The sequence below is a fragment of the Chrysemys picta genome, chromosome 12 (assembly GCF_011386835.1).
Source record: "Chrysemys picta bellii isolate R12L10 chromosome 12, ASM1138683v2, whole genome shotgun sequence".
Taxonomy (NCBI): domain Eukaryota; kingdom Metazoa; phylum Chordata; order Testudines; family Emydidae; genus Chrysemys; species Chrysemys picta.
This window is the reverse complement of record NC_088802.1, coordinates 11,948,190-12,018,662: the sequence shown is the minus strand read 5'-3', so window position 1 is coordinate 12,018,662 and position 70,473 is coordinate 11,948,190. Positions and strand designations below refer to the sequence as shown.

Sequence of the window (70,473 nt, the reverse complement as noted above, 5' to 3'; positions counted from 1 at the left end):
CAGCCCGGCCGCGACTACCATCTCGTGCACGGCCGCCGAGCCCCTCGGGGCGACAGCCGTTGCTGAGCGGCCGGTTCCTGCCCCCGATCCTGCCCCTTCCATCGTTCCTGCCCCTGAGGCTTCCCCTGTCCCTGCTGCCTCCGTCCCCTCGGATGCTGACCTTGGCCGAGGGGAGCCGCAGTCTAGCGGCTTGGCAGCGGGAGATGAGGAGCCCGTTCCCGCTCCCGTCCCTGATCCTGTCCCCTCTCCTGCCCAAGTCCCTGTTCCCGCCTCGAGCCCCGCCCCTACTCCCGCCCTTGCCCCAGATCCTGTCCCCGAGGTGTCTCTTTCTGCCACCTCTGGTGTTACTGCCGCCCCCGGGGTTGTCGCATTTCCGTTGCCTGCAGACAACCCTCAGGGGGCGGTTTTCGTGTCTCCCCTTCCTGCCACTGTGGGGGCTGTGTTGTTCCCTCAGCCGCCCTCTCCTTTGCCGGGGATGGGGACGGGCTGCCCGGCGCAGCAGCGCCGGAACTCGGCCCCTTGTATGTCCGTCACTGTGGGCTGCGGGGACCCTTCAGGGGCCCCGCCGGAGGATGGCGGCGGCTTGGCCGCTGCCTCCCGCTCCGCGCTGCGGGATGAGCTGCGCCTCTTTCTATCGGATTCCCGTGGTTCCCAGGGTAAGGTGCAGCTCGCCCTTCAGCGCTGGGGGGACTTCCATCTCGTCCTCCGGGCCGTGCAGGCGCTTTTGGGGGAGGGGCGGGGGTCCGGTCGGCGGGACATCGCGGCCTATCGGCGGGCCCGCAGATTCCACGACTCCCTTTTGACCTTCGGAGTCGAAACTGGGATCTTGCGGGGCCCGCTGGGGGCCGATGGTCCCTCCGCCCGTGAGGATCTGCCCCAGCCCTCCGCATGACAGTTACCACCTTTGCATCGCTGAACACGCGGGGCTGTAGGGTGGGTCTCCGCAGGAGCCAGGTGCTCTCCTTCCTTCGGGAGGGGGGGTACTCTGTGATTTTCCTGCAGGAGACCCACACGGCTCCGGCCGTCGAGGCTAGCTGGCGGCTGGAGTGGGGAGACGGGGGTTATTTTAGCCACCTCAGCGCCCATTCGGCTGGGGTGGCCACCCTGTTCTCCCCGGGGCTGCGGCCTGAGGTACTGGGGGTCGCCGAGGTCGTGCCGGGCCGCCTGCTGCACGTCCGGGCCCGTGTGGAGGGGCTGGTTCTGAACTTGGTCAACGTCTATGCCCCGAACGCGGGCCTGGAACGAGTGCCTTTCTATCAGCGGGCGGCGGCCTTCCTCGGCACTCTGGATTCTCGCGAGTGCCTGGTCCTGGGCGGGGACTTTAACACCACCCTCGAGGACCGGGACCGCTCCGGGCTTGAGAATTCCCAGGCAGCCGCGGGCGTCCTCAGGGAGATCGTAGACCATCACTCCCTGGTGGACGTCTGGCGCGAACACCACCCGGACGACGACACCACCTTCACCTATGTCCGGGTGGAGGACGACCGGTCGCGCCACTCCCGGTTGGACCGGATCTATCTGTCCCGCTTTCATCTGGCGCGGGCCCATGCCTCCAGCGTCCGGCCGGCCCCGTTCTCGGATCACCATCTGGTGACCGTGACGGCTTCTCTCAGTTCCGAGCGGCCGGGGCCGGCCTATTGGCATTTTAATAATAGTTTGCTGGAGGACGTGGGCTTCGTGGCATCCTTCCGGGAGTTCTGGCTGGCCTGGCGGGGGCAGCGGCGCGCCTTTCCCTCGGCGCGGCGGTGGTGGGACGTGGGGAAGGTCCGCACGCGGCTCTTCTGCCGGGGCGCCAGCCGGCGGCGAGATGCGCTGATAGGGCAGTTGGAGCGGGAGGTCTTGGAGCTGGAGAGGCATCTGGCCTCTGGCCCCGAGGATTCACCCCTCTGCGCGGCGTACCGGGAGAAGCGGGAGGAGCTCCGGGCCCTGGAAGACCACCGGGCCCGGGGCGCGTTTGTTCGATCCCGCATCCGTCTCCTTCGGGAGATGGATCGCGGCTCCCGCTTCTTCTACGCCCTGGAGAAACGGAGGGGGGCCAAAAAGCATGTCACCTGCCTCCTGGCGGAGGACGGCGTCCCCCTCACGGATCCGGAGGAGATGCGTGACAGGGCCAGAGCCTTCTACGCCGCTCTTTTCTCCCCGGATCCGACCGACGCCGAGGCCCGCAGGGTGCTCTGGACCGAGCTCCCGACGGTCAGCGCGGGCGACCGAGACCGGCTGGAGCTGCCTCTTTCTCTGGCCGAGTTCTCGGCAGCCCTCCGGCTCATGCCCACTAACAAATCTCCGGGCATGGACGGGCTGACCGTGGAGTTCTACCGCGTGTTCTGGGACGTCCTCGGCCCAGACCTCGTCACCGTCTGGGCCGAGTCCTTGCAGGGCGGGGTCCTCCCTCTCTCGTGCAGGCGAGCCGTGCTCACCCTGTTGCCGAAGAAGGGGGACCTCCGCGATTTACGAAATTGGCGTCCCGTCTCGCTCCACAGCACGGACTATAAGGTCGTAGCGAAGGCCATCTCGCTGCGGCTGGGGTCCGTGCTGGCGGACGTGGTCCACCCCGACCAGACCTACACCGTCCCGGGCCGGAGCATCTTTAACAACCTGTACTTGGTCCGGGACCTGTTGGAGCTGGGACGTAGGGATGGTCTGTCGTTCGCCCTCCTGTCTCTGGACCAGGAGAAGGCGTTCGACAGGATGGACCACGGGTACCTCCTGGGCACTCTGCGGGCGTTCGGCTTCGGGCCCCAGTTTGTGGGCTTTCTCCAGGTGCTGTACGCTGAGGCGGAGTGTCTGGTCAAGCTCAACTGGACCCTGACCGAGCCGGTCAGCTTCGGGCGGGGAGTACGGCAAGGGTGCCCCCTCTTGGGCCAGCTGTACGCTCTGGCGATCGAGCCCTTCCTCTGCCTCCTCCGTCGGAGGTTGGCAGGGTTGGTGCTCCGGGAGCCGGAGCTGCGGCTGGTCCTGTCGGCGTACGCCGACGACGTGCTCCTCGTGGTCCAGGACCCAGCGGATCTGGTGCGGGTGGAGGCCTGCCAGGCCGTTTATTCGGCCGCCTTCTCCGCCCGGGTCAACTGGGTCAAGAGCTCTGGCCTGGTGGTCGGGGACGGTTGGCAGGCGGGCTCCCTCCCACCCGCGCTTCAAGCCATTCGGTGGAGCGTGGGTCCGCTGCTCTATCTAGGCGTTTATCTTTCCACCACGCATCCTTCTCCGTCGGAGAACTGGCTGGATTTGGAGGCCAGGGTGCGTGAGCGGTTGCGGAGATGGACGGGACTGCTCCGGTGTCTCTCCCTGCGGGGGAGGGTGCTGGTGCTGAACCAGCTCGTCCTGTCCATGCTCTGGCACCGGCTCAACACCCTGAGCCCGGCCCCGGAACTCCTGGCCAGGCTCCAGAGGATAGCCCTGGAGTTCTTCTGGCCTGGACTGCACTGAGTCTCTGCAGGGGTTCTGAGTCTTTCCCTGGAGGAGGGGGGACAGGGCCTGGTCTGCCTTCATAGCCAGGTCCATGTCTTCCGCCTCCAGGCCCTGCAGAGGCTCCTTTACGGTGCGGGTAGTCCGGCATGGAGCACGTTAGCACACGCCTTCCTCCGCCGCCTCCGAGGGCTCCGATACGACCGGCAGCTCCTTTTTCTTCACCCGAGAGGTCTTCCGCGAGACCTCTCGGAGCTGCCGGTCTTCTACCGGGACCTTCTCCGGACCTGGAAGCTTTTCTCGGCGACCAGGTCCACTGTGGCCACCGAGGGTGTGGATCTCCTCGCGGAGCCCCTGCTGCACAATCCCGATCTCCGTGTGCAGGTGGCGGAGTCACCCTCGGTGAGCCGGAGGTTGGTCCTGGCGGAAACCACCAGGGTCGGAGACCTCCTGGACTACACCAGAGGGGACTGGGTGGATCCCCGCGCGCTTGGTTGACACATGGGGCTCTCCACCCTCGCGACCCCTCTGCGTGTACTCCAGGAGGTGGGCGCAGCATTTTCACCTCCTGCTCTCGGCTTCCTGTGGCGGGCCCTGCGGGAGGGCGCTCCCCGCCCACCCCTCACCCCGGGCCCTCCGGACCTTTTTTTCGGGCCCTTGTTCCGTGAGCCCCCCCGGCTCCCCCGCTCCCATAATCCGAGCCGGCTGCACACTCTGCAGCCGGTCCGGTTTCGGACCGCGTCCAGAGACCACCTGTACACGCTCGTGCTCCACACGTTGCATCACCTCACCCTCGTGTCCCGCCCCGACACCAGGTGGAGGGACTATCTGCTACCTGTGGAGGGTGAGGAGCCCCGGTGGGCCAGCCTTTATTCCACCTTAGTTCCCAGGCCCGCCGGGGACATTGGTTGGCGGCTCCTTCATGGAGCCGTGAGCACGGGCGTGTACTTGGCGCGGTTCACCTCTATTCCCAAGGCCTGCCCATTCTGCGGCATCAGGGAGACCCTGGCGCACGCTTACCTTGAGTGCGCCAGGCTGCAGCCCCTTTTCCGGCTTCTCCAGAACCTCTTGTTGAGGTTCTGGCTACACTTTTCCCCGCACTTGTTTATTTATGCGCACCCTGTCCGTGGCCCCACTAAGTCGCGGGAACTCCTCGTCAACCTCTTCCTGGCCCTGGCCAAACTCACCATCTATAATACCAGGGAGAAGATGTTGGACGAGGGGGTGCTCTGCGACTGTGGGGCCTACTTTCATACCTCTTTGGTCTCACGTCTCCTGGCGGAGTTCCACTGGGCAGCGTCCGCTGGCTCCCTTGCCACCTTCGAGGAGCAGTGGGCGCTGTCCGGGGTTCTCTGCTCGGTGTCCCCATCTGGTTCCCTGATTTTGAACCTATGACCGTCACTTCGCTCCCTGTTTTTTTTATTAGTTGTCCCACGTAATCATTTGGTACTGGGTCCAGTGGTCCCTCCCGCTAGGCTGGGGGAGGGGCCTTTCGTAGTGGGCGGCTGAGCCCGCCCACTTCCCGGTTCGCCAATACGGCCCTCACTACAGGTTGTTGCAGCTCTCTGTGCTCCCTTCTCCCTCCGTTCTTTCCTGGCCCTCTCCTGCTGCTGCTTGCTGCTGCTGTTGCTGCTTTGCTGCCGCTGCTGCGTGCGTGAGTGAGGAGAGCTGTGGGGGGGGCCTTGCCGGCCTGCCCCCCCCCTCGCCCTCGCCTCCGGAGGGAGAAGCACCGGCCCTCCAACGCCAACACCGATACCATCTGGGGGCCCACCTGCCTGCTTGCTTGCCTGCCTGGACGGCTGCCCGGCCGGCTGACTGCCGCTCGCTGCTGCTGTTGTTCCTGTGTGGGAGCCGCTGCCTCCGTCGCGGAGAGCGAAGAGACTGCGTCCCTGGTTCGAGAGATTGTGGAGGGGGTTGTTTGAGAACTGTGTTTCGAGTGACTTTGCCATCTTTGCTCCTGGGGTGGTGGTGTCCCCGGTCGCGTTAGGAGTGTGGACGGTACTGAGCCTCTCACTCGTAATTCCTCGGACTGGAAGCCGTCGCTTGCCAGGAAGCTCCGAGGTCGACTTGGGATCCTGCTGTCCCGTCCCCCGTAGCGGACTGTTGAAGGGGGTGCGGGGGGGGTGCACTGCCCTCCCCTTCGTCCATCTGCTCCCCCTCTGCCACCACCCCCACCGCCGACAGCTGCCGACAACCCCTCCACCGCCCCGCGTGCCACCTGGACCTGCTTTTCGCCCCTCGGCGGGCTGTTTGCTCCCCCCACATCTTCCACCGTCCGGGACTGTTTCTCTGCAGCAGTGAACGGCAGAGCCTACGCTTCGCGAGTGCTGTGGGTGCACCTTTTCCCCTGCCCTGGACTTCTCCTGCCCCCCAACTGCGTTTAGCTGGTGGGGTCCCCTCCCTGCAGCCCCCCCTGTATTAGTTGGCCCTGCCCCCCTCCTTTTGAGCCCCTTCGGTTTATTTGTTTGGTGCCCATTCCCCCCCCCCTCGGTTCCCAGCCTGCTGGCTGCGTTCCCGGCCCTGTCCTTGGGCTGCGGCTGGCTGGAGTTTTTTCCTCCTACCCCCGTCCTTGGGCTGCAGCTGGCTGGACATTCCACTCTGTTTCTGAGCCGCTGCTCTGGTGCACCCCCCCCCCGCGCGCACTTGTGCCCCATTTCGTTGCCCCCCTCTCACTGTTCACGCCCCCTTTTGCTGTTGTTGTGGTCCTCCCCCCCCCAGTGTAGCCGGAGGAGCCGGCTTTCTTTCTGGCATCTGTGCCCCCCCCCTTTTTCGCCCCTGTGTACCCCCTCCGTTGGCACCCTCTTCCCCAGCCTGCAGCCTAGCGCGGGGGGAGTGGTTGCTTTTTCCTCGTTCCCCCATCACCCACCCCAGGGGCGCCCCCTCCCCTTCCTGTAGCCTTCTAGGAGGGAGTGGTTAGCCCCCTTCCCCTTCTTCCCCCTTTTCCCCGCCCCGTTTGCTGGACCCTCCTCCTCTGTCCTTTGCTTAGAGGGGGGGAGCGGCTGCAGGTTGTGATGGCAGGGGACTCTGCCCCTGTCCCTTCCCCTGCCCCTGCCCCTGCCCCGCTCCATTCCTCTGCCCTGTTGTCCCCGTCTGCCCCAGTGGCCGGCCCCTCGGCTGGCCCTGCCCTGGACACCACCGCTGCCACGGCTGCCCCCTCCACCGGCAGGAAGGGCCAAGGGAGGAAGAAGGGCAATGGCCCCGCCCGTGGAGCCAAGCCTCCTGCGGGCGGGGCTGCGACCCCCGCCGCGGCCCCGACACTGGCCGCGGCCTCTCCCTCTCCGGCCGTCCCTTCCACCAGCTCTGGAGGTGCTCTGTCTCAGGCCCCCAGAGCGTACGCCCAGGTGGCCGCCGCCTCTCTGCGTGCCGCCGCGTCGGCCGCCCCGACCGCCGCCTCCGGACCCATCCCTGGTGACCGTGGCCCCTTCCCCTAGCTGACAAGAAGGCATGGCGTCCGTTGCCACTTGGTGCCTGCCTCGCCCCACATTGAGACCTATGTGCGGGCGTTGGCGAGGGTGGTGGGACCCATGGCCATCGTGGCGGCCTCCAAAATGTACGGGAAGGCCGTGTTCTTCCTGGCGTCGGAGGCTGCCGCGCAGGAGGCGGTGGAAAGAGGCCTGGCGGTGGGGGGCGTGTTTGTTCCCTTGGAACCTCTGGAGGACCTGGGCGTACGGGTGGTCTTGACCTCCGTCCCGCCCTACCTCCCCAACGCCGCCCTGTTGCCTGCCCTCTCCGCCCTGGGGAAGCCCATTTCTGTTCTGAGCCCTCTCTCGTTGGGCTGTAAGGACCCTGTCCTCCGGCACATCCTGTCTTTCCGCCGGCAGGTCCAGCTCCAGCTGCCGCCGGCGGCGGGTGCCAGAGTGGCGCTCGAGGGGTCCTTCCTGGTGCCCTACCGGGGGGCCCATTATCGGGTCCACTATTCAACGGGGGAGGCCCGGTGCTTCCTCTGCCGGGCGCCGGGGCATGTCCGGAGGGACTGTCCCCTGGCCCGGCCTGGAGGGGCGTCCGAGACCCCCGGGGCCCGGGAGGGTGCCGGCCCTGTCATCGCCGGCAACCCTAGCGGTTCGGACACTGCTGCTGCCGCCGCCCCTCCTCCTTCTGCCGCGGTTCCCGCTCTGGCCGCGGAGATGGCCGAGCGGGCGGGCCTTGCCATCGCCGACCCTGGATCGGCGGGGCATGTGGAGGAGGGGGCGGGGCGGCTTCCGCCGGCCGCGGGGAAGGGCCCGCCCCAGGGGGAGGTTTCCCTCCCCTCTGCTGTCCCTCCGCCCCTGCCGCCCCGAGCCCCGAAGCCATCGCCCTTGCCCTCTGGCCCCGCCCCTGCTGACTGGCCCTCCACCTCCTCTTCCACCTTGGGGGGCTGGGTGACCGTCCGGGGGAAGCGCGGCGCCCGCAGGTCGCGGGCTCTCTCCCTCCCCTCTGATGAGGAGGGAGAGCAGGCCCCCCGAAAGATGCCGCGGGGGGCCGACGTTGTTAGTTCTGTTTCCGCGCCCCCGGACGGTGCCCAGCAGGAGGTGCCGGCCATGGAGACCGTGGATGCCGTGGCAGCGGCTGGGGAAACTTCTGTCCCTTTTGTTGGGCCCACGCCTGAGGAGGCTTCAGCAGCGGTTCTCCCGGCCCTTGCTCCGTCTGTGCCCCCCGCCGCCGCCGCCGATGTCGGGGCGGCCTTTGTCCCTGTGACTGGCGGGGAGGTGGCCGGGGCCGAGGGGACCGCTTTCGCCTCCATTTTCGATGAGATCGAGACCCTGGGTCTGACCCCGGTTACCCAGGGGGAGGACGACCCTCCGCCAGCGGGCCCCGATCCGGGTGCTGGCTTAGTCCCGCCCCCTTCTCCTGCTCCCGGTTCCTCGCCCCACTCTGCCGCTCCCGACTTAGTCCTGGGAGAACCCTTAGCCCTACCTGCCAGCCCGGCCGCGACTACCATCTCGTGCACGGCCGCCGAGCCCCTCGGGGCGACAGCCGTTGCTGAGCGGCCGGTTCCTGCCCCCGATCCTGCCCCTTCCATCGTTCCTGCCCCTGAGGCTTCCCCTGTCCCTGCTGCCTCCGTCCCCTCGGATGCTGACCTTGGCCGAGGGGAGCCGCAGTCTAGCGGCTTGGCAGCGGGAGATGAGGAGCCCGTTCCCGCTCCCGTCCCTGATCCTGTCCCCTCTCCTGCCCAAGTCCCTGTTCCCGCCTCGAGCCCCGCCCCTACTCCCGCCCTTGCCCCAGATCCTGTCCCCGAGGTGTCTCTTTCTGCCACCTCTGGTGTTACTGCCGCCCCCGGGGTTGTCGCATTTCCGTTGCCTGCAGACAACCCTCAGGGGGCGGTTTTCGTGTCTCCCCTTCCTGCCACTGTGGGGGCTGTGTTGTTCCCTCAGCCGCCCTCTCCTTTGCCGGGGATGGGGACGGGCTGCCCGGCGCAGCAGCGCCGGAACTCGGCCCCTTGTATGTCCGTCACTGTGGGCTGCGAGGACCCTTCAGGAGCCCCGCCGGAGGATGGCGGCGGCTTGGCCGCTGCCTCCCCCTCCGCGCTGCGGGATGAGCTGCGCCTCTTTCTATCGGATTCCCGTGGTTCCCAGGGTAAGGTGCAGCTCGCCCTTCAGCACTGGGGGGACTTCCATCTCGTCCTCCGGGCCGTGCAGGCGCTTTTGGGGGAGGGGCGGGGGTCCGGTCGGCGGGACATCGCGGCCTATCGGCGGGCCCGCAGATTCCGCGACTCCCTTTTGACCTTCGGAGTCGAAACCGGGATCTTGCGGGGCCCGCTGGGGGCCGATTGTCCCTCCGCCCGTGAGGATCTGCCCCAGCCCTCCGCATGACAGTTACCACCTTTGCATCGCTGAACACTCCGGGCTGTAGGGTGGGTCTCCGCAGGAGCCAGGTGCTCTCCTTCCTTCGGGAGGGGGGGTACTCTGTGATTTTCCTGCAGGAAACCCACACGGCTCCGGCCGTCGAGGCTAGCTGGCGGCTGGAGTGGGGAGACGGGGTTTATTTTAGCCACCTCAGCGCCCATTCGGCTGGGGTGGCCACCCTGTTCTCCCCGGGGCTGCGGCCTGAGGTACTGGGGGTCGCCGAGGTCGTGCCGGGCCGCCTGCTGCACGTCCGGGCCCGTGTGGAGGGGCTGGTTCTGAACTTGGTCAACGTTTATGCCCCGAAAGCGGGCCTGGAACGAGTGCCTTTCTATCAGCGGGCGGCGGCCTTCCTCGGCACTCTGGATTCTCGCGAGTGCCTGGTCCTGGGCGGGGACTTTAACACCACCCTCGAGGACCGGGACCGCTCCGGGCTTGAAAATTCCCAGGCAGCCGCGCTTGTCCTCAGGGAGATCGTAGACCATCACTCCCTGGTGGACGTCTGGCGCGAACACCACCCGGACGACGACACCACCTTCACCTATGTCCGGGTGGAGGACGACCGGTCGCGCCACTCCCGGTTGGACCGGATCTATCTGTCCCGCTTTCATCTGGCGCGGGCCCATGCCTCCAGCGTCCGGCCGGCCCCGTTCTCGGATCACCATCTGGTGACCGTGACAGCTTCTCTCAGTTCCGAGCGGCCGGGGCCGGCCTATTGGCATTTTAATAATAGTTTGCTGGAGGACGTGGGCTTCGTGGCATCCTTCCGGGAGTTCTGGCTGGCCTGGCGGGGGCAGTGGCGCGCCTTTCCCTCGGCGCGGCGGTGGTGGGACGTGGGGAAGGTCCGCGCGCGGCTCTTCTGCCGGAACTACGCCCGGGGCGCCAGCCGGCGGCGAGATACGCTGATAGGGCAGTTGGAGCGGGAGGTCTTGGAGCTGGAGAGGCGTCTGGCCTCCGGCCCCGAGGATTCACCCCTCTGCGCGGCGTACCGGGAGAAGCGGGAGGAGCTCCGGGCCCTGGAAGACCACCGGGCCCGGGGCGCGTTTGTTCGATCCCGCATCCGTCTCCTTCGGGAGATGGATCGCGGCTCCCGCTTCTTCTACGCCCTGGAGAAACGGAGGGGGGCCAAAAAGCATGTCACCTGCCTCCTGGCGGAGGACGGCGTCCCCCTCACGGATCTGGAGGAGATGCGTGACAGGGCCAGAGCCTTCTACGCCGCTCTTTTCTCCCCGGATCCGACCGACGCCGAGGCCCGCAGGGTGCTCTGGACCGAGCTCCCGACGGTCAGCGCGGGCGACCGAGACCGGCTGGAGCTGCCTCTTTCTCTGGCCGAGTTCTCGGCAGCCCTCCGGCTCATGCCCACTAACAAATCTCCGGGCATGGACGGGCTGACCGTGGAGTTCTACCGCGTGTTCTGGGACATCCTCGGCCCAGACCTCGTCACCGTCTGGGCCGAGTCCTTGCAGGGCGGGGTCCTCCCTCTCTCGTGCAGGCGAGCCGTGCTCGCCCTGTTGCCAAAGAAGGGGGACCTCCGCGATTTACGAAATTGGCGTCCCGTCTCGCTCCTCAGCACGGACTATAAGGTCGTAGCGAAGGCCATCTCGCTGCGGCTGGGGTCCGTGCTGGCGGACGTGGTCCACCCCGACCAGACCTACACCGTCCCGGGCCGGAGCATCTTTAACAACCTGTACTTGGTCCGGGACCTGTTGGAGCTGGGACGTAGGGATGGTCTGTCATTCACCCTCCTGTCTCTGGACCAGGAGAAGGCGTTCGACAGGATGGACCACGGGTATCTCCTGGGCACTCTGCGGGCGTTCGGTTTCGGGCCCCAGTTTGTGGGCTTTCTCCAGGTGCTGTACGCTGAGGCGGAGTGTCTGGTCAAGCTCAACTGGACCCTGACCGAGCCGGTCAGCTTTGGGCGGGGAGTACGGCAAGGGTGCCCCCTCTCGGGCCAGCTGTACGCTCTGGCGATCGAGCCCTTCCTCTGCCTCCTCCGTCGGAGGTTGGCAGGGTTGGTGCTCCGGGAGCCGGAGCTGCGGCTGATCCTGTCGGCGTACGCCGAGGACGTGGTCCAGGACCCAGCGGATCTGGTGCGGGTGGAGGCCTGCCAGGCCGTTTATTCGGCCGCCTTCTCCGCCCGGGTCAACTGGGTCAGGAGCTCTGGCCTGGTGGTCGGGGACGGTTGCAGGCGGGCTCCCTCCCACCCGCGCTTCAAGCCATTCGGTGGAGCGCGGGTCCACTGCTCTATCTAGGGGTTTATCTTTCCGCCACGCATCCTTCTCCGTCGGAGAACTGGCTGGATTTGGAGGCCAGGGTGCGTGAGTGGTTGCGGAGATGGACGGGACTGCTCCGGTGTCTCTCCCTGCGGGGGAGGGCGCTGGTGCTGAACCAGCTCGTCCTGTCCATGCTCTGGCACCGGCTCAACACCCTGATCCCGGCCCCGGAACTCCTGGCCAGGCTCCAGAGGATAGCCCTGGGGTTCTTCTGGCCTGGACTGCACTGGGTCTCTGCAGGGGTTCTGAGTCTTTCCCTGGAGGAGGGGGGACAGGGCCTGGTCTGCCTTCATAGCCAGGTCCATGTCTTCCGCCTCCAGGCCCTGCAGAGGCTCCTTTACGGTGCGGGGAGTCCGGCATGGAGCACGTTAGCGCACGCCTTCCTCCGCCGCCTCCGAGGGCTCCGATACAACCGGCAGCTCCTTTTTCTTCACCCGAGAGGTCTTCCGCGAGACCTCTCGGAGCTGCCGGTCTTCTACCAGGACCTTCTCCGGACCTGGAAGCTTTTCTCGGCGACCAGGTCCACTGTGACCACCGAGGGTGTGGATCTCCTCGCGGAGCCCCTGCTGCACAATCCTGATCTCCGTGTACAGGTGGTGTAGATCAATCTCTGATAATTTTCATATGACTTTACATTGTGCCTCTTCATATAACCTTGTGGTGGGTCTACCCACGTGTGACCTCTGTTTTCATGGAACTTTGTATCAAAGCCTCATTTAGAAACTTTGCATTGCCCTTGGTATAATATTATAGCCCCTAAGGATAAAATAAAATAGAAGAAACATTTCTGTTTGCTAGCAGTAGAACAAGAGCTCTCCCCCCCCCCACTCTTAATCAATTGCCCTGTTGAATGAATGAGGTGTGAATGAGAAAGGCATGAAAGGCAGCACCTTCAGACAGCCTCAATTGTTGAAGAGGGGCTGGGAGCCAGACCCAAGGACAATAAAACGTGTCAAGTGGGCTCATTAAAGACAAGCAGACATACTGACAGCCTCGGGGGTTAGAAGCAAGCACCTTCTTTTAGAAACACCCTCTTTGCAGCATTGGGACAACACTCAAAAGAAAGCAGCACAAAGGACCAATGGACACAGACACAGAGTTTAAATCTGGTATAAATTTGCATAAGAGGAAAGCTGCTATAAAAGTGAGGTGTCTTGCAGAGGACCCCGGGTCTCGTCTTGTCAACATGGGAGCATCGATCCGGATCGGCAGAAGCCCGGCTCCACCCCCTCCCCCATTTAACTCACCTGGCCAGTGAAGTTAAGGGGAGCAACTAATTGGTAACAACAAGACGGAATGGGTTTGTGTGTGTGTGTGTGTGTGTGAGCGTAAGTGTAATATATTATATGCATATAATACAGTGTTAATGAATACATGTATTACTAATAAATGTGGCGTTTTGCCTTATTCCCCCTGAAAAGATCCTGTGCAGTACTTTAAGTACAACATTTTGGTGGAGAATGCGAAAGGGGGAACAAGCATAGAATCCACAGTTATTATAAAACTGGTGTGCACACCGCCAGCTTTAGCAAGCCTGGCACTAGAGGAAAAAGAACGTAAACTTTCAGTTAATTAACCAAACTCTGAAGGATATAGGAGTTTAGGTTTAAATTGTGTTCATGACTGAGCTAAAGAGGAGAACTTAGTGTTTCTCACTCTGATCCGGGGAAGGATTAACCAAACTCTGAAGGATATAGGAGTTTAGGTTTGAATTGTGTTATAGAGGTACATACACCCTCAGCCATAGCAAGACCGAGCTAAAGAGGAGAACTTAGTGTTTCTCACTCTGATCCGGGGAAGGATCTAATCCGGGGAAGGATTAGTATAATTGGTGTATGAACCCTCAGTGGTAGCAGACCGAGTAATACAGAGGGAAGCTTAGCGTCTCTCCCTCTGGCCCAGAGTGGGTTAAAAATATAAGATGCAGATCTTGTTCTGTTAAACCAAACTCTGAAGGATATAGGAGTTTGGGCAGTGTAGTGTGGTTTATGTTTGTTTTTTGTTTGTTTGTTTGTTTTTGTAAGTAATATTGTGGTAATTTCACAATTTTGCAGAAAATGTTTAAGGAACGGAACCAGGAAGGGTGGGGGCTAGTTGGAAAGCCCACCCTCCTTGCTAAATTGGTAGTAAAACAAGGCTTGTACCCATGGAAAGGAACTGTTTATTGGAAAAAGCAGGATCGGGCCCAGGCAGCAACAGATAGAGAAACTGAAAAATAGGTTGGGTACAGAGAGTTAAAACAGCACTCTCAAATCTTACAGCAGCAGTAACATCAGGAAAAGAAACATTTAAGACCCCAGAAGGGGGCAGACCTTTGGGACCCCTCTGGAGATTGGGAAGGGGGATATTTGAAATATTTGGGTAAATTCCTCCTCCCAGGGCCAAAATGCCATTAAAACAGTTAACAACAGTGCCTGCTTCTGCCTCAGATCTCCAGGCCATGGCAAAATGGCTGGAGATTTTAAAACAGAATTTTTTTTTCTAGATGGAGTGTTAACGCCCTTTTACTGAGAGAAAGGGAGGATTTACACTCACAAGAAATGCACCACTTAATTAGCATTTGTGCAGCCCCAAGTACCAAACACACTGTGGCAGAGACCAAGCAGGTTCTGCCAGGGTGAAAGCACTGTGCTAATTTGTTTCCAAGCTTCTATCTTTCAGGATCTGAACCAGAACATCAGAAGAGCTGGTACCAGCTGAAGAGTTATAAAATACCATGGTTATAGTGTCATGACAAAGTCTGTGTTCAGTGTTCTGTGTTGCATGTTCTGTGTCTGTCTCTAGTGGTGTCCTGTGCTAGCATTGGGTCCAGAAAAAGAGGAAATACTACACTAGACAGGGCAAATGTCTTTTCCTCTCTCTACTTCCCCCATGTCCATCCAATTTATCAATCACCACTTGTATCCAAAAAACGTTGGTCCCCAATGCATCAGGTTTATTTTTGTTAGGTTCTCTAATAGTCATTTTGTTGTTAATTTTTGTTCTTAATACATTTGTATTGTTAGTTACATTTGCTTGTATTGTTAATTCCACACTTTCCTCTATGCACTCTGGTTCTATTTCCCCAAGCCCTAAAGGGTAATTCTTGGGCCCCCATAACCTGTAAGACCTTGGCCCATAATTGTATGGCCCCATCTTTCAGGTCCCCAGAAACCTCTGAAAACAACTGTTAAAAATAGGGAATTCTACAACATTTTAGCAACTGAATGTTAGTTTAAGTCCAATTATTATAATTATAATTGTTTGCATTTGTGTTTATGTTATATCTGGTGTTTAGTCAATTGTAATGGTTTTAGTTATATTCACCTGGTTATAATTGTTTGGTTTGTTTGCAACAAATACAAAAGATTTATATGGTGACCACTCAAGAATTGTTCTTGAGAGGTCAAAAGGGGGACAATGTAGATCAATCTCTGATAATTTTCATATGACTTTACATTGTGCCTCTTCATATAACCTTGTGTGGTGGGTCTACCCACGTGTGACCTCTGTTTTCATGGAACTTTGTATCAAAGCCTCATTTAGAAACTTTGCATTGCCCTTGGTATAATATTATAGCCCCTAAGGATAAAATAAAATAGAAGAAACATTTCTGTTTGCTAGCAGTAGAACAAGAGCTCTCCCCCCCCCCCACTCTTAATCAATTGCCCTGTTGAATGAATGAGGTGTGAATGAGAAAGGCATGAAAGGCAGCACCTTCAGACAGCCTCAACTGTTGAAGAGGGGCTGGGAGCCAGACCCAAGGACAATAAAACGTGTCAAGTGGGCTCATTAATGACAAGCAGACATACTGACAGCCTCGGGGGTTAGAAGCAAGCACCTTCTTTTAGAAACACCCTCTTTGCAGCATTGGGACAACACTCAAAAGAAAGCAGCACAAAGGACCAATGGACACAGACACAGAGTTTAAATCTGGTATAAATTTGCATAAGAGGAAAGCTGCTATAAAAGTGAGGTGTCTTGCAGAGGACCCCGGGTCTCGTCTTGTCAACATGGGAGCATCGATCCGGATCGGCAGAAGTCCGGCTCCACCCCCTCCCCCATTTAACTCACCTGGCCAGTGAAGTTAAGGGGAGCAACTAATTGGTAACAACAAGACGGATTGGGTTTGTGTGTGTGTGTGTGTGTGTGAGTGTAAGTGTAATATATTATATGCATATAATACAGTGTTAATGAATACATGTATTACTAATAAATGTGGCGTTTTGCCTTATTCCCCCTGAAAAGATCCTGTGCAGTACTTTAAGTACAACAGTGGCGGAGTCACCCTCGGTGAGCCGGAGGTTGGTCCTGGCGGAAACCACCAGGGTCGGAGACCTCCTGGACTACACCAGAGGGGACTGGGTGGATCCCCGCGCGCTTGGTCGGCGCATGGGGCTCTCCACCCTTGCGACCCCTCTGCGTGTACTCCAGGAGGTGGGCGCTGCATTGTCACCTCCTGCTCTCAGCTTCCTGTGGCGGGCCCTGCGGGAGGGCGCTCCCCGCCCACCCCTCACCCCGGGCCCTCCGGACCTTTTTCTCGGGCCCTTGTTCCGTTAGCCCCCCCAGCTCCCCCGCTCCCATAATCCGAGCCGGCTGCACACTCTGCAGCCGGTCCGGTTTCGGACCGCGTCCAGAGACCACCTGTACACGCTCGTGCTCCACACGTTGCATCACCTCACCCTCGTGTCCCGCCCCGACACCAAGTGGAGGGACTATCTGCTACCTGTGGAGGGTGAGGAGCCCCAGTGGTCCAGCCTTTATTCCACCTTAGTTCCCAGGCCCGCCGGGGACATTGGTTGGCGGCTCCTTCATGGAGCCGTGAGCACGGGCGTGTACTTGGCGCGGTTCACCCCTATTCCCGAGGCCTGCCCATTCTGCGGCATCAGGGAGACCCTGGCGCACGCTTACCTTGAGTGCGCCAGGCTGCAGCCCCTTTTCCGGCTCCTCCAGAACCTCTTGCTGAGGTTCTGGCTGCACTTTTCCCCACACTTGTTTATTTATGCACACCCTATCCGTGGCCCCACTAAGTCGCGGGACCTCCTCGTCAACCTCTTCCTGGCACTGGCCAAACTTACCATCTATAATACCAGGGAGAGGATGTTGGACGAGGGGGTGCTCTGCGACTGCGGGGCCTACTTCCATACCTCTTTGGTCTCACGTCTCCGGGCGGAGTTCCACTGGGCAGCATCCGCTGGCTCCCTTGCCACCTTCGAGGAGCAGTGGGCGCTGTCCAGGGTTCTCTGCTCGGTGTCCCCATCTGGTTCCCTGATTTTGAACCTTTGACCGTCACCTCCCTCCCTGTTTTTTTATTGGTTGTCCCAAATAATCATTTGGTACTGGGTCCAGTGGTCCCTCCCGCTAGGCTGGGGGAGGGGCCTTTCGTAGTGGGCGGGTGAGCCCGCCCACTTCCCGGTTCACCAATACGGCCTCACTACACCATGGTAGGACACTTTACCACACCAGGCCAGTAGCAAGTAGTCTGGAATCATTGCATAACAAAGCATGGCAGCGTATGGTCCCGGTGTTTGCTGGCATGCAGACAATATCCATTCCTTATATCTCTTTGTTATCCTCAGGAGAGTGATATCATTCACGGTCACCTGGTTGAAATGGGGTGATTTTATTAAGGGGACATTCAGAGGCGTCCGTTCCTGCTCTTCTGAACAGAAATGTTTCCCCGCTGTTAACCACGCGGTGGAGGGGAGGGGTGAAGTGATCATCCCAGAGAATCGTGTGTGTGTGTGTGTGTGTGGTGGTTTACTTGGGTTTGTGCCGCATGTTAACCGGGAAACCGCAGCCCTCCTTTTACATTGAAAACCCATTTTAAATGGACAACCCAATTCATCCTTGATATGGGAAATGCGCTGCTGTTTGAAACCTTTCCCGCATGTTAAGAAGGGTAATAAAGCCAAAACACTGTGGCCTACCATGGCTGCCTGCAAGCCGAAATATGCGACCTTGTAATGAAAGAGTGTACCCATTGTTCTCTAAAATGTGTCTTTTTAGCCCTTAACTCTCCCTTCTCCTCCACCAGCTGCAAATGTTTCTCCTTCGCAGAGGCTAGTGAACATTAGAAAGAGAAAACGTAGGACGAGGGACGATATGTTCACGGAGCTCCAGATGTCCTCCCACGCTGATAGAGCACAGCAGAATGCGTGGAGGCAGTCAATGTCGGACATGAGAAAAGCACAATATGAACGAGAGGAGAGGTGGCGGGCTGAATGGCGGGATGAAAAGAGCAAGTGGCGGGCTGAAGACGATAGGTGGCGTCAGCTCGCAGACAGATGGCAAGAGTCAATGCTCCGTCTGCTGGAGCATCAAACTGATATGCTCGAGCGTATGGTTGAGCTGCAGGAAAGGCAGCAGGAGCAGAGACCGCCGCTACAGCCCCTGTTTAACCAACAGCCCTCCTCTCCAAGTTCCATAGCCTCCTCACCAAGATGCCCAAGAACACGGTGGGGGGGCCTCCGTCCACCCAGTCACTCCACCCCAGATGATCGCCCAAGCATCAGAAGGCTGGGCTTCAATAAGACTTAAAGTTTTAAAATGCAGTGTGTCCTTTTTCATCCCTCCTCCCCCACCCATCCCAGGCTACCTTGGCAATTATCCCCCTACTTCTGTGAGGAACTAATAAAGAATGCATGAATGTGAAAAAACAATGACTTTATTGCCTCTGCAAGCGGTGCTCGAATTGGGGAGGGGAGGGTGAGGTGGGGTGGTTGGTTTACAGGGAAGTAGAGTGAACCGGGTAGGGCGGGGGGGTTGGAGGGTTCATCAAGGAGAAACAAACAGAAGTTTCACACAGTAGCCTGGCCAGTCACAAAACTCGTTTTCAAAGCTTCTCTGATGCGAACCGCGCCCTGCTGTGCTCCTCTAACTGCCCTGGTGTCTGGCTGCACGTAATCAGCGGCCAGGCGAGTTTCCTCAACCTCCCACCCAGCCATAAAGGTCTCCCCCTTACTCTCACAGATATTGTGGAGTGCACAGCAAGCAGCAATAACAATGGGGATATTCTTTTCGCTGAGGTCTGAGCGAGTCAGTAAGCTGCACCAGCGCGCTTTTAAACGTCCAAATGCACATTCCACCACCATTCGGCACTTGCTCAGCCTGTAGTTGAACAGGTCCTGACTCCTGTCCAGGCTGCCTGTGTACGGCTTCATGAGCCATGGCATTGAGGGGTAGGCTGGGTCCCCAAGGATCACGATAGGCATTTCAACATCCCCAATGGTTACTTTCTGGTCCGGGAAGAAAGTCCCTTCCTCCAGCTTTTGAAACAGAGCAGAGTTCCTGAAGACGCGAGCATCATGTACCTTTCCCGGCCATCCCACGTTGGTGAAACGTCCCTTGTGATCCACCAGGGCTTGCAGCAGCATTGAAAAGTACACCTTGCGGTTTATGTAGTCGGTGGCTTGGTGCTCCGGTGACAAGATAGGGATATGGGTTCCGTCTATGGCCCCGCCACAGTTTGGGAATCCCATTTCAGCAAAACTATCCACTATTGACTTCACGTTGCCCAGAGTCACTACCCTTGATATCACCAGGTCTTTCATTGCCCTGGCAAATTGGATCACAGCAGCCCCCACCGTAGATTTGCCCACTCCAAATTGATTCCCGACTGACCGGTAGCTGTCTGGCATTGCAAGCTTCCACAGGGCTATCGCCACTCACTTATTAACTGTGAGGGCTGCTCTCATCTTGGTATCCTGGCGTTTCAGGGCAGGGGAAAGCAAGTCACAAAGTTCCATGAAAGTGGCCTTACGCATGCGAAAGTTTCGCAGCCACTGGGAATCGTCCCATACCTGCAGCACGATGCGGTCCCACCAGTCTGTGCTTGTTTCCCGGGCCCAGAATCGGCGTTCCACGCCATGAACCTGCCCCAGTGACACCATGATTTCCACATTGCTGGGGCCTGTGCCTTGTGAGAGGTCTATGTCCATGTCAATTTCCTCATCACTCTCTTCGCCGCGCTGCAATCGCCTCCTCGGCTGGTCCGGGTTTCGCCTTGGCATGTCCTGGCTCTGCATATACTCCAGGACAATGCGCGTGATGTTCATAGTGCTCATAATTGCCGCGGTGATCTGAGCGGGCTCCATGATCCCAGTGCTAGCTATGGAGCCTGGTCAGAAAAAAGGCACGAAACTAGTATCTGATGGACCAGGAGAAGGAGGGAGGGCAGGAGGGAGGGCCGAGTGACGACATGGCGTACAGGTACAGGAACAGGGAATTAAAATCAAGAAAGGTGGCTGTGCATCAGGGAGAAACACAAACAACTGTCACACAGAATGGTCCCCCCAAAGATTAAACTGAAAACCCTGGGCTTAGCAGGCCGTTGATTTCACGGAGGAAGGGGAAGCAAACGAATACAGAACAAATCTATTTTTTACATCTGAAGCTGGCAGCCGACGGTGCAGCATGAGTGATAGCCTCTGCAGTACGATGACGACGGTTACCAATCGTAATATACCATCGTCTACCAAAAGGCAAGGGGCTGCAGCTGTGTAGCAATGCAGCCCCACGTCTGCCAGCCCCACGTCCGCCAGCACCCAGCATCGCCCTCGGCCTCTTCTGGGTGCTTAGCAGACAATACTGGGCAATTGGCAGAAAATAGTATACTACGACTGGTAGCCATCATCATCGAAACAGTAGCATGTCTGCCCAGGTGGCCATGATTGACAGCCACTCCAGTATGACGACGATGGGTACCAGTCATAATATACCATCGCCTACCAAAGGGCAAGGGGCTGGTGCAATGCAGCCCTACGGCTGCCAGCCCCACGGCTATTACTCATGCTACACCGTCTACCGCCAAAAGGCAGTTAGCAGCTGCTGCTGTGTAGCAATGCAGTCCCACGTCTGCCGGCACCCAGAGGACATATGGTGACGGTGAGCTCAGCTGAGCCGAGCGGGCTCCATGCTTGCCGTGGTATGTTGTCTGCACAGGTAACCCAGGTAAAAAGGCGCGAATCTATTGTCTGCCGTTGCTGTGACGGGGGGGGAGGGGCCTGACGACATGTACCCAGAACCGCCCGCGACACTGTTTTGCATCATCCAGGCATTGGGATCTCAAGCCAGAATTTAAAAAAAAGGCGCGAAAGTAGTATCTGACGGACTAGGGGAAGGAGGGAGGGCGGGCCGAGTGACGACATGGCGTACAGGTACAGGGAATTAAAATCAAGAACGGTGGCTGTGCATCAGGGAGAAACACAAACAACTGTCACACAGAATGGTCCCCCCAAAGATTAAACTGAAAACCCTGGGTTTAGCAGGCCGTTGATTTGACGGAGGGAGGGGGAAGCAAATGAATACAGAGCAAATCTATTTTTTACATCTTAAGACGACGGTGCAGCGTGACTGATAGCCCTCGGCATCTTTCTGGGTGCTTGGCAGCAAATACTGGGCGCTTGGCAGTTAGTGTATGACGATTGTCTTCAGGCCTATTGCACGATCGGCTGCTCAGGGAAGACTCTGCTAATGTGCGATGACCCAACTTGTAATAGGACGGTTAACAGTCCTAATATACAATCTACTGCCAAAAGGCAAGGGGCTGGTGCAATGCAGCCCCACGGCTGCCAGCACCCAGATCGCCGATGAAGGCTACCAGTCTACTGTACCGTCTACCGCCAAAAGGCAGTTAGCAGCTGCTGCTGTGTAGCAATGCAGTCCCACGTCTGCCGGCACCCAGAGGACATATGGTGACGGTGAGCTCAGCTGAGCTGAGCGGGCTCCATGCTTGCCGTGGTATGTTGTCTGCACAGGTAACCCAGGTAAAAAGGCGCGAATCTATTGTCTGCCGTTGCTGTGATGGGGGGGGGGAGGGGCCTGACGACATGTACCCAGAACCTCCCGCAACACTGTTTTGCATCATCCGGGCATTGGGATCTCAACCCAGAATTCCAAGCGGCGGCGGAGACTGCAGGAACTGTGGGATAGCTGTGGGATAGCTACCCATAGTGCAATGCTCCGGAAGTCGACGCTAGCCTCGTACTGTGGACGCGGTCCGCCGACTAGAGCACTTAGAGCATTTTATGTGGGGACACACACAATTGGCTGTATACAACCGATTTCTATAAAACCGTCTTCTATAAATTCGAACTAATTTCATAGTGTAGACATACCCTAAATGTCCAGTTATAGGAGTAACCACATTAGCCTCTGCTCCTTCCACTCCCAACACCCACCCCAGAGGGCTGGAAGAGAACCTGTCCTGCTGCTGCGGGAGGAGGGGCAGCTCAGTGCAGAGAGAGACAAAGAGAATGGGCTAGAACCAGCTAGGTACCTGCTTAGGGTGCCCAGATCGCAAGAGTAAAATATCAGGACACATTGGGCGAGCGGGGTGGAGGAGAGGAGAGACAACTACAGACACAGGTGCACAGAGCCATGAGAGGGGCCCTAGGAAGCTACCAAATGCAAAATTTTACCTGAATAGCGGGACAATGGCGCCCGATTGTACATTAAGCAGATGTACGCTGTCAGGTGCAATCCCTGCTTGCTAATGTGGGTAAGTGAACTGGGCAGCAGCCTAGCAGTGCTCAGCCCCAGCCTGCCCTGTGTAGAATCAGCATGTGCCGAGGCAGGTGCCTCCTTTCCTTGGCTCTGCCATGAGCAAGGTGGACCAGTCTGCACACACTCTGCTGGGGAGGAGGATGCAGCCTCTGACACTTACCTCAGGGACCTGCCAGCCGCTTCCTGGGAGCCACCTCAAGTAAGCACTTCCGGGAGTGGTGCTACAGCTACACAGCTGCAGCTCTGCTGCTGCAGCCCCATAGTGTAGACACTTTCTACATCAATGGAAGGGGGCTTTCCATCACTCTAGTAAACCACCTCCCAGTGTGGTGGCAGCTAGGCTACTGGAAACATTCTTCTGTCGACCTAGCTGTGTCTACAACAGGATCTAGGTTGGCTTAATTACAGCACTATGTGGTGTGAAAAATTCATACCTCTAAGAGATCTAAGTCAAACTAAATTTTAAATGTAGACCAGGGCTATGCCAGAGAAAAGAACATAAGAATGACCATACTTGGTCAGATCAAAGGTCCATCTAGCCCAGTATCCTGTCTTCCAACAGTGGCCAATGCCAGGTGCTTCAGAGGGAATGAATAGAACAGGTGGGAGTTAAGTGCCTAAATACTTTTGAGGATTTGGGCCTTAGGGAACTGATGCACAGAGAGGCTATCTGTAAAATGGGGATATTAGCACTTCCCTGCCTCAGAGGGGAGTTGTGAGGATAAATATGTTAAAGATTGTGGAGAAAGTCCAGAGAAGAGCAAAAAAATGATTAAAGGTCTAGAAAACATGACCTATGAGGGAAGATTGTTAACAATGGGCTTGTTTAGACTGGAGAAGAGAAGACTGAGAGGGGACATGATAACAGTTTTCAAGTACATAAAACATTGTTACAAGGAGGAGGGAGAAGAAGTGTTCTTCTTGTCCTCTGAGGAGAGGACAAGAAGCAATGGGCTTAAACTGCAGCCAGGGCGGTTTAGGTTGGACATTAGGAAAAACTTCCTAACTCTCAGGGTGGTTAAGCACTGGAATAAGTTGCCTAGGGAGGTTGTGGAATCTCCATCATTGGGGATTTTTAAGAGCAGGTTGGACAAACACCTGTCAGGGATTGTCTAGATAATACTTAGTCCTGCCTTGAGTTCAGGCGACTGGACTAGATGACCTCTTGAGGTCCCTTCCAGTTCTATGATTCTATGATTGTGAGGTGCACAGATACCACAGTGATGACGGTCATAAAAATACCCATGACAGTTTACCAAATTCCAACAGGGAGCATTAATAAGGCTTTACATCAAATTTACAATATGTTTTCCATGTGTGAGCACAATGAAGTGTTATAGTTGAAATAAACTGAAAAAAAAACCAAAGGAGCAGAGATTACAACCTATCTCGATTGTCATCTATTGCAACAAACATGGGCAGACATTCAAGTGTCTGAGATATGCACAAATATGAGATAAACTTTCTTCTTCAGCAGTGTAATAAAGCCTCATGTCTGCCTCTGTCAGTGTGTAAATTATGGGCCATCTCCAGGCGTCATTATATGCATGGAACACCTCTTGAATTCAATGAGAATTTTGCATGTGAATTCACCCCTTAATATAAAGATAAACCCAAATCTGTTGCAGTGCAGACAGGGAGAAAGGCAAGTGGCTTGGTGCTGGTCTCCCCTCCCCGAGCCCGCCCCGCTCCCTTCTCCGCAGCTTCGCCCCGAACCCTCGCTGGGAGTCCCCGCCTTTGGCCACCAGGTTTCACACCTGCTTGGCCAGGAGCCCCTCCGAGGGACCTGCCAGGGGGTCAGGTGAGTCCCAGCAGTGCTTACCTGCTGGAGCGGCTCCCAGGAAGCATCCAGCAGGCAGATCCCTCCCTCTGGCTCCTAGGGTCGCGTCGCGTCGCTCGTGCGGGTCAGGTCGAGGGGGATAGGGGCGGAGGGGCTCTCTGCCCCGCGCCCGCTGCCGGCGTCTACAAGCCCCACCCCGCTGCAGCACGCAGCGGAGCGGAGACCTCCTTGCTGCCTCTTTGTGCCTGGGGCAGGGCTGTATTCTAAGGTTCCGGCCGGCCGGCGGGCTGGAGCCGCTGCACCAGGAGCTCAGCTGCGCTGCCCCAGGGCTCCCCAGGAGGAGAGGTTATGGCGCCAGCAGCTCCGGCTTGCCGCAGTCCCCCCGATGTCAGGACAAAGTGCGTCCCAACCAATGTAAGGTCGGGACGCGGGACAAGTCCCCTAAAATCGGGACTCTCACGATAAAATTGGGACGTCTGGTCACCCTATACCCACTCTATGTTTGCAGGGGCGGGGGCATCCTGTTTACCCCCTCCCCAGCTGTGCTGCGCTTGCAGATTACCCCTGACCCCTCCCTTGCTCCAGAGACCAACCCTAGCTCCTGCCCCACTGTGCTTTTACCCCCGGCCCCTTTTACAATTATTCTTCAGGGGAGCCCACAAATATGTTTGGCGCCAGGCCCACAAAAAGTTAATTTGGCCCTGGTCCTACTTCCATCTGATGTAGCTAATTCAAGCAGAGAGCAGTGTTACATCCCTATGGTGTGAGAAACTGCTATCTGTAGGAATTCGCTTCATCAGATTGCAGTGTTACAGGTAGCACAGCCCTACAGATTGCAATTTCTTACACATGTGTGTGTGTGAAAATGCTATCTGTAGGACCGGTCTATCTTGCCTTTGGTAAGGCTTTTGATACTGTCTCCCATAACCTTCTCATAAACAAACTATGGAAATGCAACCTAGATGGAGCTAAAATAAGATGGGTGCAAAACTAGTTGGAAAACAGTTCCGACAGTAGTTATCAGTGATTCACAGGCTGAAAGGGCTGAGTCAGGCTGAAAGGGCAGAACGAGTGGGGTTCTCCAGGGATCAGTTCTGGATAAGTTTCTATTCCAAATGTTAATCAGTGATTGAGCTAATGGCATACAGAGCACAATTATAAAGTTTGTGAATGATAACAAGCGGCACACACACAAAATGGGAAATAACTGCCTAGGAAGGAGCACTGCAGAAAGGGATCTGGACCACAAGCTGAATACGAATACTCTGGAAAGGGATCTATGCAAAAAACCAGAACATCACTCTGGGATATCCGCTCTACTCTGTTCTGATTAGGCCTCAACTGGAGTATTGTGTCCAGTTCTGGGCGCCGCATTTCAGGAAAGATGTGGACAAATTGGAGAGAGTCCAGAGAAGAGAAAAAAAAATTAAGGTCTAGAAAACATGACCTATGAGGGAAGTAGCATCTTTTTACAAAAGCTCTTTCTTACAATCTATAAGTATAAATAACTGCTACAGGTGGCACATTTCTACACGTAGCAATTTCACATACACTATAGTGCAAGAAACTGCTACCTGTAGGCATTTGCTACATCAGGTAGCAGTTTCTTACAATAGCAGTTTCTTACAATCCAGTACTACTACCAGTAGCACATTGCTACGCGGAGCAGTTTAATACACTACACCAGGACTGACCCCAGCGATTGCTCCCAGCCGCATCCCAGCTGCTCCTGGGTCCTAGCGATAAACCCATCACGCTGGAGCCCCCTGCCCCAGACTCCGCCCCCCTGGGGACCCCACCATCCTTCGGCGTGGGCAGCTTCTCCCAGTGCTCTGTAGAAACTTCTCCTGTCAGCATTCAGTCTCGCTTGCAGCCTCCCTGCAGGACAAACCCAGGCATGAGCCGCTGGCTGATCAGCCTGTCTGTGGCAAACTTCTCTCCACATCCGGCTGGCTAAGGCCTTGCTCTAACCTGCCTCTCTGGTCACAGGCTACCGGCACTGGTGCAAAACATCTGGTTGTCTCAGCTGGCTGGGCCAGATTTGTAGGGGAGAGAGAGAAGGAAAAGGAGAGAAAGCAGATGTGGGGGTGGCAAAATAGTTTAGACCACTGGGAGAGGTGAAAGTAAGCCGGTCCAGTCCAGGGGGGCACTGGCAGAGCTGGGGGGGCAGCTCAGGGCTGGGATAATGGGACTATGGGTCAGGATAGGGGGGCATCTGCAGAGCTGGGGGGGAGCACAGGGCTGGGATAACGGGGGGCTGCAGGTTGGGATTGGGGGCATTGGCAAGCTGGGTGGGGGGAGGGGGAGCCCAGGGCTGGGATAGCGGGGGGCTGCAGGATTCAATTGAGGGGCACCAGCAGAGCCAGGGTGCGACAGGGAGGGGGAAACAGCAGCCAGGGGGCACTGCTTTTGGTGGTGACTCTGCCCCTTTCTCTCTCCCCACAGAAAATCAGCTTCTTTAACCAGCAATACGCCGACCAGCTGAACATGCAGGAGACGGCGACCGAGTACCTGCAGCGCGACTTCAACCTGCCCTACCAGGATGCCCACAAGTGCCTGGGGCGCTTTAGCCTCGAGAGCCACGCTCACACTATCCAGATCTGCAAGCTCTCCGGTACCGGGGGCGGAGCCTTGGGAGGGGGGGCCTTGGAGCGGGCTCTAGGGAAGGCTTGGGGTTGAGTATACAGAGTAAGCGGCAGGGTCTGGAGAAGTGGGGGGCACCCAGGGGAGGTGGGGGGCACAGGTTGGGGGAGGGCACCCAGCAGCTTAAGTTGGAGGTGGGAAGGGCTTGGCTGTCCGGGGTGGGGGATGATGCAGACAAGTGGGGAGGGGGTTCCCCTGTCTCATCCCGCACCCTGCCCCACTTCTCCCTTCCCCCCAGGCGGCCAGAAGGCTCACGTGGTGTTTGCCGAGCTGGCCTGCAGGCAGCCGGATGTCCTCATTCTGGAGAGTGTCTCTGGGGCGAGGGGTGGGACAGGGCCCTGGCGAGCACCAGGCCCAGTGGGTTAGAGTGGGGGGCAAGGCTGGGAGCCGGGACTCCTGGGTTCTATCCCAAGCTCTGGGAGGGGAGTGGGGTCCAGTGGGTTAGAGCAGGGGGGCTGGGAGCCAGGACTCCTGGGTTCTCTCTGGGATCTGCCCCTTCGCCATCTCAGCCCATTGTCTCTTCCCCAGGACGAACCTACCAATAACCTGGACATCGAGTCCATCGACGCCCTGGCTGACACCATCAATGAATACAGAGGGGGTGAGTGATGCCCGTGGGCACTTGGACTGGGCTGGATGGGCCCATTGCCCTGGTGGGGAGGGAATTCCAGGCTGGAACAGCCCATTAGTTTGGTCCAGGTCGGGGGGAAGGGCATTCCGGGTTGGAATGGTCCATTGCGGTGGTGGGGAGGGAATTCTGGGCCAGAAGGGCCAATTGGTGCTGGGGTGGGGAGTGGGATTCCAGCCTGGAATGGCCCATTGGTCTGGTCCAAGACTGGGGGAGGGAATTTGGACTAGAGGGGGTCTGTTGATCTGGTCTGGGACTGGGGTGGGAATTTTGGGCAGGATGGGTCTATTGGTCTGCTCCGGGGGAAAGGGAGGGAATACGAGGCAGGATGGGCCCCATTGATCTGTTCTGAGGGGAGGAAGTTGGTTATTTAGGGATAAAAACCACTTCCTATAATGCCCCTCACCGAGTGACACCATCCCACAAAAGGGCCTGCACAAACTACCCAGCATGCATTTTTCTGGGCGATACCATCCCACCGATAGGGGGGGAGAAGCATATATGCGAAGGTATCCCCCACCCCTTGGAATGGGGGATCCCTCTGCTCCTCTAACCCTCTCTTCCCCTTGCAGCCGTCATCATTGTGAGCCACGACGCCGGCTGATCACGGAGACCAATTGCCAGCTGTGGGTGGTGGAGGAGCAGAGCGTCAAGCAGATTGATGGCAACTTCAATGACTACAAGGGCGAGGTGCTGGAGGCCCTGGGCGAGGTCATCATCAACCGGCCCTGCGAGTGAGGCAGGAGCGGGACCTCCCAAAGCTCCCCCCATCATGGATTCCCCATTCACCTACCTGCCCCTTTGCAGCAGTAATTTTGTGCAGCTGGATAGCGGAGGAGGCATGGCTATAATGACGGGGTGGGGCTAAACCTGTGAAGGTGGGGTGGTTTTTTTGCCACCTGCTTCCTTTCTGGGAAGGGCCACCGGTTATTTATATGAAAGGCGGGGGGGGAGGGTGGAGTTTGTATTAGAATGGTCTATTCTGGGCCAGGTGGGGAGGGGCCTGTGTCCCATTGCTGGACTTTTCTAAACCCCCCCCCCCAGCTGTTCTGAGGATGCATCGAGTCTCGTTCTGCTTCTGTGTGACAGGATTCAATCAAAACAGGAAGGGAAAAAGTGGCTGGTGGTGGCTTTGATTGTGCAGGGGGTGGGGATTCATTATGGCCGGAGAGGTTGGGGGTGGAGGGTGTCTGTCCAGCCCACTCACTCCTTCAAGGGGGCAGAGGGGAGCTGGGGCCACTTCTGCCAACATGGCCAGTGGGGAAGGGGCATTGGGATCAGGGTACCTGCCCTGCTGGAGTCTGGGCTGAGCCTCCACAACTTGTGACATACATGGGGCCAATGGTTGACCATGGGATGGACCCATCTGTGTTACTGCTGTGGAGAGGGAAAGGCTAAACCATGTCGAACGGGGTGCAGGGTTTGGCACTCGCACCATTCACCAGCCTTTTGACTAAAGACACAACGGAGGAGGAAAACCAGGCAAAACCTTGACTCTTTACATTTCCACTAAGGCTGTCGTGTGAACGGCGTCCCTTTCCCTTGAGCAGGAGAGAGTGGGCCCTGAGATGGGAGCAAGGCTGGAGGAGTTTAGCTGAGCTCCCATCCTCTTTGCTGGGAGACAGGTCGAGCTGACCGCTCACCAGAGGGGACATGAAAGCACAGCACTGAGGGACAATGCAGCTTCTCTCTGGCGCGCTTGCAATGGAGAAGCATGAGCCCAGCCCGGGGGGGCTGATCAACTGCTCCACGACCTGTGTGCCAGCAGCGGGCTGTTCAGACCACCTCTCTGGTGGTAGGCTCACAGCAGAGTTGAGGAAGGAAAAGGACACATGAGGGGCGGGGGATAAAGTCATGTCCCAGGTCGGGGTTGGGATTTCACTGCAGCAAGCAGTGGGGTCTCTGGGTCCCTCTTTGACCCACCCTGCTCAGGCCATCTCTGTCCATTTGGCTGAAGGTGGGCCTGGGGTCCCAGAAACCACTGGGAGAGGCTGCCAGACAGTAGCCAATTCCACTCCAGTTGCCAATTTTTCTCCCTTAAGTCTCTTTAAGAACACTCAAAAGGAATGTGGGGGGAGGGGGAGGCTAGCCCATTCCCCTCATTTTGTACCCCCCCTTTGGCCTAGTTTCTGACACACTGTTATGAGGTCATGGAGCTCTGGCTTGATGCTGTTTCTAACCAGACCTGAGCTTAGCCCAGGCCTCCTACTAGAATTCCAGGGCTGTGTGTTTGGGCTAAGCCGGGGGAGTTCTTGCCCTTTCGGACCTTTTCCAGTCCACAGGGTTGGTATGGTGTCAACTAATGAACTTGTTACTCACAGGGGGCTCTGTCATAAATATAAAGGGAAGGGTAACAACCTTCCTGTATACAGTACTATAAAATCCCTCCTGGCCAGAGGCACAAAATCCTTTTACCTGTAAAGGGTTAAGAAGCTCAGGTAACCTAGCTGGCACCTGACCAAAAGGACCAATAAGGGGACAAGATACTTTCAAATGTGGGGGGGGGGCTTTTTTTTTTTTTTTTTTTTTTTGTCTGTTCTGTGTGCTTGCCGGAGACTGATCAAGAAAGCAAGCAATCCAACTCCATTAGAATTAGTAAGTACTAGCAAGGGAATGCGTTAGCGTACTTTTATTTTGGCTTGTGATTTTCTCTGTGCTGAGAGGGAGGTGTATTCCTGGTTTTCTTTTTGTAACTTTAAAGTTTTGCCCAGAGGGAAACCCTCTGTGTTTTGAATCTGACTGCCCTGTGAGATTATCTTCCATTCTAATTTCACAGAGCTGCTTCTTTTACCTTTTTTCTTTCTAATAAAATTCTGTTTTTTTAAGAATCTGATTGTTTTTTTTTTTTTTTTTTAGTGCCCTAAAAAAACCCAAGGTTGGTCTGTGCTCATCTTGTTTATTCTCAAGCCTCCCCAGGAAAGGGGGTGTAGGGCTTGGGGAGATATTAGGGGGGGGTAGGAACTTCAAGTGGTCCTTTCCCTGAGTTTTGTCTAATCACTTGGTGGTGGCAGCGTTACCTAATCCAAGGTACAAGGAAAAATTTGTGCCTTGGGGAGTTTTTAACCTAAGCTGCTAGAAATAGGCTGGGGGGGATCTTTCATGCTGGTTCCCATGTCTGTACCCTAGAGTTCAGAGTGGGGAGGGAACCCTGACAGGCTCAATTAGGGTAAAGTCAAAGGCCCAATTCTTACAACTGGCTGGATCAGAGCCCAGCCTAGCAGTGTGGAAAGACCCCTGTGTCTTTCTCCCTAAATCAGTGTCTCTCCACCTTTCCAGGCTCCTGTACCCCTTGCAGGAGGCTGATTTGTTTTGTGTACCCTAAGTTTCATCTCACTTAAAAATGACTTGCTCACAAAATCAGACGTGTCACAGCCACTAGTACTGAAAAATTGCTTTCTCATTTTTGCCATATAATTATAAAATAACTGACTGGAATATAAATATTGTTCTTACATATCAGTATATAGAGCAGTATAAACAAGTCATTGTATGAAATGTTAGTTTGTACTGACTTGGCTAGTGTGTTTCGAGTAGCCTGTTGTAAAACTAGGCCAATGTCTAGATGAGTTGATGTACCCCCTGGAAGACGTGTGTGTACCCAAAGGGGGGGTGTCCCCCTGGTTGAGAACCATGGCCTTTAAGTGAACCAGTCCCTGGGAGCTGAGCCCAGGCTGGGGCAAGTGTAGACACCCCCCTTGTCCCCAATCTGCTTCCCCCTGCCAGCACATTAGCCTGTTGCCCTCGGAGCCATAGCCCCCGTGTTCAGCTCTGCCAGGCCTATTCAGCCCTCCCTTGTTGCATCCTGCTGTTATCTTGCATCTGTTGGGAGCAGGTCTGTTCCTTCAGCTGCTCTCCTTTAGCACAGGCTGGGCCATGGCCCTTGGGGGCTGTGGTGGGCACTTGATTCTAATACACCCCATTGAGCTGATGCTGCATGGGGGGGGGGTCTCCGCATTAGCTGTTAAATGCTCCATGGATCAGCAATGGCAGCAGGGGTGGGGAAAAACTGAGCTGAAGGTGACTGCAGCAGGGCCTGTAGGTGCTAGATATGGCAAGGGTGAGTCAAGGCTGGAAGTGACCTTGTATTTGGGTCTGTTTCCCCTTGACACAATCGAGGCCGTGTCAGTGAACGTGATTCAGTGTGAGGTAGTTAATGATGGCCAAGTCATCATTGGTCAGTTTCAGACTCAAACCCCTCCCCCTCCCTTGATGTAAACAAGGTGAGGAGGTTGAGCTGGTCATCTTACAACCCCCTGCGGCCCAAGTCCTGTTTACCACTTGCACTCTCAACAGTAGGTTTCAGAGTTAACGGCTTGAAAGTTGAATGGCCAGTATAGTAGATTGGCTCATTGAGCACTGTGCAGCTGTCCTACTTGGACCACCTGTGAATGTCCAACAGCCATCGGTAGGTTTCAGAATTAACATATCACTGAGATGATTGGAGAGGGGGACACCACAGTGTGAGGCTGTTGGCCATTGTACAAGCAGCTGTTGTGGCTCAAGGCACCTCTGGAAGCTTCTCTGCAGCCATACAAGGGCTGGCAGGGGACAATCAGGTGCACTATTCCACCAACACGGTGTGGTGCTGGTTCTGATCACTTAATGCCAGCCCCTCTACCCTGGCCTCTAGGTTGATGTGGGGAAGCAGCTACACAGAATCCTGCTGCCCAGGAGGGAGGGGATTAAACCTCAGACTCTGACACTTCCCTCCCCCATTTCTTAGAGCAACCAGTGCAGCAGGAGGTGCTCACCACCCCTCCCCTCACAGCAATTGCTGCACAGGGCCCCTTTTTAAAAAGCAAACTGAAAAAAACAAATTCCATGCTGTGGCATCATACTAACACCCAGCACGGTTGGAGCCTTTATCTCCACCACCCAGCCCTCTGCCACTTGAGCTTACCAGAGTAACTGACTGCAGTAGTAGGTTGTCATCGTCTCTATAGCCTAGCACCGGAGGGCCAGGAGATGCTTTGCAGGTGGGTTTCAAAGCTAGTTGCTGACTGTATAGTAGGACTCGGGATCTTGGCCCCATTCCAGGCCTGGAGGGAAGTGTCTTAGCAGGCACAGACTCCGTTGCATATTCTCACCCTCCTCACCCCCGCCAGCAATCCCTCAGCATGACACCTTCTGCCCCTTCTTCTATTGTCCCTGTCTCCTCCCCTCACCCTGGCCTCCAGTCAGCATGCCCTCCACCCTCGTGCCTGTCCCTTTCTCCCTCTCCACACATAAGCACCCATCTGCCCTCCTCCTTCAGACTGGTTCTCAGCCCCAGGGCCCATCCACATGTGAATCAGGCGGGTTTCTCTTCACACAGCCTGGGCCCAGCGGCGAGGCACTGAGAGCACAGGAGAGAGGCTGCCTGCTCTCCACTTCCAGGTCTGAGCCTAGCACAGGCTGCCCAGAGCTGCAAGCACAGGGGAAGCGTAGCTCAGCCCGAGGCTGGAGCGCACACACAGGATGTTTGGAGAACTTAGCAGCTAAAATCTAAAGCATCTCCAGTGAGCGTGTGCAGACCACAATTTTTCAAAGGCTTATGATGTGGCCAAATTTAGGCAAACTTTTCCCAGGGCTGGCTAAAAGCACATTAGTCTTGACACACAGACTATGCCCTCGCCCAGTTTTGAGTCCCTGCTCTGAAATATGGGGAGACTAGAGCTTCTCAAAGAAAGGGTCATAACATTTTTAACTTGAGCAAAATAAGGTGCTTGCCCTTAGCCTCATTTTTTGGAAATGGCTGAACTGTTTTGGCTGAAATTTCTCCCAAATATTCAACCCAAGGCAGACACGCAACATGGAAAGTTTCAGCCCAAATGGATGATGCGCGGCAAAGTTATAAGCAACTGAACACCAGGCTTGTAAAGGGAAGCGTTGGGCAACTTTACCAGTTTTGCTTGCATTGCACCCTGGGTAGGTATCCCAGCATTCCAAGCGCTGTACCAAGTCAGGGTGGATTGAGGGATCCCAGCCAGTGGGAATCAGAGTCCAACTCCCAGGACCCTGCTGTATCCCAGCTACCAGCAGGCCTTTAAGAACGAGGAAATGTCTCCCCTGTGCATCCAGCTCATTCCTATTTCAGTGGCAAAATGAAACAATCAGAGACAGAAGCTTCAGCAGGGCACCTATCTTGGTAGTGCGGTAGTGCCCACGGGCTCCAGCCACAGACCTTGACCCTGCCGCGCCAGCCGCTGTACAGATGCACAGATGGTTCCTTCCCCACACAGCCAGTGCAGACACCAAGGTTAAATTAGATGATCCATTTTTTAATCACCATGTTTATTACTAATAGGCAAAATATACAAAACAAAAGAGGGAGGCTGCACCATTGGGGGGTGGGGTGAGGGGAGGACAGTCCATGTCTCAGGGAGAGACTAAAACAATAAAACAATGGAAAGGAAACAAACCAAGCCCCCAGATGCCAACAGCAATAAAGTCAGTCCGTTTTCACAGAAAAGGGCTTCACTCCCCTTCCCCTCCAACGACTCGCTAGCACCAAGGGGAGTCGTGTGTTTGCAGTCCGCGGGGTGAGGATGGGTATTTACAGCAAGGGGAGGAGCTCTGATCTCACTCGTTCTCATGCACGTGGGGGGACAATGTTGTACTTAAAGTACTGCACAGGATCTTTTCAGGGGGAATAAGGCAAAACACCACATTTATTAGTAATACATGTATCAACACTGTGTCAAATCCCTATGATCTATATTACACTCACACACTCACATACACACACAAGCACACTCCGTCTTGTTGTTACCAACTAGTTGCTCCCCTTAAACTTCACTGGCCAGGTGAGTTAGATAGGGAGGGGTGGAGCCGGGTTTCTGCCGATCCAGATCGATGCTCCGATGTTGACAAGACGAGACCTGGGGTCCTCTGCAAGACACCTCACATTTACAGCAACTTCCCTCTCATGCAAATCTATACCAGATTCAAAATCTGGGTCTGTGTCCCTTGGTCCTTTGTGCTGTTTCTCTCTGGGTGTTGTCCCAGTGCTGCAAAGAGGGTGTTCCCAAAAGAAGGTGCTGGCTTCTAACCCCCAAGGCCGTCAATATGTCTGATCTTCTTTAGTGAGCCCACTTGACAAGTTTTATTGTTCTTGGGTCTGGCTTCCATCCCCTCTCCAAGGGTTGCAGCTGTCTGGAGGTGCTGCCTTCCACCCTTTACTCATTCACACCTCGTTCATTCAACAGGGCAATTGATTACAAAGTGGGGTGGGGGGAGATTTTATTCTACTCCTAGCAAAAAGACATTTTTCTTCTACCTTAATTATACTATCTTAGGGGCTATAACATTATATCAAGGTTCAATACAAAGTTTCTATATAAGGATCTGTGAAAGAGGAAAAAGGAAAAAAGGAGATTTAAGTGCAGCCATCTTAGCTTTGTTAAAGATAGAGCAAAAATCAGGCTAACCCTAACCACGCAAGACTTGTAACAGCAGGACTTGTGCAAGTGGGAAACTGCAAGGGATGCTGTTTTAGCCTTGCCTTCAGATAAAAATGGACAAGTTGCAAGCCTCGAGACAGAACTTCCAGGCAGAAAAAAGCCGAACACACCCGCCTGGAAGCACTGGCTAACCAAATACCTGTCCTTCAGGGACTTGTTAAAAAATAAATAAATTAACCATTTGTGCTCAGCATACACCGCAACTGCAGTGTGTCTGCAACAAAAAGGAAATTGAACAGTTAAAACGCACATTGGCCATATGTTCTGCCCAGGTGGCAAGCCTCATGGGGGAGGATTCGGGTAGCCATAGCGAGTGAGAATGTTTAAGGAAAGAGACCAGGAGGGGTAGGGGCTAGTTGAAAAGCCCACCCTCCTTGCTAAACTGATAGTGGGACAAAGCTTGTGCCCATGGAAAGAGACGGTTCAGTGAGAAAAGCAGGATCGGGCCCAGACAAGCAGTTATACAACAGATAAAAAATAAAATGTGATAGAAGTAAGGGAAGCAGTAATTACAGGCATGGAAAATTTAAATCCCTGGAACAATAATTGGAATGGTAAAATCTAAGTTAATTGGGTGTTGTTTTGGGAAATAAGCAAGTGATTTAAAAAAAAAAGAAAGTTAACTCTGTAGTCACTGGAGAAAGCCCCTGCGGCAGGAATAGCAGGAGGAAAATAGTTGCCCCTGGTGCAGAACCACAGAACTGCCGCTTCTACAAGGAGGGGGCTGGGGTCCGGGTGATGGTGAATAGCCCCCACATTGAGCTCCTCTTGCAGCCTTCTGCTCATAACACACAGCACAATGCTGAAGAGCAGTGCAGGATCCTGCTTTCTGACCCACATGTCTGGCTCACAGGTTACCAGGGAAGATGAAATGTGACTGGAAACGTAGTATAGGGTTACCATATTCAAACATTTAAAAAAGAGGACACTCCACGGGGCCCCGGTCCCGCCCCCAGCCCTGCCCCAACTCCGCCCCTTCCCCACCCCCCGGCCCCGCCCCAACCCCACCCCTTCTCCGCCCCCATTCCAACCCCTTCCCCAAAGTCCCTGCCCCAACTCTGCCCTCTCCTCTGAGCACCCCGCATTCCCCCTCCTCCCTCCCACTCTGATCTTGGTTGGGGGTTGCTAAGTGCTTTCCTGCTCCCCACTCACCCCGCAGCCCCTGCAGCCTCTATGCACTTGCCTGCCCTGCTCCTCCTCACCCTGCAGCCTCTGCACCCCTCGCTCCTGCAGCCTCTGTGCCCCTGCTCCCCACTCGCCCTGCAGCCTCTGCACCCCCCTCCCCCTGCAGCCTCTGTGCCCCCTGCTCCCCACTCGCCCTGCAGCCTCTGCACTCCCCTCCCCCTGCAGCCTCTGTGCCCCCTGCTCCCCACTCGCCCTGCAGCCTCTGCACCCCCTGCCTGCCCTGCCCCTGCAGCCTCTGTGCCCCCTGCTCCCCACTCGCCCTGCAGCCTCTGCACCCCCTGCCCCTGCAGCCTCTGTGCCCCCTGCTCCCCACTCGCCCTGCAGCCTCTGCACCCCCTGCCTGCCCTGCCCCTGCAGCCTCTGTGCCCCCCGCCCCTGCAGCCTCTGTGCCCCCTGCTCCCCACTCGCCCTGCAGCCTCTGCGCCCCCTGCCTGCCCTGCCCCTGCAGCCTCTACACCCCCCCGCCTGCCCTGCTCCCCCCCCCCCACTCACCGGGCAGAGGGAGAAATGCAGGCTCCACGTGGAATCAAACATTGCCGGCTGCTCTGTGGGGGAGGAGAGAGCGGGGGAGGGGGAGGGACTCTGGCTGCTAGAGGCCCTAGTGGCTGCGAGCGGCTTTCAATCAGGCCAGGCGTCCAATCAGCTGCGCCGCACTCTGCATGAGGGGAAGGGGGAAATCCCGGACATTTCTTCTTGATTAGAAATCTCCCCCCGGACGGCCATTTAACACTGAAAAAGCCGGACATGTCCGGGGAAACCTGGACGGATGGTAACCCTAACCTAGTAGGATGCCCATGGATGATGGGGATGAGAAACCTGCATCATGTGATGCTGTACCTGCCCCCATGAGGCATTGCAAACCCTTCCCAACGTATCCTGCGACCAGTTGCACAGTGGGATAGCTACCCACAGTGCACTGCTCTCTGTGCCATTGCAAGAGCTCCTACTGTGGATGCGCTCCGCTGACTCATGAAGCATAGTGTGGACATGCAACAGCGGTTTAATTACAGTGGTGGTTGTACATCGATGTAACTTAAATCAACTTTGAACTTTGTAGTGCCGACATAGCCTAAGTAAGGCCTTGGCTACACTCGAAACTTCAAAGTGCTGCTGCGGGAGCGCTCCCACGGCAGCGCTTTGAAGTGCGAGTGTGGTCGCGGCACCAGCGCTGGGAGAGAGCTCTACCAGCGCTACAGGTACTCCATCTCCCTGAGGGGATTAGCTTACAGCGCTGGGACCATGGCTTTACAGTGCTGTAACTCACTGCGCTCAGGGGGGTGTTTTTTCACCCCCCTGAGTGAGAAAGTTGCAGACCTGTAAAGCGCCAGTGTAGCCAAGCCCTAAGACGGTTTTACAGATGGATAAACTGTCAAGCTGCTGCTGAAAAAAAAAGTCCTGATATTGGAGAGATCTATCTGAGATCATGAGTGAGGCTTAATTTTACTTAGGGTATGTCTACACTACGAGAGTATTTCAATTGTACTTAAATCGAATATGTGGAATCGATATTACAAAGTCGAACGTGTGTATCCACAGTAAGGACAGTAATTCGACTTTGTGAGTCCACATTAACGGTGCAAGAGTCGACATTGGAAGCGGTGCACTGTGGGCAGCTATCCCACAGTTCCCGCAGTCCCCGCTGCCCATTGGAATTCTGGGTCGAGCCCCCAATGCCTGCTGGGGAAAAAAATGTGTCGAGGGTGGTTTTGGGTAACTGTCATCATCCAACCGTCACTCCTGCCCTCCCTCCCTGAAAATGCCGGCGGGCAATCAGTTCGCGCACTTTTCTGGTGAGTGACAGCGCGGACGCCACAACACTGCGAGCATGGACCCGCTGCGACCATCGCTGCAGTTATGGCCGTTGTCAACACCTCGCACCTTATCATCCACCTTTTCCAGAGGCAGATGCTGAGAAATCGGGCGAGGAGGCTACGGCAGCACGGTGAGTACATGAAGTCTGAGAGTGGCACAGACCTCTCACAAAGCACAGGACCCCGCGCAGTGAACATCATGGTCACAATGGGTCATGTTGATGCTGTGGAATGGCGATTCTGGGCCCAGGAAACAAGCACGGACTGGTGGGACCGCATAGTGCTGCAGGTCTGGGATGAATCACAGTGGCTGCGAAACTTTCGTATGCGGAAGGGAACTTTCCTTGAACTTTGTGAGTTGCTGTCCCCTGCCCTGAAGCGCAAGGACACCCGGATGCGAGCAGCCCTGACTGTCCAGAAGCGAGTGGCCATAGCCCTCTGGAAGCTTGCAACGCCAGACAGCTACCGGTCAGTCGCGAATCACTTTGGCGTCGGGAAATCTACCGTGGGGGTTGCTGTGATGCAAGTAGCCAACGCAATCGTTGAGCTACTGCTGTCAAAGATAGTGACCCTTGGAAACGTCCAGGTCATCATAGATGGCTTCGCCCCGATGGGATTCCCAAACTGCGGTGGGGCTATAGATGGAACTCACATCCCTATCCTGGGACCGGACCACCAGGCCAGCCAGTACATTAACCGAAAGGGCTACTTTTCAATGGTGCTGCAAGCACTGGTGGACCATAGGGGACGTTTTACCAACATCAACGTAGGATGGCCGGGCAAGGTTCATGATGCTCGTGTTTTCAGGAACTCTGGTCTGTTTAGACGGCTGCAGGAAGGTATTTACTTCCCGGACCAGAAAATAACTGTTGGGGATCTGGAGATGCCTATAGTGATCCTCGGGGACCCAGCCTACCCGCTAATGCCCTGGCTCATGAAGCCCTATACAGGCGCCCTGGACAGTGCAAAAGAACTCTTCAACTACCAGCTGAGCAAGTGCAGAATGGTGGTGGAGTGTGCTTTTGGACGTCTCAAGGGGAGATGGAGAAGCTTACTGACTCCTCTGATCTCAGCGAAACCAATATCCCCATTGTTATTGCAGCTTGCTGTGTGCTCCACAATCTGTGTGAGAGCAAGGGGGAGATCTTTATGGCGGGGTGGGAGGTTGAGGCAAATATCCTGGCTCCTGATTACGCCCAGCCAGACAGCCGTGCGATTAGAAGAGCCCAGTGGGACGCGCTGTGCATCCGGGAGGCTTTGAAAGCTAGGTTCCACAGTGAGCAGGGTAACCTGTGACTATTAAGTTTGTTTAAAGAGAAGCTGAACCTGCCCCCGTTTCTTTACCCACTTACTGTTGACTATCCTCTGCAGCTACATACCCCGTTCACCCTGTCTCCCCACTTCCAACACATGTTTAAAAATAAAAGACATGGAACTTTGTTAATGAACACTGTTTTCTTTATTACGCATTTAACGGTAAAGTGTTGAAAGTGGGACGCAGGCTGTGGTGGGTAGCGGGCGTACTGATGGAAAGAATGCTTCTAAACTCGAGGAATGACAGGCTTCTGCTAATAGAGCGGTCCGCAGTGGTGGACTGGTTGTTTCAACGGAGCCTGCCACCCCTCCTTTTCGGGACTCTGTGTGTGGGGGCTATGTAACTTTGTGGCGGGGGAGGACGGTTACAGATCCCCTGCTGCGTGGCTCTGTCATCCAGGACAAGGACCGCTGCATAAGATCTCTAACCACCCTCCCCCGCCACAAAGTCACATAGCCCTCCCCCCCGAAAATGAAAACCACCTCCCAGACTGACCAGGGTGCCTAGTGACTGCAATGTGTGTGTGCCCTGCTGCTGAACCTGCCCCTGCCTCTGTACCCTGGTAAAAGTGACTGTCCTCTCCAATTACCAACCCCCTTCCCCCCTTCAAACACAGTCTCCCCTAAAAGAACATGATGGATACAGTAATTAACAGAAACGTATCTTTTATTAACAACTACACAGTTAGGGGATGAAACTGGGATGGGGGCTTGGGTGAAGTGGGAAGGAAAGGACTTATCAAATGAGAGCTTTCTGGTACTTGAGCAGTCTGCAGGGGTGGAGTGACAGTTTTCACGGCACCTGCTGCCCCTCCTTCTTGGAACTTTGGGTGAGGGGGGGATGGGACTTTGTGGCGGGGGACGGTGGTTAGAGATAGACTGCAGCGGAGCTCTGTTCTCCTGCCTCCGGTCCTGCAGAACATCCACAAGGTGCCGGAGTATGTCCGTTTGCTCCCTCATTAGTCCAAGCGGCGTTTGAGTCGCCTGCTGGTCTTCCTGCCGCCACCTGTCCTCCTGTTCGCTGTGTGATCACTGGTATTGAGACATGTTCTCCCTCCACTGGGTCTGCTGTGCCGACTCGGCTCGGGAGCAGACCATAAGTTCTGAGAACATCTCGTCCCGTGTCCTTTCCTTTCTCCGCCTAATCTGAGCCAGCCTCTGCGAGGGGGGTGGCATGGTAGGTCGGGAGACATTTGCAGCTATGGGATGGGAAAAAGGGAGTGAATTCCTCACAAAGATAATTTTTTGTGAACAATGAACATAGTCTTTCTCTGTGAACAAGACCATGCACAGCACCTATCACATGCGCACTCAGGACAAGGTCGAATTTTCGGCCTTCGCATTCAGTGCCTGGGGTCTTGCAGTGGAGATCAGACAACCGGGGCAGGACAGAGGAATTCGGGTAGCAGGCTGACATGGTAAGCCGTAGACTTTTGGCTGCTTAAAACTTAAATTATAGCTGTGCCCTCCTTTCACGTTCAAAGCAATGCTCCTATCGTTGGCCAGTTCCTGCTGCCGGCAATCCGGCAAGCATGAACTCTGCCCCTGTCCCACCCCCCCGCAGCTGTCCCCGGGAAAGATCCCTGTATGCTGCCCCTCTCCCGCCTCCACCGCATGGCTGTAAACTGCCGGTTACAGTTCTGTAAAGGAACAGGCAAGCAGTCCCAATAGTAACATTCCCCTAATTCTAAGCAGGTCACCATGAGCGACATCACTCTTCTGAGAATTTCGGAGACTGAGAAAGAACGCATGCTGCGTGAAAGCCAGCAAAAACCAGGGCCGTATGCCGCCATGCTCTGCAAGGCAATGATCCCAGAGTACTTGATGATAGCCTGGCGAGGAAAAGTTTCCTACTACGGAGGACATAATAAGGCCGCTGTCCCCAGGAACCTCATGCAAAGGCTTTCCAATTACCTCCAGGAGAGCTTCATGGAGATGTCCCATGAGGATTTCTGCTCTATCCCCATACATATAGACTTTCTTTTCCAGTAGCTGCACTGGCAAGGACTAAAAAGTAGAGCACCTAGGGCAAACTAATCATGATAAACTGGACATTGTTAGATTCTTTTGCAGTAGTTGCACTGCCAAGGACTAAAACGATAAGCGCCTAGGGCAAACAAATCATGAAAAACCCATTGATAATATTCCTGTTCTGTTTAAAATAAATGTTTACATGTTTAAAACACTTACCGACTGATCCTTCCCCTGATTCAGGGTCAGGGTTAACGCCTGGGGACGGTTGGTAGGGGATCACTGTGAGGGTGATGAAGAGATCCTGGCTGTCTGGGAAATCAGCGTTGTAAGCGCTGTCGACTGCCTCGTCCTCCTCCTCACCTTCCTCATCTTCCCCATCCGCTAACATCTCCGAGGAAGCGGCCGTCGACAATATCCCATCCTCAGAGTCCACGGTCAGTGGTGGGGTAGTGGTGACGGCCACACCTAGAATGGAATGCAGTGCCTCGTAGAAACGGGATGTCAGGGGATGGGATCTGGAGCATCCGTTTGACTCTTTGGTCTTCTGGTACGCTTGTCTCAGCTCCTTGATTTTCACGCGGCACTGCGTTGCATCCCGGCTGTATACTCTCTCTGCCATGGCTTTTGAGATCTTCTCGTAGATCTTTGCATTCCGTCTTTTCGATCGCAGCTCCGAAAGCACGGTCTCATCGCCCCACACAGCGATCACATCCAAGACTTCCCGATCGGTCCATGCTGGGGCCCTCTTTCTATTCTGAGATTGCATGGTCACCTCTGCTGGAGAACTCTGCATGGTTGCCAGTGCTGCTGAGCTCGCCACGATGTCCAAACAGGAAATGAGATTCAAACTGCCCAGACAGGAAAAGGAATTCAAATTTTCCCAGGGCTTTTCCTGTGTGGCTAGTCCGAGCATCCGAGCTCGGACTGCTGTCCAGAGCGCCAACAGAGTGGTGCACTGTGGGATAGCTCCCGGAGCTATTAGCGTCGATTTCCATCCACACCTACCCTAATTCAACATGGCCATGTCGAATTTAGCGTTACTCCCCTCGTCGGGGAGGAGTACAGAAATCGAATTTAAGAGACCTCTATGTCGAACTAAATAGCTTCGTTGTGTGAACGGGTGCAGGGTTAATTCGATTTAACGCTGCTAAATTCGACATAACCTCCTAGTGTAGACCAGGCCTTAGAAATTGCTGTCAACACCCCCCATTTTGTCAACCCCCCCATTTTGACTACACAATGAAATAGTCCCCCATGCGATATTTCTGTAATTTAAAAAATGACATTAGTGGAAGAGCTTACACCAGGGCAATGTGTCATGGCAGAGAACAACTGGAATTTTACATAATGCATCTCAAATTGAAGTGATAAAACTGGAACAAAATTCCAAAGGCCAAACTATTCCATTTAGCCCCTGCATTAGGGCCATGGCAGGGCCCCTCTGTGCCAGTCAAACAAGCTGAGTCTGAGTTGTAGGTGGGAATACATAAGCTGCACCCTGCTCTTCTTGAAGATCCTGGTTCATTGCATGGGCTGATCTGGAGGATGAGAGGAGGAAGACCAGGAAAGACCCTGCCCCTCCCTGCAACCTTTTGGGCAAGGTGCCACCCTGGGATGCCAAGGGAGGGAGTGTGATTGTGACTGGCCTTTGCGGAGGGTGAGGAAAGGGAAGAGGAGGCTTGCAGCACCCTCTCTGCATATCCACACAAATGCCAGTTACCACCAGGCCTCCAGATGTGCAGAAGTGAGTGACCCAAATCGCACAAGCCCATTATCTGAACCAACGTTCGAACATGACGGCCTGGGAAGTCAATAGAACACTCGCAGGTGGCAACATTTTCTAAGCCTGCCGACTGTGATGTAGTAGTGAGACACAGCCTGCCCTTTTCCTCCAGAAACACTTTCCTTCACCACCTTCTGGTCCCTCCCAGCTCTATGCACTGTAGGGATGGACTCTCAGAGATAATTCTCCCACTGTGTCATTCTGGGAGACAGCTCTTTGCGGGTATGTCTGCACAGCGGCTGGGAGGTACAATTCCCAGCTTGGATGTTCATACCTGTGCTAGCTCCCTCTTTTTCCTTCCCCTCCTCCTCTGCAGTGACAAAATGGACAGTGATAAGCCCCCTGTCAAGCCTCACATGTGCTGGGACTCCCCCTGTCATCCCTCAGTGGCTGCTTTTCTTAGTGCCTTTCTTTATTCATTATCCCGTTTCTGAATAGAAAACTTTTGTATGAAGTTGGAGCCTCTTAAAGGAGAGGTTTTGTTTGGTTTTGTTCCTGTTTTGAGTTTTAAATTAACTTAAAAAAAATTGCATACAAGACTAAACCCCAGGAACTGAACACCAAAAGTTTATATGAAAAATGTTCTAATAAACAAAATGGAGGGTTTGTAATGAAATGATCTCTCAAAATTTATTTTAGTGCAGACACTCTATCGTAATACAGACTGTTAGCATATAAGAAAAGCCCCACATTCAGTGGCACAACTACTATCTGTATGTGTGGTACATTTCTACTTCATTCCCCGCTTACCAGAGGAAAAATTGCTCACGGATATTTCTTTTTAAATTAATTATTCCTCTGCATTGTATGGTTATTGGCAGAGGCAGGTCACAGCCATGCAGCTTGCACTTGAAGGACAAGATAATATTTTTTCTTTATTATTATTATTATTTTCTTGGTTCTCAGAATGGCAAAAGTTCAACCAACAGACTTGGACTAACTCTTAAGAAAGCTGTCTCCTTCACAGTTAACTTTATAGTTGCAGTGGGCAGTTTCACTAAGCCCTCAGTTATTGAAACAAATAGTTAATAGGTAACTACTAAGCAAATATGAGAAAACTCAGAAATCCAGAGTTAAAGATACACTAAACTCACAGGGTTATTATAAGCCAGGGTTCGACTTGCAACACCAAGATGCATTTGAATACAAAGAAATGCACAATTAAATGATCCCAAACCATGATCTCTCTCCCTGTTGCTTGGACCAAGCTTTTGGTTGCTGGGAGAGGTTCCAAAAAAAAATCACCACCTCGCAAAACTCTCTTGCGACTCCGTTCCAACCAGCTGTGTGAGAAGCGGACGACTTGGCAGAAATCACCATTGTGTTGCATAAAAGGAATGTTGAATTCTTGTTTTTGTCTCTTCATGTCAATAACATCATGTGATTTCTTGCTATTCCCCTCCTCTCCCTCTAGCATTGAGCTTCAGTCAGTGCACAGAGAGTGGGAAGAATTCAAACATTCATTAGAAACCACTAGAATTACCCCAGATGCTCAGATGAAACAATCTATACTTTAGAATAAACTACTTTATTAAAAAGGCTTCTGCTGGATTCAAAGTAACTCAAAGGAAAGGGGTAGCCAGGAGCTCCCCAGAGACCCTGGAGCTGTGGTGACATTTGTTACATAGACACAAGGTAGGGGAATGATTTTTGTTTTATCCTTTGACCTGGGTGTATGCAAAGTGTGAATGAACTCTACCCTAGTGATGAGCAAGGGGGTGGATGGGGGGGGGGGGGGAAAGGAGGAATTTTCAGGACCAGGCTGTATTTACATGAGCACACCCACTCTGCCCAGGTACCTAGCAGACAGAGCTGTGTAATATTGCCAAAGTGATCAGTTTTGGCTGATATTGGGCTACAAATCACTTGAGTATTGAATTCAGGGTCATGGGATGTTGTTATCCTGATTGTGTGAGTAAAGGGCAGCAGAACTGTGGTGAACTGGTCCTGATTCGGGGGCGGGGGGTCACCCTTAACTCAACTGAATCCACTAAGCAAGGGGCTCAGATGCCAAATCTATGTGGAGGTGGGTGTTAGTGTCTTCTGTCTGGTAGTGTGGGCTTTGTGTAAGAATTGTAGGTGTTTCCTCTTTAGAGATAAAGCTCCTTAGGCTCTATGGAGAGTTTTGTTAAGTGACCATTAGAGCTGAAATCACTGATAACGAGGTCTATAGGACAATTTCTCTGGTGAAATACACTGTGCAACCTGCACTAGTGGTGAGGTTCCCCTGCTAACAGCTGAAATCACTGAGAGCCGTGCTAAGTGGTGGGACCATAGCACATCCCAGTGGGTGCTATATTGTGGCTGGAGGAGCAAGTGAAATATTTTCTCTTTCCTCCCTTTCCTGGGTGGGAGGTGAACTCACGTGAATGCATCTATGAATTTTGGATCTATGAGTGCGGTGCATTGGAGAGAGAAGTGAGGGGCACGTTAAAGGTTGTTGGACTTAAGACCCTGAGGCAAAAGGACACTGGCCAACGTACTCAGGGGTGGTTGTTTTGATTGTGGTACTATGCTTATGAATACTGCATGCGGCATTTTCCTGAGTCAATGCCGGGTTACTGTCCTCCATTTTATTAGATGTTTCTTTTCTACCCCGCCCCCCCACTCTGTGCTTGTGAGAGGGGGAAGCACTGCCTCTAGAGGCAACTGGGGTGTTGTGTAATTGTCCCAGCTTACTGGGTGGGGACTTGAGCTGGTTCTGTGCTGTATTGTTAAGAGGCACCCCTGGATTTTGAACCCCGCCCTTCTTGCTGCCAAATCCACCTGGCAGAAGGGTTAACAATATCAAGTGGAAAAATCTTAGAAACAACCCAACAGGCCATCCCTGCTTAGTTGGCTTCCTTCAGTTCCTGCAGAGGAAGTCTCAACTCTCCCTCAATGACATGGGAGGGGGAGGGGAAGAGATGGGGGAGGGGTTAATGGTGAAAGGCAGGAAGTTTACAGAGAAACAAACTTCCTCCAAATCATTTTTTGCTGAAGTTATTAAAAAAACCCACCTATGGTTACCCTGGCATCCAGCTGTGTGCCCAAGTGCATCCCAGGCACCGGCTGGAGGGCAATGCTGGGGGGGCGGGGGTCAGAAGCACAGGACAGTGATGCATGATGAGGCTGAAAATGCCCCCAGCCAGGCTGGTGCCGGAGTCCTGGCTGGGCTGGGTCAGTTCTCTGCGGGGCCAGGCTGGCTAGACTCCTGCCCATCAACACCAGGCAGGCTGGCTCAGCTCAGTGCTGGGATGGGACATGCTGGGGGCATGGCACAGACACACTGAGCTCAGACCAATGTGGCAGTGAGAACAGGCAGGAGAGGGCAAGAGGCAGGCCTGGGGCAGGGCAGAGGCTCAGAGCACCCATGGGGATGAACTGGGCAGGCTCCCTACAACAATGGGGGCCAGACGGAGAGGTAGGTGGGGGCTCCCCCTGTCCACGGAGGCCCAACGTGACCCATGACAGCTTCTCTGCTCTGCCGCACCCTGAACCCCTGCCCCAGAGTCCCAGGGCCTGGATACAGCCCCTTTCAGCCGGGCAGCCAGGGATCGCACCGACTCTGCGCCCACCGCTGGGGGGCTTCCGCCAGCCTCAGCCCGAGGCAATGCCTGGGCACAGCTCAGGGATGGGGGAGGCAGGTGAGGGGCTGGCACCCATAGCACCTACCTGTCATTGGCTCTTAGCCCAGAATAGCAAGAACAGCAGCTAATCAGGTGAAGGAAAGCCCCTGAGTGACACTTCAGCATCTGCCCAGGTGTTCCTGGCCCTGGACCTTGCCTGCCTCCCAACTGGCAGCTGGAACCAGCCCAGGGGGTGGCTTGGGGAGCAGGACCTACAGGGTGGGGAGCACGGCTGCACGGGACACAAGAGAGTGACACAGGACAGGCTCCAGCCCAGCGCACAGACCTCTGAGCCCCTCCTACACTGCCCTGTTCATCTCCATGGGTGCTGTGCCCTGCAGCCGTGCGCTGATCCTGCCCGGTCTCAGCCCCACTCCCAGCGCCCTGCCCTGCCCCGGGGCCCCCTCACTGAGCGTCTCTGCCCTGCGGCTGCAGCTGAAAGCGGTGGCTCCCTCGAGGCCCCGCAGTGAGGATCACAGATTCCCCCCCACGCTCAGCCGTGCTGTGTGGGTCTGGGCTGGCCGCTGGGGTCAGGGTAATTCGGGGGTGTGGGGCAGAGGAAACCACACTCACAGCACGGGGCTCCCCAGACAGCTGCATCCCCTTTGGGAAGGACCCAGGTGTCCTCTCCCTCCCTCCTTCCCCCCTCCTTCAACTTTCCCTTCCCTTGTCCTGCCCAGCTGTAAGGTGTGCACTGCCCTCCATAGCAAGGGAGTTGTCTGCCCTCCCCCACACACCTGACCCTGCTCAGTCTCACCTCTGCCAGACTCAGCGCTGTGTCCCTGCGCCATGCACTGAGCATGTCTGTTCTCAGCTCTCCCCTCCAGTCTCAACTCTGTGTGTGTGTGTGTGCAATGCAGTCATCAGACCTGTTTCCAGACCCTCACCCTGGTTTCAGGGCTGGGGACAGCGCCCTGCATTCAGCACTATCAGCCAACCTGTTCTAAGAGCTTCACCTCAGGGTCAGCACCGAGCATGCCAGTTCTCAGTCCCTAGCAGTGGCACGGCTCTGCTCTCTCATGCTTTAGCGCAGTCTGAGAGGTGTTCAGTGGGAGCCTGTCCCTGCAGCGCTCCTTGTTCCCAATCTGGTGCTCGGTCTCTCCCCTGATTTGGCCTTTTCCAGCACAGACGTGGGTCGTGGGAGTCTGGGGAGTGGCCACCTGGAGCCCGAATCAGACAAGTGATACATCAGGAAATGCACACACAGCAGAATACTTACAAGAAGTAGCAGTAAAAGCTATTAACAAACCGTGAAAAAAATTCAAATGTCTAGTACGCAGCTTGGTCACAGACAATGCTGCAAGTGTATCCAAGATGAGAAGAAATTTAGAAGAAAGTCTCAAGCTAATAACATATGGTTGCAGTGCTCATTTGATGCACCTACTAGCCAAAGACTTCAGTGTTCCAGAAATACATTTTTTTTGAAATTGCAAAATACTTCTGTAACAACCACTTTGCAGCAGCTGCTCTGAAAAAATGGAAGGAATCAAGCTAATACTACCACAAGACGTGTGATGGAACTCAGTAGTGGACTGTTTTGAGCACTATATCAAGAACTGGCCTAATCTGATGACAGTTTATGAACAAAATCGTAAAAAAATAGATGGAACTGTCACAACCAAAGTTCTCAACATTGGGCTTAAGAGAAATGTTGAACACATGCTGAGTACCCTGAAGCCTATTTCTGTAGCCTTGAACAAAATGCAGGGAAATAGCTGTTTTATTGCTGATGCTGTTGAAATTTGGAAGGAACTGAGTGAGATCTTAAAAAGAGAAATATGCAATGACAGAGTTAAATTACAAGCATTAGAAAATGAATGGGAAAAGCACTTTCTTCAGCTCATTTTCTTGCAAATATTCTCAGTATTCAGTACCAGGGTTAAACCTTAACTGCTGAAGAAGAGGAGCTGGCTATGACATGGACATCCAGCAATCATCCCTCCATAATGCCAGCTATAATAAACTTCAGAGCTAAGGTTGAACCATTCAAGAAATATATGTTTGCTGATGATGTTTTAAAGAAAGTCACACCAGTGAACTGGTGGAAGTCACTTAAGCACTTGCATTCAGAGACTGTTGAAGGGATAATCTCACTTTTAACAGCAGTAGCTTCTTCTGCCAGTGTAGAAAGAATATTTTCTTCCTTTGGACTAATTCATTCCCAACTGAGAAATCGTTTGGGACCTGAAAAAGCAGGAAAACTTGTTTTTCTTTCCCAGATTACGAACAAACAGGAAAATGAAGGTGAAGATGACTGAGTTAACTGCAGAAGCCTATATTTTAAGTTTCTCATGTTGACCTGGCTGACATAGTCAATTTAATTTTTGTTTTGTTTTTTAAATATTTCATTTAACTATTTTAGTTCAAAAGAATTTTAACAAAAACAAACCTGATTTTAAAAATCTTGAATATTTAACTAAATTCAAAAATGCATATGCTTGTTTTGTTAAAGTATTCTATGTTTGCTGTTGAAGAAAAAAATCCAGACTACTTAACGTTGTTGTTTTAGTTAAATAAAACAATTTAAATGTCTGTCTGGTGATGTTCTCCTCCTAATACAGCATGGCAAGAAAATCCTCCAAATATTATTGATTAACCTGTTGAATTGGAGATCATTCACCTCCCACTGACTTCATAAATATCTGCTTCAATTACCTTTGGTAAATGAAATAACCAAACAATCATTCATTTTCTGATATAGCTGTGAAACTAATCTGAAAAGTTTTCAAAATAAATCACTGTTTAAAAATGTATAGTGTGTACCTTTTAAAAATGAAACCTACATCTGTCTCTGTGTTGTGAAGAATATGTATTAAGGTTATAACAACGAACACGAATGCACTTTTATGTAGAAAACCAGGATTAAATGGAGTCTTCCTGACTAGTGATTTAAATCAAATCCACCCTGTTTGATAAAGTATTTTTCTCTTCCCCATCCTGTTATCCAGATCAAGTTATAGTGAAGATGAAGGTTCTTTCATTCTGTCCTAGCTCTGCAGTGAGCTCCTCTCTGCCTGGTTTGATCATTTTCTTCATTACTTTTCACATTCACAAGCTGGAATCAGGTAGGAATCCCACTGGTCCTGCTGCTGCTTGTAGGATTTGTTTCATTGTAGTGATTTGTAAATTATGCCTGTTCTATTCCTTTATACAAAACTGAAAAAGACAAAACAAAAAACCCTACAACAAATTCCAGAACGGATCAATCTCAGTAAAGAATAAGTCTCCACTTCCTCCCCACCCCTTCAGGAGCAGTAATTCTCCACCCGCTGCACATAATGCAACTCAGTGTCTCCATATATCTAGGTACTTGTATGGCTTTCATTACCATAGTATCTGAGTACCCTATGTTCCATGCTTACATCCTCTTTGACCCAATCCTGTGTCAAACACCAAGGCAGCCTGACCTGTAGCGCAAGGGATTTGGGCTTAGTGAGGCCAAGGCAAGAAGTGAGTCCCAGAGTTGAAAACCTTTTACTGAAAATGTCCTGGCAGAGGCCCAGGCCCACTAAAAACAGTAGGAGAGGGGCAGAGGAGAAAAAATCAAGAACCTCAGCTGTTCTCAGAGAAAATTGTGTCATACGAGGTGAGAGGTGGTCTCCAAAGAAGCTGTGTCCCAAAACACTAGGGTGAAATCCTACGAGTTCTCTGTTGACTTCAGTGGAGTCAGGTTTTCATCTTTTCACCCTTCACATATTAAAATCAACACCCAGAATCACATCAGAAATATAGAGAAGGCCAGAAGAGATCACAGAGCTCAGGTATACAGCGTATATCCTCAGTTCAACCTTGCCCATTCACAGGGCACTGAAATGGCTCTATGGCATATCAAATTAATATAAGGGGAGTTATCAGTGACCCTATACCTGAGCTGGCCTGTCACTCTCTACTATAAATGTCTTTTTCAGTTGCTTGTAACTTTGCCAAATTTCAAATATTCAGGTTGAAAATTTGCATGCCAGGTGTCTGCCCCAGGCTAAATTTTTGGAAAGTTTGTACCTACTGACCTTTCCGTTTATAGCATTTTCCCCCCTCTGAGCTTGTTTTCTTTTTGCTTTGGTGTATTTCATAGCCCAGTTCAAAGTGACCGGTCCTGGTCACCCTGTCACTGCCAGGATGGGTGAGGCCATTGTGTTACCCTGTCACCTGTCCCCCAGGATGAGCGCTGAGAACATGGAAGTGAGATGGTTCCGAGCTGAGTTCTCTTCCGTTGTGCACCTGTATCAGCATGGGAAGGATCAATATGGGAACCAGATGCCAGACTATCATGAAAGGACAGAGCTTTTGAAAGATGGCATCATGGATGGGAATGTTTCCTTGCGGATTCTTAATATCAGACGCTCAGATGAAGGACAGTACCGCTGCTTTGTTCAAAGTAATGTTTTTTATGAAGAAGCCCTATTGGAACTGAAGGTAGCAGGTCAGCAGCTCTTGTCTGTATTATCTTAGTCTGGGCTGCAGGTTTTATTCTTTCCTACTGCAACAACTGTGACTAGCAACTTGTGAATTATTTTAGAGTAACACACTGTGCTACAACCACATTCATATACTTTCTAAAATATGCAGACAACTTTCCCAACATTTTGTTAAAGACATTTTCAGAATGGTCAAGAGACTTCCTTGCCCAAAATAAATTCTTGATTGACTCCAAAAGGGGCCCTTTCTTAGGAGGGAAAGAACTTCTGAACAAATAGTCTTCCAATTTCTCTGCATTCATTTTGTGGAGGTGTGGTCAAGGTGGAACTGCCCAATTTATATGGTCTTCTGATGTGGTCACTACTGGTTGTTATTTAGGGGTGCAGTGAAAATCAGCTGCAGCTTTCTGATTGGCTGAGGCCATATAATGGTAGTGGTGTTGAAGTTGTGTATTTACCACTCCTAGATACAGCTGAACATTGGTCCCCTGCTGCTCTGACACTGTAACGGTGGAGTTATTGATTTATTTATTTAAACAAAGGGGAGAAAAAATCTGTCCAATGAATTGACCATAAGAGGTTTTTAAATTTAAATGAAGTGGTCAGATTTCAACACTTAGTTGCTCTTGTGTTGGACAACATCTCTCATTGAGTCAGTGAAATTATTTTAAATACTTGTTCACATGTTTTCCTGTGTCCATGAATATTGGGAATTCAGAGATTCGGGTATTCATTTGACCCATCTACATGAGTAAGCCTTGGTCTACACTACAGGGTTAGGTCGAATTTAGCTGCGTTAGGTCGATTTAAAAATTACTGTGTCCACACAATCAACCCCGTTCCGTCGACCTAAAGGGCTCTTAAAATTGACTTCTGTACTCCTCCCTGACGAGGGGAGTAGCGCTAAAACCGACCTTCGTGGGTCAAATTTGGGGAAGTGCAGACACAAATCAACGGTATTGGCCTCCGGGAGCTATCCTAGAGTGCTCCATTGTGACCGCTCTGGACAGCACTTTGAACTCCGATGCACTAGCCAGGTACACAGGAAAAGCCCTGGGAACTTTTGAATTTCATTTCCTGTTTGGTCAGCATGGCGAACTCGGCAGCACTCCCCAGCACAGGTGACCATGCAGTCCTCCCAGAATTGTAGAGCGTAGAATGTTTCTACGCTCCCCCTATCATCTCCGTCCCTGAGGTTATCGCAGATTAGAAGGTGAAAAAAATGCACTCGTGATGACATGTTTTCAAGCTCATGCAGTCCTCCCGCACTGATAGGGCACAGCTTAATGCATGGAGGCATTCAGTAGCAGAGGCCAGGAAAGAATTAAGTGAGCATGAACAGCGGAGGCAGGACGCGATGCTGAGGCTAACGGGGGAGCAAACAGACATGATGAAGCATCTGTTGGGGGAGCAAACGGACATGATGAAGCATCTGTTGGAGCTGCAGGAAAGTCAGCAAGAGCACAGACCCCCACTGCATCCACTGTATAACCACCTACCCTCCTCCCCATGTTCCATAGCCTCCTCACCCAACAAGCAAAATTTGTGTACAAGTTTGTCTCCTCATAAGAGTGTCTGTTTGTTTATTTATTTATGTGTTTTTTTGGATAGCATTTTTTAACCAGAAGACGATGAAAACACTGATGCTGCACCACTAACATCAGTTAGAATTTCACCATTGACTTCAATGAACGTCACCATTGACTTCAATGAGTGTAGGATCAAGCACTGAATGAACAAGTCATATCGCTAAAACAATAATGCTGATAATTTGAGGGCCAGAAATTCCAGTCTGCACCCCCAGAACTCCCAGCAAAGCCAATGAGAATGTGAGAGATATAAGGAAGCAGGGTTGGGCTCTAATGGATAGATTTTTAAAAGTATTTTTGGTCAGCTAACTCTCACTGGAATCAATGGGAGTTAGGCTCCTAAACATCCTGAAATATCGGGCCCTAATTCCATAAGGAATTCAAAACTTTCAGAATTGTAAATCCTTGAAAATAGTCAGTTACTGTTGGACACTTAACTCTAGTGTGACCACATGGTTAGTAAAACATGAATGAAATGTTAGTTATCTAGAGGCTAGGCATTCATATCATGAAAATACTGCCTCCTTTAAAACTGCATTACATGAAAATAGTCTCAAATAACTTGTATTTACATCTGTTTGTTTTATTTCATTTCTTTAGGGAAACACCTTAAAGATAGCAGTAAGTTCAATTTTTCTCTACATAGAACCTTTTCCATTAAGTTGTTTGCTGGTTTATTATTTATGATGATGATGAAAGAGATATTAACTTGCAAATCACATGAAATATCAGTAATAAGGTGATAATGTATTGATAATACTTCAGTATGTGGGTAACGGGAAATCATAAATAAACCATTATTTGAAATGTATCTTCTCTGTGGTTGAAATTCACCAAGTGCTGGAGGCAACATGAAGTGGCAAATGAGGAAGACTCTGTGCCCCAAATGTCCTTTCCCCTCATCTGACAAGTAAATATTTTGGTCAAAATTGCATGATCCTACAGAGCACGCGTAATTTTATTTTGGGAGCCGCTATTTCATTTCATTTTAAAAATAAATCGGTTTGAGGCTGAGCCTGGTGAATTTAATCTCACCATCAGCAAAGGGAAGGAAAGATTACTAAGGTTCCCCTTTGCTCCAGGGGATAGTGATCTGCATCAGCCATTTACCAGCACAGACCACCCCTTCCTCTCCACCCTCCTGACCCACTGGTACAGTTCTTCCCTCATCTGTCCCAACAGTAAATATTTTGTACAAAGTTAGATCATCATTAAGATTGTGAGTGATTTATATTAGGGGAGCAGTTTCTGATTTTATTTAATGTTAAAAAAGAAATTGGGATGAGACTAAGTTTGATCAATTTCACCCCAGTAGGTAATATGAAAAAGTTAGACGCAGTAGAAAATAGTGGTTTGAACAGAAATGAGCTCTCTGCCTAAACTTTAGTACTGACAACAGTGAGAAACTACACATAAGAGATGGAGAAAGGAAAACCTTTTTCTCTTGGTATTGACAACATTGAAACCCCTCAAAGACCAATGAATTATACAATCACTGTTCAACTTTCACAAAAGTCAGACAACTATATAACCAAGAGAAAAGGCTCCTAATATTAATTTATGTATATTTCTGTTTATTTTTTAGAGGAAGGGGTTACAGAAATTGGTAAGTGTCATGCTCTTTCCCCCATAAAACTTTTGTACAAATTCCTCTCTTCATAAGAGTGTTTGTTTGTTTGTTTATTTTTGGGAGGAGTTTTTTAGCAAGAAAAAGATGAAAGCCCTGATGCTGCACCACTAACATCAGTTAGAGCAGGGGTCAGCAACCTTTCAGAAGTGATGTGCCAAGTCTTCATTTATTCACTCTAATTTAAGGTTTCGCGTGCCAGTAATACATTTTAACGTTTTTAGAAGGTCTCTTTCTATAAGTCTATAATATATAACTAAACTATTGTTGTATGTAAAGTAAATAAGGGGTTTAAAATGTTTAAGAAGCGTCATTTAAAATTAAATTAAAATGCAGAGCCCCCCGGACCGGTGGCCAGGACCCGGGCAGTGTGAGTGCCACTGAAAATCAGCTCTGAAAATAGGTTGCCTACCCCTGAGTTAGAGCTTCCCCATTTACTTCAGTGAGTGTAGGATCAAACACTAAATGCACAAGTCACATCTGGGGCAAAATCAGTAAAACAGTAATACTGATAATTTGAGAGCCATCAATTCCACTCTTTGCACCACCAAAATGCCCATCAAGGCCAATGGGAATATGTGAGATACTAGGAAAGAGGATTCAGTTGCTGTAGCCGCACTGGTCCCGGGATATTAGAAGTACATGGTGGATGGGGTGAGATCTTTTATTGGATCAACTTCTGTTGGTGAGAGAGACAAGCTTTGGAGCTACACGGAGCTCTTCAGGTCTGGGAAAGATACTACGAATGTCACAGCTCAATACACGGTCGAACAGATTGTTTAGCAAAAGTAGTTAGCAGAGTCTGTTGCTGCTTTGAGTTGGTGTGTCTAAATCTCTGGGGAGTTTGCTTTGGATGATGAGCTTGGAGACACACCAACTCAAAGCAGCATAACTCTGTTAGACACTATAGTCATGATTTATGGCTTATTACAACAATCTGTAACCCACAAACCCCTTCCCCCCTTTTCTGTCCTATAACCACAGAGGTGTGGATAGGTCACTCCACCTTAAATAGTCCCTTAGCATATGTGTTAACTACTTATGCTAAACAATCTGTTCCACCTTGTATGTAGCTGTGTCGCTAGCTGTGTCACTGGGAGTAACTTTTCCAGACCTGAAGATGAGCTCTGTGTAGCTCAAAAGCTTGTCTCTCCCACCAACAGAAGTTAACCCATTAAAATCCGTCTTGTCTCTGCAGATTTTTAAAGGTATTTAGTCAGCTAACTCCCACAATGGGAGCTAGGCATCCATAGACCTTGAATAATCTGGCCCTAATTTCATTTGGAATTCAAAACTTTCAGAATTGTAAACCCTTGAAAAGAGTTACTGTTTGACAGTTAAGTCTAGGGTAGCCCCAAGGTTAGTAAAATATGAATGAAATGTTTAGGCACTATGGATTCATATCACGAAAAATTCCTTTAAATCTGCAATAACTGAAAATATTCTTAAACAATTTGTATTTGCATCTGATTGCTTTATTTTATTACCACAGGGTCCTGGTATTCACAAGGCAGCCCGGGGCCACCCACAGCTCATCAGGGTGAGCCGTTGATGGGCCGCAGGAGTCTGTTGAGATTGAACGTCAGCAGGCACGGCTGCCTGCAGCTCCCATTGGCTGCAGTTTGCCGTTCCTGGCCAATGGGAGCGGCAGGAAGTGGCAACCAACATGTCCCCCTGGCCCGCGCCGCTTCCCACAGCCCAGCTGCCACTTCCTGCCGCTCCCATTGGCCGGGAACGGTGAACTGCAGCCAGTGGGAGCTGCGGGTGGCCATGCCTGTTGATCCTCAATGTCAGATTCTCACAGCCCACCAGCAGCTTACCCTGACGAGCCACGTGCGGCCCATGGGCGACCTTGTGAATACCAGGGCCTTAGGGAAACAGCTTAGCACAATCAGTAAGTTTTTGATTTTTCTCCAAATGGAACTTTTTGAAGTTGTTTGCTCTTTTATTGTTTCTGATGATAATGATGATTACTAAAGAGACCTCAACTTGAAAATCACATGAAATCTCGTTGATAATACTTCAGCATATAGGTAATGGGAAATTAAACAAAATGTTTCCTTGCTCAGAAAATCCCCAAATCTGAGCCTCCAGTGAACTCTGTGCCCAAGAATCTCTGGCTGGCTGCCTCCATTACACTCCAATCACTGGCCTTCAATGCACACACAAACTAACTCTCTCTCTCTCTGAATTTGCCAACTCGACAACCCATGTTAATCTACCTGGGTTAGCTCTATCATGGCCTTGCCAGGCAGCCCAGTGTCTTGGGCAGTAGCTTCCATTGTGTTTGGCTGTCACTACATAAAGGGGCTTAATTGCTCTTCCTGCTGAGCCTCAAAGAGAGCGTTTTGGCACACCCACTGGCTCTAACAAGGGTTCTGATTCTCTTTGGATCAAAGGGACCTCCTCAAGGCAGCTATTAGCATCTTTCAGCATAACATCCGCAACTACCGAGGGCTTGTCTACACTGGTAAGTTACTGCGCTGAAACTCTCTTGCTCAGGGGTGTGAAAAATCACACACACACACCCCGGCGCAGCAAGTTTCAGCACTGTAAAGAGCCAGTGTAGACAGGTTCCCAGTGCTGGGAGCTATGCCCCTCATGAAGGTGGCTTTCCTAGAGGGTTGGGAAAGCTCTCTCCCAGCACTGGCGTGCGACCATACAGTAGCATTAATCTAGTAAGTGTAGACAAAGCCTGAGGGAGGCTCTGCGCGTGAGGATATAGGGGCTGTTCATTTCAATAGGTGGCAGAAACTCTGCAGAGAAGTCAAGAGAAAAAGGAAGACAGAGACCGTGTAGCTTTAGGGATAACTCTATTTTCCTCATTACAGTGATATTCTTAGTTTAGTGACAAAGAAAGGGACTCTCTGTTATTCTTTACTGTTGTCACATGCCAAGTATCAGGTCATCAGAGAAATGAGAGTGAAGCCATCAGGGAGAGGATTTTGTGGAGTCCATGTAGGGGGTTGTGCAGGGGTTGCAGTCATCCAATCAAGGTGAGTATAGTGGCCACTGAGGGTAGGTCTACACAGCAGTTAAACATGAGCAGCTGACCCACGTCAACAGACTCAGGACTCACAGGGTCTCAGAGCTCGGGCTCCAGCCCAAGCCCAAACTTCTACCCCGCAATTTTACAGGCCCCCAGCCCCAGGGCCGGCTCCAGGCACCAGCTTCTCAAGCTGCTTGGGGTGGCCATTCCAGACAGGGGCGGCAGTTCCAGGTATTCGGCGGCAATTCGGCGGACAGTCCCTCACTCTGCCTGGGAGTGAAGGACCTCCCGCCGAATTGCCACCGCAGATCGCGACCGCGGCTTTTTTTAGATCGCGATCGCGGCTTTTTTTTTTTTTTGGTTTTGGCTGTTTGGGGCGCTGCCCAGCCCAGGTCTTGTGAGCCTGAGTCAGCTGACATGGGCCAGTTGGGGGTGTTCAATTGCTATGTAGCCACACCTGTGGGACTTCACGGGTGCTCCGTGCCCTGCCTGTGGGTTGGAAAGAGACTCTTCTCCCCCAGACCTCAGTGGTTTCCCTGCCCATAGCCTGGATCAATGGGTTTGTGAGGGACAGGCTGCATGATGGGAGGCTGGGGTTGATTCCATGCTAGAAGAGAAGCACTTAATTAGTGTGTATTTGTTTCTCATTCTGTGTTACCTAGATGATTTTCAACGAGAACTTGGTAAGTGTTTCTATTTCTCAAATGCAGCCTTTTCCGTGGGGTTGAAACTATCTCTGGATCTATCAATCTCTCACCCTTCTGCCAGGTGGAGTCGGCAGCAACAAGGGCCGGGTTCAATGTCAAGGGTTCCTCTTAGCAATACAAACTATAAAACACTTGAGACCCCACCCAATAATCTGGGATAATTTAACTCCACTCCTGGGCTCCTTTAAGGCTATGTCTACACTACAGACCTTACAGCTCTGCGATCAGGTCTCCCGTGTAGTCGCTCTATGCCGACCTCCCATCAGCATAATTAAACCACGCCCAATGAGCGGCAGTAGCTACGTCACTGGGAGAGTGTCTCCCGCCGACACAGCACTGTCCACACCGGTGCTTTTGTCAGTGAAACTTATGTTGGTCAGGGGCGTGCTTTTTTCACATCCTGTCTGAAAAAAGTTTTACCGACAAAACTGCTAGTATGGACACAGGATAAGAGTCAAAATTTCCCACTCACCAACCCTGAGTCTGGGTGTAACAAAATAAAACTTGTATTACAAGGCAAAGGGAACCCAGCATTGTTTTGGGAAAACACCACAGCCACGATTTGAAAGCATGTAACCCTGAGCAAACCCCCACCCCACAGTACATTGGGCAGTGTCCTTTGCCTCAGTTTCCCACCTTGCCATTTGAAAATCTGATGAGCAAATGACCTGTAACACACCATTGCCCTGTCTCGCCACTGCCGCCCACTCACAGTTGGTTGTTCTTAATCAGCCAAGACCCAGAGTTCAGAGGTGCCCTCCCACCCCTAAAAGAGATGTGTGTGTGTGTGTGTGTGTGTGTGTGTGTGTGTGTGTGTGTGTGTGTTGGGGGGAGCATTGAGCAATGCGTCCACTGCTGCCTCCACCTCTGCAACTGGCTTGCTGCTGCTGCTGCTGCTGCTATCCCTGTCACCGCTGCAGCCCTGTCCCCACACTAGGTCTACAACTTGGCCCCTAGGCCTGCTCATCAGTGGGTTCAGCTCTCGCAATCACTGAACTGAAACAAGGGCTCTCCATGGAGTCTAATCAGCTCTGGCTTTAAACACAGTGGAGGGGAGGGTCCAATGGTACCTTGGGCTCTCGAAAGGGAATTCATAGCATCAGGCAGGAACCCCTGTCCCCACCCCCTCTGATTTTCACTGGGTTTTGGCATCTCCATCCCCTGCTTTAATTTAGGGTGTCACTGTGACATACCCAGGGTACAATCCAGACTAATGGGTAGCTGTGTCACCCCCGCCCTGCAACCTGGGTGCCCTATACACTGCTCTGCCTCTGTAGCCTCCTACCTGGACATCTCACAAACAGCCTCCACTGGGCTGGATTCTTTAATTGATTTGCAGGTTAAAACCAAGGCCTTAAACTGGCATCAGAAGGGGACTGGGAGCCAGTGAAGGGACTGGAACATGGGCCTGATGTGTTCACTGTGGCCTAAGCCCTGGAAAAAGGCCGGCAGCTGCATTAGGTACCAGCTGGAGCCTTCACACTCAGCTGCAGATTCAGTGATCTACAGTAACTCAGCCTGGTGGTGGCAGATGTTGGGATAACTGTGGCCAGATCCTTGCCCACAGGAAGATGCAGAGTTTCCTAGTAAGCTGGGATGTTTAGACACTGATGCTACCTGGTCACCTAGGCCTAGTGAAGGGTCACATAGGACCTGAGTCTTTGCACCTTTTTGGTGAATGGGGCTGTACAAATTCAATAAATGAAGGGAAGTGTCTCATCTAGTTCTTCAAAATGTTTCCCTTCTTCTGAATCACTTTGCTTTTGCCTGGGTTCATCTTAAGCCAGCTGCTCTTCATCCCAGAGCCCTGGTGTTGCTGCATTTACTCAGCTGAGTTCTCATCCCTCACTCTGTGTTTGGTTTCAGACTGGAGAAGAAACATCGTCTGCCCAGGTAACTACAGCTCCTCTTGCATCGATATCCAAAGCTCTCCCTGCCCTGAGACTTCCAGTCCCTTTTTCTCACACAGTTAACATTTTACACTAGCTCTTTGGGGCAGGGACGGCTCTGTACTAAGGTGGAAAAGCTCAAAGGTTTGTGTGGCCAACACTGCTGTTTTGGGCGCCTAAAGGGGATTCTTTGTGCACGCTGGGAACTCGGAATTCTCAGCGAGATGCTGTTAGAGTCCCTGATGGGGCTGGAGGCTCAGGGAGGGCAGGTGGACAAAGGGCTGGGCCAGGGCCAGGTTAATGTCTAGGCTGCTCATTTCAATGTTCAGAAGCCCTAACAGGGCTGCATGTGCCCAGGCAGCTACGGCTGCTCTAGCCATGGCACCGGCACATGGCAGCCAGCAGGGGTAATTTGGCACATTCACTGCACACAGACACCCATTGGCTCAGGTGGATGCAGCAGGCACAGAGATACAGAGACCCCATCACACACTGACTGCAGCCCCCCAAACACACGGCAGAATCCCAGCCGCATGAGGAGCCCGGGAGCCAGTAAGGGCCCGGAGAGAGCCAGTGTGCGCTGGAATTCCTTGGGCAGGACAGGAGTGTTATGGGGAGGGGTAAGCTTGGGGCTATGGAGTGGGAGAGGAATGGAGGGGGGCACAGGGGATCTGGGGAGTGGGCCCTGTGGGGATTGATACCTCTTGAAGGGGGCTGCGGCTGAGGTTGGCACCAACAATACACCCATCAATCGTTCCACTGATATTCAGCGGGGAAGTATGACAGAGACTGGTGGGGGTGGGGGAGAGGGAAGGGAGGAGAGGTGAGAATATTGCTCAGAAGCTAAAATATTTCTTTATATACGGAACTATCAGAGAGTGAGGTGTCGGTGGAAGTAAACAATATTATAAAGGAAAAAATTAACCAGCCGCAGCTGGCACATCCAAGAGTTCTGGAGGGGCTTAGCTGTTGGAGGAGCTGTTCTGGAGAATTGTAGGGTAGCAAACATGGTACCTATATATTACAAGGGACCTAGGGGTGCTCCAGGGGATGACGCACCAGGAAGTTTTACAGCTTACCTGGTAAATTGCCATAAATGATCATTCAAAAGAGACTCACAAAACACCTGGAAGACCATGGTAAGATTGTGTCTGGCCAGCAACATTCCTGCAAATGAAAATCATGACTCACTTTTCATCTCTTAAGATTCTTTTTGATCATGTAGTAAAGTAGCATGTAAAGGAGAATAAGGTGACATCATATATTTAGACCTTGAAAAGGCTTTTGATGAAGTCCCTCACAAGAGGCTATTTAAGAAACTAAGTGGTAACGGAATAAGACAAAGTATTGTATTGTCAAGGTTAAAAAAACTTGCTAGGAGACAGAAATCAAATAATTGAAATAGTTTCTCTGTTATCATAGCAAAGGTTAACAGCAAGGGTTCCTCAACTTTATAGGGACTAGGTTCAGTTTATTTATTAAGAATCTTGAATCCCAGCGGCGCGAGCAGTGTAATTGAAAGCTAAAACGATTGTAATGTTGAGCTGTGGCGACGCCTGTAACATCACTTACCTGAGCTGGTACCAGCCAAGCTAGCTGTGCATTCCAGTATCGTTGCTGCGTAGACCTGCACCGCTGTAGTGCCTAGTGAAGGCCTTACCTGTGCCAATGGGAGAGCTCCTATCAGCGCAGTTAATCCACCTCCCCAAGAGGCGGTAGCTGTGTCAGCAGGAGATACCCTCCCACCAACATAGGCCTCCTTACACCGGGGGTTAAGCAGTTTAACTGCATCCCACAGAGGTGTGGATTTTTCACATCCCTGAGCAATGTAGTTATACCAGTGTAAGTTCGTAGTAGAGACGTGGCCTTAGTTAAGTTACCCAGCAACCTTGCTTAGGTGTGTGAAACAGGCACACCCCAAGCAACGTCAATAAGCTCACCTAACTCTCAGTGTAGACAGCTACCACTGCTCGGGCAGGTGGGTTAACTACAGTGACAGAAGAACCCCTCCCGTTGCTGTAGTGAGTTGAAGTTGCAGCTGCACCAATGCCAGTGTAGACTAGCCCTTATCAGAAGACATCTCTTGTATCTCTCTCCAGGATGGGAGCTGTGGCCTGTCCATATCTGGTACAGAACCCTCATCTGCTAGTAGTAACTTGGCAACCTACTGTGCACAAGGAGGACATGACGGGAAGTGAGGTAGCGCAAAGGTAGCAAAGTTATTCAGGCTCGTCAAGTCCAGTGAAGTCTGTGAGGCGGTTCAGAGGGACCTACCCACCCAAGCTATGTGAAAGGGAAATGTGGGAAATGAAGTGCATTGGTAATAAATGAATGTACAGTGGAGGGGGAAAAAATTGAACATCTCATTCAGGTTACAGGCTTTGAAAATAAGTGTATAAGCAGCTCAGTAATGCAACCAGGAATTCACTGTGACCAGGGCCGGCTTTAGCAAGTGTGGGGCCCGATTCCTGGGGCTTGTACTCACCAGCGGCACTCCCAGTCTTTGGCGGCACTTCAGATTGCCGGCCGGGGGAGGGGGGCCGTGGGGCTTGCAGCGCTCCGGCCGGGGTCACGGGGCCGCGGCGCTCTGGCCAGGGTTGCGGGGCTGTGGAGCTGCTGTGCTCCAGCCGGAGCTCCAGTCGGGAGAGTGGACCGCTGCCGGGGTGAGTAAAAAAAATTAAAAAGGTGCCTAAGGCGTGGGGCCCTCTTAGGCGTGGGGCCCGATTCCGGGGAATCGGGTGAATTGGCCTAAAGTCGGCCCTGACTGTGACTAGCTTGACAAAACCCTCTGCTCACTGAGCAGCTCTGGGCAAAAGATCAAACAAAATGTGAGAACCCATAAAAATGGGATGGTGAATGACATGGAAATATTATACAGCCATTATATAAATCAGTGTTTTGCCTCATCTGGAGCACTGTGTTGGGTACCGCTCACCCCATCTCAGAAAGGGTAATGAAGAAGAAAAGGGGGCTCAGAGAAAGGCAATGAGAATCAGTTTGAGGAGAGATTGAAAAAATTGGGAATTTTTATCTTTAAAAGAGAGGAGCGAGAAGGGACATGATACAAATATATTGCACAACCCCCTCCCCGCCTCGAACAGAATATGATTTAGGTTGAAATGTCAAACACTTGGTAGTTAGGAAATGCCAGTTTTCTGCTTGCCTGTACATCCTTACTTCTCACCCCTTGTGCATCCATCCTGAGCAGTGAAAGAATGAGGCAGGGGTCCTGTGGCAAAAACAGTGTGTGATCGTGTAATTGGCGATTGTATCATAATACACACACGGGACACTGGCTAATGGCCCAACCCCAGGGACACAATATGCCAGAGAACACAACAGAAGGGTAGCGAGAGTGGAGAAAGGAGCTTTACAGGCAATGACAGGTACAGACACTGGGAACTGGTAGGAATAATTTCAGTTATTCCAGCTCCTCGTGCAGCTCTGGTTGTGCAGTGTGGCCTGTGTTGCAATCAGTGTGTGAGGGGCCGATACAGCATCAGGCTGAACCTGTGTGTGTGAACATATGTCTGCTGAGTTAGTCGAGTCTTTGTCAATGTCAGACAGGAAGATGAACCAACAGGAAATCAACAGGACAGCAAAAGAATAACACATGTTATTTGCATTTGCTCATTTTTGCACCACAAACCACATGCTTGCCAGAGAGTTTTCTTCATCTTTTGCTTGTGCTAAGAATCAGTGCACTAAAAGAGACATCTATGCCAGCCACCTACCCAGCTCCTAAACTGAACGGCACAGGCTGGGGTGGGACAGATTGGTCAGTGAAGGAGGTAAAAGCCTGAGAAGTAGGTCAGGGTCAGTACACTGGGGAAGGGTAACATGGAAATGAGTTTGGTGGTGGGGAGAGAAGACTGGACTTAGACTCCCAGGCTCCTTTGGAAAATGGGGCCTAGGCACTTTGGAGATTTTGAAAATTGTACCCAAAGCCAACAAGTTCATGCTCATTCTCTATCTTTAGTTAAGGAGGGCGACCCCTGACCCCAGTAGACTGTCTGCAGGGACAAAAACCTGCTCCAGACAGTGGACAACTCGGAAGGGGAAATGTAAAATCTTCTCCTATGCCCCAGCTGCCCTCTGGCCTTTATATCATATTCACAGGAGCCAAAAGAAAACCCTTTTCTCCCACCCAGGGCTGCCGATGGGTGGGGGTGGGAGGCAAAAGGGGCAGCTGCCCTGGGGCCCAGAGATTATAAAGGGCCCGGGGCTCTCAGTCACCGCTACCGCGGCTGGAGCCCCGGGCCCTTTAAATCACCACCAGAGTCGCGGGCAGCAGGCCGGTCAGCACTGAAGAGCTGGGTGAGGGAGACTATCCTCCAGCCCTGCCCCTTATGCCTGAGGCCCAGCCCCTTACAGGGGCCCATAGTCACCACCACCACCACCCAGCCCAGGGGCCTGACAATTTGGTTGGCAGCCCTGCTCCCATCTCTTTCAAAATTCCCCTCCATGCCTCAGGCCTACTCCCATTGAATTCCAGGGGAGATTGGCCAGCAACATGAATGGCAGCCGGACCACGTCTTTGTTAGCAGGTTTGCAATGTCACTTCAGAGTGTCAGAAGGGAAAGTCTAATTCATGATTATTAAGAATTATAAAAGTGATACAAATTCTGCTAAGGAAAAAAGAGTCTGTTAAAATTGTAGCCACTGACAGAGAAATGCTCACACGTGTATTTGGGGATTGTTTACTTTATGCTGAACTCTAGAACTTATTTTTTTCCCAGTGTAACATTTTATACGCATAAGGGGCCACTCAGTCATTCCCTGAACGCTCGACATTTCCAGACTGTCGGGATTGGTTTGGGCCCCCCTGTGCCACCCCATCCTCATTGGTGTGATGATGCGTTTGAGGTCATGCCACATGGGGGACACCATTTTTCAGAGATGGAGGGGGTGGAGCGATGTTCCCCCATCCAACACTGGACAAAATCACATCCATTTTAGACCCCATGCTGGACTGCGGACAAACCTCTCAAACAGAGGCCTGGCCATTTTAACTCTGGACAAGTGGCCTCCCTCTATACAACACTAATTTCTGTTAATATGCTTGTTCAGATGAGCTCTCATCTCTGATTCTGTGTTTTCAGGGCTGGGAAGTTCTGCGCCACCTGTACAAGAAGGTAACTGAAGTTCAGATTCTATCAATGTCCCAATCTCAGCTGCTGTTAGAACGTTTTACTTCTTTCCCCTGACTGTGGCCGTGGGAGGGGAGTTCATTGCTCAGGGCAGAACTCACCAGCATCCTGCATTTCACAGCACATCGGGAGGGGAGGGAGGTTGTGTAGCCATGGCCTGACATACAGCAGTAAATCCAGACACTATTGTGTCTACTCCTCCTGTCCCTCCTCTGCCTTCACATGCAGTGCGACCTGCAGAGTTTGCTTGGCACATCCCCCAGCCTGGCTGCACAGCCACTGATGTGTCCCAGCTCCTAGCACAGGGCCAAAGACACAGCTCCTTCTACCCACCAGCTCCCCAGGGCTGTCCCTGCTCACAGCCCCCTCCCTGCCTGAGACCCTGGGGGACAGAGCCATGGGCTGTGGAACAGGAGAAAACTAAATTCTGGGTCTGTTCTTAAATGCCCAGCAACTGAGGATTAAAAATTCAGAGTTTGGAAACAGAGGAAGTGTAAATGCTAAAATTCAGAGATCAGAGAGAGAAACAAAGATATTTCAAGTGACAAAATGGGGAGGCGAGGAAATAAAATATGCCCAGTGACGAGAACCCTGTTGCTTGAGTACAGGGAGAGCCCAGGGGGAAAGTCATGAGAGTGCAAAGAGGGAGACACATCAGGATTGGGAAGGGACCAGAAGATTGGGGGATGGGGCAGCGTTTGGAAGGGTTTGGAGGGCAGGCAGTGCCTGGCAGGAACAGGAGGGTGGGGAGAGCAGCAGGCAGTCAGCTGAATGGGGCTGGTGTGCAGGCAGTAGGAGTGGGGGCAGGTGGAAGGGCCTGGAGGTTTGGTGACGGTGACTGTTTGGAGGGAATGGGTCAATGAGTTGCTGTTTTCACACTCACCGTCACACAGCAAACTCTCTATAACCCTCTCCTGCCCCATCTCCTCATCCAATACTGTTTTCTCTGGGATCCCTTCCTTCACATATCCATTCACCTCTCTGCTTGCTCTCCCTCCTTCCCCTCCTGCTCCTTCTCCCCCAACACTCCCCTTGCTCTCACGTAGGCTGAGGGCACAGGGCTGGGATGTATCTATTCTCTCCTCCCAGCGATGATCTCTCTCATCTGGGAATGTGGGGTTTAAGATGGGAAACTGCAGGGAGAGGTGAGGCGTGTCAGTGAGCACTGTGGAGAGGGAGCTCAGTTTCTCACCACTCCGTGCCCCCCCCCCCCCAACACCTGGGGCTCTAGTCCCATGTGTGGAGAGATGTGGAGCAGGACATGAAAGAGCCTGAGTCCCAGACCTGGCTCAACTGACCCTTTTGCTCCACGGCTGGCCCATCTCTGCCAGGGGCGTGACTCTCCCCTGCACTATGCTGACATCTCAGAGCTGCTCCCCAGTCAGAGCTGAGGGGTAAATCCTGGAGGAAGGAGAATCCCTGGTTCACTCTCCAGCTGGGGCAGATTCAGTCACTGACACCATCAAACCCTCCCCCAGGGCCGAGATCTGCCCCTAACACTCTGATTCTCTCCCCCTCCCCCCCCCCGCCCCGCAGTGAATGTGACTCTGGATCCAGACACGGCTCATCCCAACCTCATCCTGTCTGAGGGTCGGAAAAGTGTGAGATGGGAAGACACACGGCAGCAACTGCCCAACAACCCTGAAAGATTTGACACTGAGATCTCTGTGCTTGGCTGTGAGGGGTTCACCTCGGGGAGACACTACTGGGAGGTGGAGGTGGGGGGTGGGGGAGGCTGGGCTGTGGGGGTGGCCAGAGAGTCTGTGAGGAGGAAGGGAGAGATCAGCCGTAGCCCTGAGGGGGGGATCTGGGCTGTGGAGTGCTGGGGGGGTCAGTTCCGGGCTCTGACCTCTCCTGAGACCCCCCTGCCCCTGAGCCGGGCCCCCAGCAGGATCCGGATTTATCTGGACTGTGAGCGGGGGCAGGTGACATTTATCGATGCTGGTGATGAGGCCCCGATCTTCACTTTCCCGCCGGGCTCCGTCCGTGGGGGCAGAATCCGACCCTGGCTCCAGGTGTGGGACGCAGACACCTGGCTCAGATTGTGTCTCTGAGGTGGGAATATCCCACTGGGGACCTGGAAATCAGCCTCTCTAGCCTTATGGACCCCAGTCTCTCTGACCCTGGAGGACTCCGACCTACCCAGCACCTGGCCCCTCATCTCTATGGCCCCAGGAAGATCCTCCCCCTCCCTCTCTGCAGCCCCAGGGATTGCAGGGGGGAGAAGAACCCCTGGGGCTGCAGGAGGGGCAGAGGGGCCCTGAGGGGCAGACATGGGGGCTGGGCAGGGGGCAGAACCAACAGCCGGGCAGGGGACAGGCAGCTGTGGGGGTAACAGGGTAGGGTTACCATACGTCCGGTTTTTCCCGGACATGTCCGGCTTTTCGGCAATCAAACCCCCGTCCGGGGGGAATTGCCAAAAAGCCGAACGTGTCCGGGAAAATGCCGGCCGGGCACTTCCCCTCCCGTGGCTGCTCTGCTCCTCCCCTGACTCTTCGGCTCTGTTTAAGAGCCGAGCGCTACGGGCTTTGGGCAGCCCCCATGCCTCTGGACCCTGCGCCGCCGGAGCCTGGGAGGGGAAGTGCCCGGACGGGGGCACAGGGTCCGGAGGCATAGGGGCTGCCCGAAGCCCAAGCGCTACCGGCTTCACGGTTTGCCGGGCAGCCTCCAGACCCTGCGCCCCCGGCTGGGCGCTTCCCCTCCCGGGCTCCAGCTGCGCTGGGGAAGCACTGGCTGGGGGCGCAGGGTCTGGGGGCTGCCCGGCAAACCGTGAAGCCGGTAGCACTCGGGCAGCCCTTTCTGCGTGGCTGGGAGTGGGAGGGATGAGGGGGCGGAGTTAGGGTGGAGTCGGGGCAGGGAAGGGGCGGAGTTGGGGTGGGGCTGGGGTGGGAAATGGGCGGGGCCAGGGCCCCGTGGAGGGTCCTCTTTTTTTATTTGTTCAATATGGTAACCCTATAACAGGGACACAGCATGAATCAATCAGGGTTTGGGGGGTTGGGGAGGAGCAGCAGCAGGGAGCGTTTTGTACCGATCTGTGACCTTAGGTCTCATGGGGGTCTCCCAGCCAGAGCTCCTGCCACAGGGGCCCAAGTCACCATCTCAGAGAGCTGGCAAATTTGTAATTGTCACACAAACGGGATGGGTGGGGGTGCAGATAGACCAAAAATCATTATAAAATATTTTTTAAATCATTTTAGGTCAGTCTCCTGGTGTTTTAAAACTCCAGAGGTTGGCAGCACTGGGAGAGGCAGAGACAGGGCGGGTTTAACCAGAGGGAATTAGAAGAAGGAAGAAGAAAATGAGAATTAAAGTAAAACAAGAATAAAAGGAGAGTCCAGGAGAAATGGTGAAAAACAGAAATGAAAAGAGTGATGGGAAAACATCCCTGACGGGTTCTGCAGGAAGCGAAGGGATAAAATCAGGGAAAGAATAGAGTACCCAAGGGGGAAGATCTGTGAGATGGAGGAGAGTGGGAAAGACACAGGAAAATAAACAGGGGTGGGAAGTTAGGGCTAGAAAAATGCTGAATAGAAAAGGACAGTAAGGGAGAAGGAAGGGGAGGGAAAGAAGAGGGAGAAGGAAAGGGAACATGAGTGGGACGGAGAGATTTATTACACGTTACTGAAAGTGAGACTGTAACTCATTCATTCCCTATATTAATTCCTGGCCATTGGTGCTATTTTTGTGCCATTAAAAACCTGTTCCCAGTAGCTGTGGATCTCCTTACAATATGCTGTGGCCATTAAACTCTCTCTAAGCTCCTTTTAGTTTCCTGCTTTCCACCTACTTACTGTAAAATAAAAACATTACAAACAATTCTTTCTTCCACTTTAATGTCCCAGTTGTAGTTGTTGGGGGCAGCTCAGGAATGTGAGGACCAACCTCAGGGCAGTTACAAAGCAGAGCACAAACCCCACACTGGTTGTGTGTGCTGATTTCACTCACCACCAGGTACCAAGTGGGAACCCCAGAAGCACTAAACAGCCTTAACATGGGCAGTGGGTGACGCTTCCCCTGGGGGAGGCTAGTTCCCTGTCCCACCTCTTGCACCCACATTCCATCCCCATGCCACGTGGGCCCCGCCCCCACTCTGCCCCAGACCCTGCCCCCTCCCTGCTCAGCCACCACGACTCACCAGACCTCTCCTCTCCTATCCCTGTGAGGGGCAGGGGTTGAGAAGGGACGTGGTGAGTGGGGGAGGGGTCTCCAGGGCAAGGAGGGGTGAGGAGGGATGCGGCGAGCGGCAGTTGGGGGGATCTGGTGTGGGGGTAGAGGAAAGGAGAGACATGGAGAGTGGTGGGTGGGGATTCTCACAGGGGAGGGGTTGGAGGGGATGAGGCACATGGCGAGCAGTGGGCGCCATCTCGCAGTGGCGGGGGGTGAGGAAGGATGTGGCAAGTGGCAGGTGGGGGGGGTCTCATGGGGGTGAGGAGTGATGTGGCAGGCAGGGCCCTCTGAATGAGATACCCATGTGGAAAGTTGGGGGTAATTAATTCAGATAGGAAAGCAAGACATGATATGGAAAGTATCAGAAACCACCACTGGTAGCTAAACCTGATGGCTAAATCTGACAGGTGGCTGTTTTTCACACAACCCCTGGCGAGGAGCTATGAAAATTTGGAGGGCTGGGGAACCAAGGTTGGAGGGGCACCTGCCAACAGCAAACGATGCCCCTGTTTGGAAGGGGGAAAAAGTAAACTTGTCAGAATGAAGGACAGCGCTGAAATGTAGCCGTATGAAAATATTTACCAAGAGAAAAGGGTTTGAAATAGAGTTGCCACCTGTGAGGTACAAAAAATCAGGACGTCCTCAGCTGATAAACCTGGAAGTATCTACCGAACACCTTACAGATGTCCCACAGCAGCTACCTCCAAAAAGCATGTGCTTCAGTGTTCACAGAATGAGAGAATTAGTTACAGACATTAGGTTTATTATTTTTTAATTTAAAAGTTATGAAAAGTACATAATATGGGAAGTCCAAAATGGTATTAATTGTCATTGGAACATAAGACCACTTTAGATATATGGAACCTTATGGAGCGGTCACAGTCAATCAATGATTGCAATTTCAGCTTGCAAACTAAGGCCTGTATCCAGAAAAAAAATGTAAACACATCCTTAACTGTATTAAGTGCAATTGTCATTGATACCAGCATCATATGTGTCTAGGTAGACAAATACATATAACCAGTTTTACCGACTATTGCAATTTTACCACAAGGATGGTGATATTTGGTGTTTTTATTCTGAAAGCACACACTTCTGGAATCAAATGATTGCTTGAGAATCACAGTTTTCATTAAGTATACCAATAAAAAAAGATTTTAACTTGTGGTTTTGGAAAAAAAGTGAAAATATTAATCTAGTGCATCTCTAAAGGTTCAGAAACCAAAATGAAAATAAAAAGAACACCAAACATATTTGGTTTTAAATCAGTTCTTTGGTGCATGATGTAACATATAATTTCTTGGGGTTATCACTACAGTATATCTATGTTTAGTCAAAATTACAGTAGAAATTTGCCTCTGAGAGAGATTTCATTCAAGAGAGTCAGGGCCATCCCTACCCATACGCAAAGTACGCAGCTGCGTCGGGCACCAGGAAATTTAGGGCACAAGATTTCCTGGTGCCCTGCGCAGCTGCGTGCTGCCCCAGCCCCTGTTCCGTCCCAGCCCCACCTCTTCCCACCCCTTCCCCAAAGCCCCCGACCTACTCTGCCACCTTCCTACCCCAGCTCTGCCCCCACTCCCCTGAGGACTGCAGCAGGGCCAGGCCTGCACTCACTGGTGGCGGGAAGTGCAGTGACCCGGCCCCAGCTGCGCCTCCGGTGAGTGCTGGGGGGTGGTTGTCCCCTGTCCCACAAGCCAGCCCCACCCCTCCCATCCCCGCGGAGACCTGGGGTCCCCCCACCCCCAGCAGGGGGGCTGCGTAGGGCCACAGAATAGCTAGGGACAGCCCTG

At 52.8% G+C, this 70,473-nt stretch overlaps 1 protein-coding gene across 2 annotated transcripts; it reads left to right on the top strand.

Moving 5' to 3' along the window:
• Positions 1-43,900: 43,900 nt before the first annotated feature.
• Positions 43,901-68,329, top strand: LOC101946004 (butyrophilin subfamily 1 member A1-like). 2 transcript variants are annotated; one of them, XM_065564661.1, is made up of 9 exons: positions 43,901-44,174; positions 49,096-49,212; positions 50,220-50,567; positions 52,752-52,772; positions 53,737-53,757; positions 57,430-57,450; positions 59,341-59,367; positions 64,466-64,498; positions 66,050-68,329. In XM_065564661.1, exons 2-9 carry the CDS (start codon positions 49,113-49,115, stop codon positions 66,565-66,567), a joined length of 1,089 nt encoding a protein of 362 aa, XP_065420733.1. In that variant the 5' UTR covers positions 43,901-44,174; positions 49,096-49,112; the 3' UTR covers positions 66,568-68,329. The 2 variants fall into 2 exon arrangements, with proteins under 2 accessions (XP_065420733.1, XP_065420734.1); XM_065564662.1 differs by lacking the exon at positions 50,220-50,567.
• Positions 68,330-70,473: the final 2,144 nt, after the last annotated feature.

What these genes read in the sequence shown, in the direction of transcription:
- LOC101946004 (XM_065564661.1), top strand. Translation starts at nt 49,113, where the DNA reads ATGAAGGTTCTTTCATTCTGTCCTAGCTCTGCAGTGAGCTCCTCTCTG. An exon ending in AAGAAACATCGTCTGCCCAG is followed by an intron (nt 59,368 to 64,465) that starts GTAACTACAGCT and finishes CTGTGTTTTCAG; the next exon opens with GGCTGGGAAGTTCTGCGCCA. An exon ending in TGCGCCACCTGTACAAGAAG is followed by an intron (nt 64,499 to 66,049) that starts GTAACTGAAGTT and finishes CCCGCCCCGCAG; the next exon opens with TGAATGTGACTCTGGATCCA.